The sequence below is a fragment of the Phragmites australis genome, chromosome 3 (genome assembly GCF_958298935.1).
Source record: "Phragmites australis chromosome 3, lpPhrAust1.1, whole genome shotgun sequence".
Taxonomy (NCBI): Eukaryota; Viridiplantae; Streptophyta; class Magnoliopsida; order Poales; family Poaceae; genus Phragmites; species Phragmites australis.
In genome coordinates, this window is record NC_084923.1 from 15,856,754 (window position 1) to 15,926,811 (window position 70,058).

Sequence of the window (70,058 nt, forward strand, 5' to 3'; positions counted from 1 at the left end):
AGTGTAGACCGAATTTAGAACAAGTAAAATAACCCTTATGAATACAATGCCTAACAAAGATAATGGGAATAATTCTAACTTTAATATATCACCATTGTCGACCTTCCCATATGGCGCAATAATTTGGCCGACAAGTTCCACAACGGTTCTACTATCTTTACTTGTGAACTTTGCAAGCTCTAGTACTTTAAAACCCCACGAATATATAACAACATTATCATATTCAGAGTACGGTCTTCTAAATACAGATATTGCACTGTCAAATTACATTTCAAATTTTCCTTGCAATACACTATCAATTTGTTTATTCATATTACCTTCTCTACACAATCTTTCAGAATCATTAAGTATAGAATCACCAAGAGATTTATCTATCAAACCTATAAAATCAGATTGGAGAGCAAATAACATAGTTGCAAGTCTTACCTCTTTTAGCAGGGTGTCGATGGATGGAAACTCTTTAATTTCAATGACACCTTGCTTTGTTTTCGGATAGCATGAAAGCAACCTCTTTTTCAATTCTTCTTCAATCGTGCTATAATCTCCTTCATATAATTCACCATACGCAACACATGTTGCCATCATCGATATCCACTATATGCATAGGAACAACTGAAACACTCTCATCTTGGTTTTGATCATCAATTGTTGGAGCACGAAATTCAAGTGGTAAAACATAGCCTCAACTGTAACCAATCGTTCAACAAGGGTCGGTCTTTGTTCTTTTGTTAAGATGCCCCCCCCCCCCCACACACAATATTTTTAGTCTCTACCTCTTGCTCGGCTAGAAGCCAAGTAGGTTTTGAACCAGCTTGTTGCTTTGGGATACAAGTATGTGCTTGTGATGTATCACACGAATATGATGTTGTGGGCTACACATATGGTATATTTTATTGGGAAACACTAAAATAAGTTTCCAACAATGAACTACAAGGAATACCGAAACTTTGGGTTGGTATGGGAGATATACCATATGTTACGGTATTGTATGGAGGTACATGCTACTCGCTAAATTTTCCTCTATTCGGCCATAATCATTAGTAGCGTATGCAGCCGAATTATATGCATTAGGGGTTACATATGGTGCTAAAAAAGTATAGGGTGTAACCTCCGTTCTAGTAACATATAGTGTAGCATATGGTGGTTCAAAATAATTGGCCGAATGATCAATATTATTGCGGCCATACATCTCATCCATTGGCATAGCTTGATGCGTAACCATAAGCGGTGAAATTGTTGCCAATGAATTAAGAGATGCAGCTTTTCATTGTGCACTACTATAATTATTAACATGTGATGGCCCATAATAACCGGTCGAACCTATCATATCAATTCGGCCATAATGTTTATTCATTGGCATGCTAGTTTGTAATATACTAGGTGGTGCAACTAATGCCGATGAATTATGAGGTACAAATTCTTGTTGCATGCTACTAACATTATTAAAATTTGAAGTAATGGTATTATTTAACATGGAATATTGCTTGTCATTACTATCATATAATCCTTGTATAGTACTTACACGACTAGAGAACACGGGCATAGCGGCATTAACAAGCCTATTTACTGTATTTGCAAGATAAGCTTAAGAAATAGGTAACATATTCGTAAATTATACCTCAGGCTTAGTGTAGATGGATGGCGTGATGATGATGTTGGGATTGATCTCGAGTCCATGTCACGCCATGGTTGGAGAAGATTGATTCTCCAATGGAGTTGTCAAAAAGTATGTTGACGTGAAAGGTTATCATGCCAAACACATTGAGCACCTCGTGTGCAAATCGAACCGAAGCTCTCCTGGAAAAACCAGAAGTTCTAGCCTCCTGATCGGAAGTTCCGGTCTGAGTGCTCAGCAAGCAGCTCTGTCGTTGTGGTGCCGTGTCGTTGAGCCTTCGTCGTCACCCACAGTCGGGAGGAGCCCCGTCAGAGCGTAGATGGCTGATGGCTTGTCTTTGGCCGTAGAGATCAAGAACAAGAAGCAAAGTAGGTTGAAAAAATGAATTAAGGTAAAAGGGATAAAAGAGAGATAAAAGTAATGAATTGATTCGAATAGATGTTGGTCATCTTCAATCAGTCATGACCCTTTATATTTATAGGGAGGGATGGCTATACTTCATTTGAGTCGAAATCTATCAAAACTCTCATTCAAATCCGACTGTATCTCTTTCTAAAATCTCGGACCCGACTTGAACCGAAAGTTTTGGTTTCCGATCAGAAGGTTCTTAGTTTGAACTAGAATAATTAACCCGGAAGTTCTGGCACTAAATAGGAAATTCCAACCATGCCGGAATATTTGATTCTTCCCCAGAATAAGGTTCTCGGGTTGGAAAAAATATTTAACCAGAAGATTCGATCCAAACCCAAATATTTCGGTAAAAACTTAACAGGAAGTTTCAATCCAAAACCGAATGTTTCCGCCCGTTGAATTTCTCAGCTCCAAAATTCTTCACACTATGTCAATTTCGACCATCAACACATCATTAATCCTAACTAAAGCTAAGCTAACAATAGACTAACATACTTTCACTCAGCTAATCATCGACTTGATCACCAAACTGAATTAATTAATCATGATGCTCAACAATTCGGCTAATCAAACACTCAAACACATAGCCATGCCCAAACTATTCCAAAATGCCAATTTTGTTCATCAACACAGATCGATGAATGCGCATGAGGCTACATCGAATGGTTGGTGAGGCGCTGCGAGAGACGTGCCAAGCATCGATAGTGGCGGATCCAGAGCTACCAAATAGGATATTTTTCTCTTCTTTCTTGTCTTCTTCCTCCTCTGCTATGCTCAGAAATTGAGAGGGGCTCCTAGGTACACCCAAAGATAGGGAACTTGGGCCCCTCCGCCGGCACGGTGATCCGCCCCTACTTAGCTCTCCAAATCTAGACAGTTATATGTGCTTATACAGGAGTAATCTTTGAGTACTAGCTAGGGCCCTCGTGTGGCGGCAGAGCGATGCACCTGATCTTGGAAATACACCAACCCAACCAAAGCTTCAAACTAAAGATTTTGTTTGTGTGGGGATTGTTTGTGGCATCCCTTTTCACGACTTCATTGGTTCCTGGTAAAAAAAAATCAAATATATTTGATGTGGTCATGGGATCGTGTTGAACTTCTGCTGTGCAAAGCATGGATATATCTGCGCGCCATTGTCATATATTTCTCATAACTGAGAACCGATTCTATTTCATGGAAATGCAAAGGAACATTATTAATGCATAGAATTTGCAACTAGCGATAGTTTTTTCAGGCCTCAAAAAGTGTACACCTGATGAAAGAATCGCTAAAAAAGATTTACATGGTTCAAGCACGTACGAAGATGACAGCATCAAATGTTCGGCTGGTGCATCTCCGAGTACGAGTCGGACAATAGCAGTGCTAAGAGCTCTCTTGCACTATCACTACCACGGCAACCAGCCCTCCAGCCTCTCCTCCACCGGCCTGGGGCGGCCATCTCCGATGACGCCAGTCGACCACCGCTTCTCCTTCGCAGCCAATCCGCTCTCCAAGTCCACGCACGGGTTGGCCGTCCTCACGACGAAGCTCTTCGGCGCGCCGGCGCTCCGCATCAGCTTGCAAGGTGGTGGCGGCGGAGGGCGGAACACCACCGGACACGCGAAGGTGTCTACCAAGACGAGAACGTGCACGCCGCCCTCAGCGAGGTGGGGGTCGGCGCAGGCCGCGGACACGTGCGCACATATCTCCTTCCCGGCGGCGACCACGGCGCCGTGGTCGAAGGGGTGCTCGACGAGCGGGAGCACGTCCTCGGCGAGCACCCGCTCCACGCGCTCGGGTCCGCCCAGCTTCCGTGACGGGCGCCTCCGGAGTGTGATGTCCTGGGCAACCTTCTCGAAGGCCTGGCCGCCCGGGCCGACGGGGAAGTGCCTCCTGATGATGACCCTCACGTCCGCCATCATCGCCGGGGGCGGTCCCGCGGAACTGCGTCGGTATTGGCCACCGCGGCTCGACGGCGGCGGGAAGAAAGAAGTGGCAAGCTGGAGGCGGCTGGCGAGACGAACGGCGGGAACACCACGGACGTGCGCCGCCATGGCGTAGCCGTCTCACTTGCTTGGGCGGCGTGGTGCGACTCCACGGATGGATGATCAAGCGACGCGAGACTTAGTATGAAAAGCGGGAGGAAGTGGAGTGGACGGGCTGCCCCTTTCCGGAATCGGTTTCCATTTCTGTTTCGAATTGCATTCAGTCCGATCGGGAAACGGAGCGCGACACCACTAGCGACCCCCCACAACGCTGTTTCCAATCTTTGGGGCCTCCTTCAGTCCCCAGCGTCCGGCAAGTCGGACTCGGAGACGGAGCAGAGGGGGAAGAAAAGAAATGGACATAGTTGTTGTAACTTTAAGTGTTCACATAGAGTTTGAAGTTGTTGGATCAAGTTGAAGATTTATCAAGACAGGTTAAAAGCTCTTTTTTATCAAATTAAAGGTTTACCCAACTGGTTCAACAGGTGTTACATTCACATGGTTATTTAGCAAATCCGTTTTATATAATGAGATAAACAATTTCTAAAAGAAACACTTCATTTAGCGTTTTTAGCCTATGTGTATGTGCTATTGTCATTGCTAAAAACCCAGCACCGAAATGCTAACATCAGCAATATGTTTTTTAGCCTAAAAATGTGCACACAGAGAAAGAATCGCTGACAAAAACTTAGGGCTACAGCCTACATATACATGTTTCAACTTTCAAGCAGGTACAAACATAGCAACAGCAAACGCTTGACTTGTGCATCTCCGAGTACGAGTTCCAGCAGTAGCAACGCTAAGACTGCTCATGCACGATCCTTCCTACCACGGCAACAAGCCCTCGAACCTCTCCTCCACCGGCTTGGGCCGGCCATCTCCGATGACGCCCGCAGACTGCCGCGGCTGCTTCGCGGGCAACCTGCTCTCCAAGTCCATGCACTTGTTGGCGGCCGTCGCGAGCACGTTCTTGGGCGCAGCAGCATAATTCGCAACCTTGCAAGGCGGCGGAGCTGGAACCACCACCGGGCACGCCAAGGTGTCCAACAAGACGAGGACGTGCGCGCCGCCCTTGCGAGGCGCGGGTCGGCGCAGGACGCGGACACGTGCGCTCAAATCTCCTTGCTGCTGGCGACCACGGCGCCGCGGTCGAACTGGTGGTCCACGAACGGGAGCACGTCCTCGGCGAGCTCCCGCTCCACGCTGTCACACCCGTGTTCGAGGGAGTATGAACGCGAGTGGATCAACGTGATTTCAGTGGAAAATCTCAGGAAAATGGAGGAAGAATGGATATGACGAGAAGGGGAAAGCAGCTGTATTCTATAGCGTTCGTTGCGAATACAAGTAGCTAACAGAATAGGATAACCATTCCCCCACGCCTCTGGCGGGTTATAACCTCCCGTCCAACTAATTACAAGTCATTTGCTTAAGTAAAACATACTTAGAGCTAAGCCAGAAGTAATGAGAACCACAAGATTAAAAGTAAAACGGTATGAATAGACGCCGACCGTCCATAGCTGGTTTGGTCATGACAAATCCCCCCTCCTAAGAACAGACTTGTCCTCAAGTCTTCTAGGAGATAACAGCTCCATCAGGTGGCGGCAGACCGTCCGGTTGAAGATTGGTCTGGAGGCCACCATTTAGCAATGATACTGTGGTAGAATGAAGGAAAAGCCGACTGAATAAAGGATTTGTCTTCCCATGATGCGTCAGCTGGAGAATTACTGCCCCATTGCACAAGCCACTGAGTTACTACATCCTCATTCCTTGGGAGTGCTCTTGTGTCTAACACATCCACAGGATCAGTTTTGATTCTGCCTTCTGGATCAACCATAGGTAAATCTGTGCTTGGTATGGCAAGAGTTCCAATATGTTTCTTCAATTGACTCACATGAAAAACTGGGTGGATGAGGGAGCTGGCTGGTAACTGCAATCTGTAAGCAACCTTGCCAATCCTCTCTAAGATCAAAAAGGGTCCATAGTATTTAGTGGTCAATTTCATGGAGTTCCTGAGACCAAAGGCAGCAAATCTATAAGGTTGCATCTTTAGATACACCATGTCACCAACATTGAAGCTTCGTTCAGATCGTTTTAAGTCTGCAAATTTCTTCATCCTAGATTGGGCTTGGGCTAAATTTTCCTTCAACTTGGATAGCATTTGTTGCTTCTGTGCAAGAAATTCAGCAGCTGGACACTCAGGACCGGGTACAGATACTTCACTGATCAAGGGTGGAGGATATCCATATAGGGCTTGGAATGGTGTGCATTGTAGTGATGTATGGTAGTTTGTATTATACCACCATTCTGCTAATGCAAGCCAAGAAAACCATTTCTTTGGTTCGGCAAAAACCATACACCTAAGGTAACATTCTAAACACTGGTTCACACGTTCAGATTGTCCATCACTTTGGGGGTGGTAGGCTGTACTGAACCGAAGGGATACCTTCAAGGACTTGAAGAGAGCTTGCCACAGATCACTAAGGAAAATTCTATCGCGGTCTGAAATTATGGATGTGGGAAGACCATGGAGTTTGAACACAGTATCCATGAAAGCTTGTGCAACAGTGATAGCAGTGAATGGATGGCTTAAAGGTATAAAGTGTGAATACTTGGTAAACCGATCCACCACAACTAAAATGGTATCCTTTCCATTAGATTTAGGCAATCCCTCCACAAAATCCATTGTGATGTGAGCCCATGCCATGTCTGGAACAGGCAAAGGTTCCAAGAGACCAGGGTATTGGCAGTGTTCACCTTTAGCTCTCTGGCATACAGGGCAAGAAGATACAAATTCAGTAATAGACTTCTTCAGACCTGTCCAGTGGAAGAGCTTTTTAATTCTCTGATAAGTAGCTGCAATCCCTGAGTGACCTCCAATAGGTGAAGAATGCAAGGATGTCAAGATGTTATGCTGAACATTTTTGTCAGATCCCACATGTATTCTACCATTATACCTGAGAATGCCATTGTGAAGTGTGTAAGGAGATGATGGATCTGTGTTGACTGCCAACTGAGCAAGCAACTGCTGAGAGTGTGGATCATTCAAATAGCTGTGACAAATATCAGTAACCCACAAGGGCTGCACAATGGTGATGGCAAGACAATTATGGTCTCTTCTAGAGAGGGCATCGGCAGCCCTATTTTCCCTTCCCTTTTTGTATTCAACAGAATAATCCAATTGCAGCAACTTCAACATTAACTTGTGTTGAATGCCATCAGATAGTTTCTGGTCTGTGATATATCGGAGGCTTTGTTGGTCAGTCCTTATGATCAGCTTAGATCCCATAAGGTAATGTTTCCACTTTTTGACTGCTTCCAATATTGCTAAAGCTTCTTTGTCATATGTGGACTGAGCTCTAGCTGTAACACTTAGAGATTTGCTGAAATAAGCAATTGGTCTGTTTTGTTGCATGAGGACAGCTCCAATTCCAGTACCACAAGCATCAGCCTCAAGAATAAATGGTAGTGAAAAGTCGGGTAAAATGAGTACAGGAGCAGTGCTTAGTTTGCACTTTATCGCTTCAAAAGCATCAGTTTGAGGCTTGCCCCACGAGAAGGAGTTCTTTTTCAGCATGTCATGAAGTGGCCTACAGATAATGCCATAATTTTGGGCAAATCGTCTATAATATCCGGCAAGGCCCAAAAAACTCCTCAGCTCAGATATTGTTTTTGGAATTGGCCAATTCTGCACTACCTCAACCTTTGATTTATCAGTGGATAGGCCATGTTCATTAATGATGTGTCCGAGGTACTCAATTTGCTTTACAACGAACATACATTTGCTTCTTTTGGCCTTCAGCTGATAATCCAGCAGTACTTGCATGACCAGAGACAGATGTTCAATGTGTTCACTGAGAGAAGTGCTATATACTAGGATGTCATCAAAAAATATTAAGACAAACTTCCTGAGATACGCTGAAAATATTTGATTCATCATAGCTTGAAATGTTGCAGGTGCATTAGTTAACCCAAATGGCATCACTAAGAATTCATAATGGCCAAAATGTGTTCGAAAAGCAGTCTTAGGAATATCAGCATGCTTCATAGGGATCTGATGAAATCCAGATCTTAGGTCTAGCTTGGAAAAGTACTTGGCACCATGAAGTTCATCAAATAAATCGTCAACCATAGGTATTGGAAATTTATTTTTCACAGTGAGGTCATTCAACTGTCTATAGTCAACACAAAAGCGCCATGAACCATCCTTCTTTCTAGCTAGGATTGAAGGTGAAGAATAAGGGCTTTCACTAGGTTGAATAATTCCCTGATCCAACATTTCCTTAACCAGTCTTTCTACTTCATCTTTTTGGTAATGAGGAATTCTATAAGGTCTTATGTTTGGTGGGATGTGGTTGGGTTTGAGGTTAATAGAGTGTTCACATCCTCTAGGGAGTGGCAAACCAGTAGGTGCATCAAAGACAGCAGAATATCTCACCAATAGTGCAGCAATTTCAGGTTCCATTTGGACATTATGATGTTGGTCATCACTGAGCAGCTTGAGTTGTAGAATATATCCCATTACCCCTTTGCTCAACATCTTGGAGAACCTTTTTGTATCAGTATAAGAGTCGTGTTGTGGTTGCACACAGTCTTGAAACTTTAAAGAGGATTTCCCATTCTTGACAATAGTGAGCTCTCTTTTCTTGAGATCAATGTTGATGGGGCTGTGCTGGTATATCCAGTCACACCCTAAGATTATATCATAGTTGTGGAGCTGAAGCAACTGGAAGAGTGTTTGGAATTGTTCCTTTTTAATCCAGTATATGCAGTGAGGAATAAATCCCCCAGAATGCAGTTCACCACCCCCTGCCACCTTAACAGTTTGCAGAGATGTTTGCTGGATCTTACAACCTGACTTGTGAGCAAAAGTAACATCAATGAAGCTGTGGGTACTCCCACTATCCAGCAAAGCCACGGCTCTTTTGCCACCAATTATCAATGGTAAGCAGAAGGTTGCTGCAGTCCTGGTTCCTTGAAGTGCTTGTTTGGAAATTTGCATTAGGTACGGCTCTTGGCCATGGATGTCAGGATCAGACTGCTGAATATCCTCATGGACACCTGCTTCAATTGTGTGATCCTCCTGATCAGCAGTCAAAGCATGAGCTGAGGCTTGATAATATTTGCATTTGGTTTTGTGTTTTGGGGTCCAAGGTGCTGAGCATTTCCAGCATGTACCAGGCTCCTTGGGTTTGGTTAAAATAGGAGGTAGCTTGTCCTGCTTCAGTGGCTGCTCTGTCTTAAAGCCCATGCTGTTAGGCTTCTGTTGAAGTGGCAATTGAGATGACGTTTTAGCAGTTGGAACTGAGGGGGAGGTAGCAAACTTTCTACTCAGCACGGCTTTTTCTAAATCTCGAGCAATGATGTATCCAAGTGTTCTGCCTAGCAAATTCATGTGGTCTAGCATGGGGTGGGACATAAGTTTGTGGGTGGGCAAATCTAGATGGAGTGTTAGAATGCAGTAATGGTGGCCTATCCATGGTGACTTCAGAATCTACAACCCCAGTCTTGTTGTGCACATCGGTGTATACATATCCAAAGGAAGTGTGATTCTTAAGCAGAGTAGGCTCATTCATTTCAGTGACAGTACACACAGGAATTCTACCTTCCTTTTCCTCCTAGGTTTCTTGATCCATCACTTTCTCAGATCCAGCTACAACTCCTTTGGCTGTATCACACTTGTCTGGAACATCAGAAATCCCCAAACGGTGGGTCAGCCTCAACATAGAAGTTTGGATGGAATCCAATTGATCTTGCATGTGATCCATTCTCAGCTCAACACCCCCCAGTCTTGACTTCATCTCGATGAACTCATCCTGCATGTTCTCTGCAAAACCCAAACTCGAGCCATCGACATCATCCGGGTTGGTGAGTCCTGTTGTAGAAGCTGCTGCAGCCGCTGCCGCTGCCGCTGCTTTGGTGTTGCGAGTCATGGTCGAATGATCCGTCGGATACAGATCGGTTCAGAAAAATTCCTCCCCGAGAAGATCTGTATCCGAATCTACCGCCGCCTGAGTTGGAGATCAGATCGGGGATTTTACACACGGATTTTCACCGTGAAACCTTCTCCTGAATCCAACTCACCACCGTCACCACCGCAAACTCCAACTCAAAGCCGGCTCCAGGAATTTTACACTCGAACGAATGCCGAGCAACCCTCGCCGGACATCAAGTTCGTCGCTGAGTTTTGGCCGAGAATCGTGAAGCTCTGATACCCTTTGTCACACCCGTGTTCGAGGGAGTATGAACGCGAGTGGATCAACGTGATTTCAGTGGAAAATCTCAGGAAAATGGAGGAAGAATGGATATGGCGAGAAGGGGAAAGCAGCTGTATTCCATAGCGTTCGTTGCGAATACAAGTAGCTAACAGAATAGGATAACCATTCCCCCACGCCTCTGGCGGGTTATAACCTCCCGTCCAACTAATTACAAGTCATTTGCTTAAGCAAAACATACTTAGAGCTAAGCCAGAAGTAATGAGAACCACAAGATTAAAAGTAAAACGGTATGAATAGACGCCGACCGTCCATAGCTGGTTTGGTCATGACACACGCGCTCGGGCCCGCGCAGCTTCCGCGACGGGCGCCACCGGAGGGCGATGTCCTCGGCGACCTTCTCCACGATACGTGTTACGCCTGGGCCGACGCGTACGGGGAAGTGCATCCTGATGACGACCCTGACTTCCACCATCAGCGCAGCGGGTGGTCCACGGAAGAGCCGCCTCGGCCACCGCGGCGGCTCGACGGCGAGGAGGGGAAGAAAGTGGCGAGCTGGAGGCGGCTGGCGATACGAACGGCGGGAACACCACGAACGTGCGCCGCCATGGCGTGGCCATCTCACTTGCTTGGACGGAGTGGTGCAACTCCACGGATGGAGTGGAAGGGCTATCTCTTCTCTCAATCGATTTCCGTTTCTCTTAAGAATTGCCGCTCAGTCCGATCGAGAAACGGAGAGCGAGAACCCCCTGGAGGCCTTCTCGCCCCTCTATTCCGTTCAGCAAACTGTCCGTGCACGGCGTCTGTCAAGTCGGAGTCGGGGACGGAACTGAGGAGAAGAGAAAAAAGAAATCGACAGGGGAAGCCGCGCACTGCGCGCCAGCGCGTAGGGCTCAAAATAAATAGCAGCTTCCGGCACTATTACAGGAATGGACTTCAATGGCTCTAAAATTATCTTTATGGTTGGTTTCGTGGATAATAAGCAGTAATCGTCCTTATTATTATAGTCGGTTGAGCTCACAGTGATAGTTCGTTTCTGAATCGATATTTTTTTTATCAAAAAATGAATTTTTTGCACCAAAGAACCCTAATTTTTCACGAAAAAATAGTTTGAAATCAAAGTCACACGGTTTTTCACATGCATGTGGTTTGTGAGATGCAAACATAAAATCTCTCAGCTCACACGATATGTCCTTACCATTCAACTACAGAAATACTAATGATTACATTAGCATATGTAATGCTTTTAATCTCTTCTATCTGAAATTTTAAACGATTATTTGAACATCTAAATAACCTCAAATACAAAAAAAAATTAACTACAAAATTGTAGATCTAGTCGATGACTATAATTTTTATATAAAATTTGTCTTCATCCAACTTTGTATAAAAAATCTATGAATTTTTTAAGATAAAATATCATTCATTACGAACCGACAGTGATACTATCACTATTGGTTTGTAGCTAGGACCGATAGTGATAATCAAGTTTCACCAGTAGTGATACTTGACATCTATTATTGTTAATTCATAGCTAGAACCGGTAATGATAGTCTAGATATCACTACCGATCGGTGCCCTCACCTGACAGTGAAGCTACAGCAGGGCAGCCGGTAGTGATGTCCTTCATCCTTGTCGATATATAAATCACATTAGTTGATTCTTCTCACATAACTTATGAACCAAAAATATATGTCATCACTATCAGCCCATTAGATACCGACAGTTATCAACCGATATATATAACCGATGTTGTAGTAGTGCGAATTTGTCACTCACCAACCTTAATCCAACCAAACCGGCCCACATAACTCACCGTGGCCCATGTATAAGCCCATGGATTCAGCCTTGGACTCTTGATCACAGAAGTGCCAGCCGAGTCAACAATCACTACTGCAAAAATACCTTCACTACTAACTCTAAAGTAGTCTTCACTGCTGATTTTAGAGTCAGCAGTGAGTAACAGGTAGTGATAGTTCCTGACTGTCATTGTTGACTCAAAGATCAGTAGTGAAGGTGTTATCACTGCCGGCTGAAGCATTCAACCGACCAGCCATAAGTCGACAGATTTTTTACACACGTGTGGATCAAGACTCGAACTCACAACCTTAGCGGATCGGTGTGACCCCTCTAACCATCTTACCTCTCATTCGTTTTAGAGTATAGAAGCAAAATTAATTCTTTTGATATCTTCTCATCGAATATTTGAACGACTATTTGGACATCTAAATGATCTTAAATGAAAAAGTTATCAATTACAAAGTTGTACATCTCATCAAGTTCTACAATGTCTATATAAAATTTATCTCCATCCAACTCCATATGTAAGAGTTTTTTAATCAAATCCGTATAATATTTAGTAAAACAGTCATAACTTTTGCATACAGAATTCGATTTCGACGTTTGACCTCTACTTTCGAAGCTAAAGATGAGTCACATTAAAAAAAACATGTCTTTAGAGTTGTACCTTTATTGACTATTAAAAAAGGCTTAGAAGACAATCGATAGGACATCTAAAGTTTTTGGTGAAAACTGATCTTCTCCAATTTATCTGATAATTTTTGGAGACATAGTGCTACATATGAAAATTAGTATTGTATAGACGTTTTATCAATCCGAGTTACCAAACTCGCGATAAAAATATTTGAATGTGTAGTTTTAAACTTTGTGGCTGTGTGCGGCTTTTTTAATGATTCATACTAGTTTTATATTAGATCTAAGCTAAAAGTTTATGGTCAAGTATATGGCTTCTTTTGTACTAGTTTTAGATATTTATTTATGCATCTATATAATTTTAAATAAAAAATAATCAACTAAAAGTTATAGATCACATCGAGAGCTATAATTTTTATATAAAGTTTGGCTTCATCCTACTTCGTATAAAAAAGTCATGATTTTTTTAAAGATTACCACGGTTGAAACTTTGTTAAGATTATTTGAACATTTAAATGATATTAAATTAAAAAAAATAACTACAAAGTTGTAGATCTTATCGAGAACTATAATTTTTACAAAAATTTTCTCCATCCAAATTTGTATAAAAAAATTATGAATTTTTTAAGATATGTTATCATCCATTATCATTATCAACTCCTCACCTGAACCAGTAATAATACCCTTTATCACTGATAGTTCATGACATAAACTAGTTGTGATACTTGATAGACTATAACTACTAATTAATGGCTAGAACTAGCAGTGATAGTTCAGATATCACTGCCGGTTGATGTCTTCACCCGGCAGTGATATATTTCATCATTGCCGATTCATAAGCCACACTAGCTGATTCTTCCTGCACAGCTTTTGAACCGGTAGTGATACCCTATCACTGTTGGTCCATTAGGTACCGACAGTGATAAATCGTCATATATGATAAGTTCTGTAAGTAATGAATGACATTTTTATTTTATAATTTTTAAATCTAAAAATTACAAATATATCTATTTTAAATTTATACATCGCCCTTTCAACAGATAAGTACAGAATATCAAAGTTTCCCGACAGACACATATATTTACAAATTTTGAATTAAAAAATTAAAAAATTAAAAATCAGTCAACGATACCTTCCCATCGAAGGTTCTTCTCCCGTAGCTTCCTTTCCCCCGGCTGCCTCTTTTTTCCCCTTTCTCCTTGCTTTTAAAGCTTCGAAACCCGAATCGCCCTCCAAACTCTGTCCAAAGTCGTCTCCCTCCGCACGCACCGAACTCCCCTAGCACAGGACCGCTTCTCCTCGTCCTCCTCCTCCTCCACCGCGCCTCCATCCCCGAGTTTTTTGGAATCGGGACCCCTCGGTGAGTTCGTTTCGGTGCTTCCCTCCCCCCACCACCCCGCCTTGCTAAGTTTTTTTTTTTTATTTCACGCGTAGTTGATACGGTCGAGCTGTAGGTTCGAGGATTGCACGCGTCGGTAGGTTAATCAGGTACTTAGGGGGCTAGAGATTCGAAGTTAGGGGAGCAGCTTGATAGGGCTGCTGCATTCTGCGGGGTAAATTTGGTGGCGTGATTGGTAGGGTTCTGTTGCCCTTCGGGGATTCACGAGGTCTGCTCAAGCTCGAACCTTACTATTCAGATTCTGTGAAAAAAAAATAGCTCAGAGAACGTATGACATATAGTGGTGGTTCGAATTTTGATGCCATGTATTCTTCGTATATACAGCTCCTTATATTAGTCCTGCAATGTAAGAACATTATAGTTTCACAGAATCCAATCTATGCGAGACATCGCTACTATTGCTCCACTGCATTTGATAAAGGCTGATTTTATTCTGTATTTTTTTCAGGAACTGCACCATGTCAACAAGCAATCTGAGGAGGCGGCTCCACCATGGAGACGTCGATGGAAGGAAAAATGAGCATGTTGACATATCCAGTGTAGATTCCCTCGACGAACCTCTACTTGGCTCCAGCTATGACAATGGTGGATCAGAGGTTAGTTCTTTCTATTCATAATTTTGTTAAAAATTTCTGGCAATTTCTTCCCTGAATGCAGCATTCTATATTATTTCTAATGTATTGATAATTTTTTTGGCCTGCTATAGATTTATGTTCCTGGAAGGCAGGACTTGTGGGATGACGATAGAAAGAAGGAGCAACTACACTGGTCATTTCTTTTCTCAAATTTGATTGCGCAATGGGCACAATGGTTGGGTAATGCTCTCATTCTAGCCACCGGATTTATTTATTCCGTTATTACCCATAAATTTCATCAGCACAGTGGGCTTTTATCCGGCTTTTCAGTTTCCTTGTCTCATAGAGCTTGTGATGGGACCTACAGATTAGTCCTTCTGTCCTTAGTGCTTAACTCCTTATTGAATATAGGTTCAGTGAGTAGTTTGTTAAATATTTAGCAACCTACACACCATACCAACTCTTAAACCTGGCATTCTAGGCCAATATGTCTATGTTCACATATTCACTATGTAAATATTTAGCAACTTACTGGCAGTGACAGACGGGCTTGCATGTAGTCATTGGGGTTCAGATAGATTCCCAACCTTTTTCTGAAATCAAATTATCAGTACTAATTCTCGGGCATTATATACATATGATTAGTCTTTCTGTCTTATAGAGCTTTTGATAGGATTTACAAACCATCGAAGGCCAATACGCCTACTGCATATCTCATTCTAAGTTCCGAATCAAGCAAGCTGACACTCTTTTGTAGTCTCCCTGGGTATGGATTAACTATTGTCTGTGACGACCGGGCTTGCATGGAATCATTGCGGTTCAGTTGGATCCTCAACCTTTATTGAGATCAAATTATCAATACCAATTCTTTGGCCTGATATACAAACCAAAAATTTATGCCTCCCTGCCTTGCAAGAATTTTTTTTTTGTGTTATGCATCCTGTCACAAGATCCCTGCTGGTTGTTGAAGTACACAGACTGAATGAATGTGCACATGTTTGATTCTGCTTTTGTGCTTGCAATAGAACTTAGTTTGGTTCCTGCTATAGAGACAAAATCAAAACTTGATGGATGCAGCTGCTCTTATAGTGCTATAGTATTCCTCTAATTGATCGCTATTGCCATTTCTGAAGTATTGCAAAACATTATTTCTTATTTCTTTTCTTAAAAACCTATTGCAAAGCGTTCTATCAAAGTTACAAAGTTGACTAAGCAGAAGAATATGTAAGATTTTTTTTCTCTCCATAATTTGGAAGTCCATATCTGTCAACGTTGAGTGGGTATAAGAATTTGTAGCATTAGCATTCTTCTCACGTTCTTAGTTGCTATTGCTATACTATGTTACTACTCTTTCATGAACTGTAAGTCTGTAACCATTGATGCATTAAATCTTTTTACAATACTCATATTCTTTTTTGCTGTTTTCTTTGCAGCAAATATTATTGCAAGCTCAGGATCAATTTTTGGTAGATTATTCCCCTTCTCATCAGATAACCAAAACAATCCAGTATATCTTAGCCCTTTGCAGGTAATGTATAGAGGAAAGGTTTATAATGGAGTTTAAGTAATTGGTTTAGTACTCAAACCTTTTTTTAAAAAAAAATCCAGGAAGAAAGGTTGAATACATTAAGACGCAGATTGCAAATCCCTTTTGATGGCTCCCGTATTGAACATCAAGTATGTATAACCTATGTGAACCGGTTTTCCACGTTGGCATCCTCATACAAGCAAAGTAACTGATCTGTGTTATTGTTGTTAGGATGCCTTGAGACAACTCTGGCGTTTGGCTTACCCCACTCGCGAGATTCCTCCCCTGAAATCAGAATTGTGGAAGGAGATGGGTTGGCAAGGTACTGATCCAGCTACTGATTTCAGGTATTTATTACTATCTTGAGCATGTAACTACCTAAGTGTGATCCTTCCTGATCAAATTGAACTCAGTTGATAAAGCAATCTAATACTGACCATGTCCATGTAGGGGCGGTGGATTCATATCGTTGCAGAACCTTATCTTTTTCGCTAGGAACTACCCTGTAAAGATCTTATATCTAATAAGACTTGCTGCTATCATTCTGATTTGCCTGATGTTCAACCATTCATCATTACGTGTATTCTGGTGCAGAATTCCTTTCAGATGCTTCTGAACAAAGAGCAAGGGCAGAGAGCAGATTGGGAGTACCCTTTTGCAGTTGCTGGTATCAACATTTCCTTCATGCTGGTCCAGATGTTGGATCTACAGTCAAGTAACATCCTGTCCCGGAGTCCACTTTACAATAAAATGGTATAGTTCGTATTTCCTGATTTTTATGATGTCCTATTCATGCAGCTGTTCCATCTTCAAAATCTGGAATTTGTTTCCTTGAACTGCTTGGACGAGATGAGAATGCGTTTGATCACCTGTACTGTGTGGCCTTTCGGCTGCTTGATGCGCAGTGGCTTGTGAAACGTGCCTCGTATATGGAATTCAATGTAAGCCTTTTGCCATTTTCAGTAGATCGATTATTTTCTAGAATTTTTTAGACAGTCGCATTCTTACATGTTTGCTTTTGTTGTAACAGGAGGTCTTGAAATCTACAAGAACTCAGTTGGAGCGCGAACTAGTTTTAGAAGATGTACTGGCGGTGAAGGACCTGCCGTCGTACACTATGCTAGATCAGTAAGTTAAAACTGAGCAGCATTTGGCTGCCGGGGAACTGACTATGCTGGTGTGATGGGTCACGGTTATACTTATACATTGATCTGCTGATGTCTTGATCCTAAATGCTTCGGTAGCCCTCTTTGTCTGGCTATTTTGGTGCGTATGTTGTATTGTTGTAGATCGAGAGGAGTATTTGAGGCCTTATCCATGATTCCTTGTACTTATCATGAATTAGTTCATGTACCTTTCAAACTTGCCGGTTCAAGGTAATAAAGCAATAAATTTCATCGTCATTTTTATATTTTGAATCGTGAAGCATTAGCATTTAGCAGCCCCAAATAAAACCACTAGTGGTTGTAACTTGTAACTCCATAATGTGTGTGAACACAAGGACCTGATTGAATTTCCTCATCGAAAAACTTCAGGCCTTTATTGTAGTGTATGTTTTTTCGGCAGGATTATGAACGAATATTCCTGTAAGAAAAAATTAAAAGCATTCCTTTTGAAATTTGAACAAAGGAAATAGTCTTTTGTTTCTTATTTCTCTGTAGATGAGTCGATTATTTATAAGATTTTTTGCGTGGACGGTTGGAGCGTAGCAGGGTTGTTACAGCCGGACGGGCCAAGCACCGAACCGAGCCACCGAAATGCTGCTGATGAACCCGCGGTATGACTGACATTGTCGCGCTCGAGAGTTTGCACAGTGCCTCTCTCTCGTCCTCACCTATTCGGGGCGACGCTGGAGCTCAATTGCATTGCTTCTTTCTTTCTCCCCGGTGTATGCCACACTCACACGTGGCCTTTGGCATACATTTGGGCGCGGCGCAGGAGTCGAACACGATAAGGACGACCATGCATCATGCCCACCCGACCGGCCACGCATTGGAACCACTCACGAGGCACTCGCTAACCGGCCTTGACACGCACGAACAGCGAGGGGACTTGCGGCCACGCGCGAAGAGCGGCAGCCGCGCGCGTCCGCCTACCTACGTGATTTGCAGGTTTGATACAGGAGACACCGTAGTTTCTAAAGCAGAGCTGAACAACGCAAACATTTACCAAAGTAACTAACAAAAGCAGCGGAAAGTGGAAACGAAGTCGAAAACATCAACAGAGCAGGGCGCCCGAAAAACGGAGCTCCACTAGACCTCTAGTAACAGTTTATTATTGCCCATGCAAGGAGTGCGCGGGCACGTAGGAGCAGCGCGGTCGCCACGCCATCACATCTTGCCCTGGCGGTGCACGCAGGCCGAGTCGGCGCACCCCTCGACGCACTTCTCCACGCACCGGTCCACCCGCTCCGCCGCGCGCTCCCTCAGCAGCCGGTCCTTCTCCTCGAAGTACACCTCCGCCGCCTTCTCCGCCGCGCGCTCCTTCACCGCGCGCTCGTCCTCGCCGCCCAGCCGGACGTCGTGGTGCTGCTGCCCTGGAGCTGAACCCAGCGTCAGCTTCTCCTTTATCGCGCCCGTCATGTAACCCAGTGCCCCGAACAGACCTTGTCCTTGACCCCTGCATGCATATATGGTCACATGGTAATGTAAGGTGAAATTGATGTAAAGATTGATCACTGATGTGCATTTAACGGCACACACCTGTCGGCGTCGTGGGTGCCGGCCGTCTCCCTCGCCTGGTCGGCCGCGGTCTGCGCGGTCGCCCTGGACCTGTCCCTGGCCTCCTGCGCGGTCTCCCTGGCAGAGTCCGTGTACTCGCCGGCCTTCTGCTTGGCCGCGTCCTTGGCCTCCCTTGCCCTGTCAGCGGTGGCGTCCTTCGTCTCCTGTGCTTTCTGCATGGTCACGTCCTTGGCCTCCCTAGTCTTGTCGGCGGTGGCGTCCATGGCCTCCCGCGCCTTCCCGGCCGCCGCGTCCTTGTACTCCCCGAGCTTGTTCTTGGTCTCCTCGGCGGTCTCGCTCGCCTTATGCGCCACGGCGTCCTTGGTCTCTTTCGCCTTCACCACGGTGCTGTCCTTGTACTCGCCGACCTTGTTCCGGGTGGCCTCCACGGTCTCGCTCGTCTTCTGCGCGATGCTGTCGTTGGTCTCCCTGGCCTTGTCGGCGGTATAGTCCTTGTAATCGCCGAGCTTGTCGCCGGTGGCCTGCGCCGTCTGGGAGGTCTTGTCGACGGCCGCGTCCTTGGCGCCGCCGAAGGTGCGCCCCACGGCGCTCACGAAGGACTTGGTGCCCTCCTGCACGCTCTCCAAAATGCCGCCGCCGCCGCTGCCGCCGCCGCGGTGGTAGTCGTCGGCCTGCGCTCCGAACGCGCCCTCGCGGTCGGCGCGGGCGCTCGCGATCTCGTCCGCTGCCTTGCGGGCGTCCACCTCCGCCTTCACCACGCGCTCGTCCCGCGCCCGCGCGATCTCGTCCGCGGCGTGGCGAGCCTCGGCCTCGGCGCGCTCCTCACGCCTGTCCTGCCTCGACACCATGACGGGCGGTCGGTGTAGCCTCTTCTCGACTCTCTCGGAACGTTTCTTTCGCTGCTCTGACCCCTAGTATCACTGTGTTCGAAGTGTCGCAGCACACGAGTGAGCTGAGCTAAGGCCGTGGAAGGGTGAAGCGCGTATATACGCTGGTGCGAGAAATGAGAGCGTGACACGTACCACCTGAGGCGGACACGTGTGATTCATGCGAGGAGACAGGCACTAGTAACACGTACGTGCCGGTGCACATGAGGCGGACGCGTGCCGCTGTGCTTGCTGCCGTGGCCTACTGGCACTCTGGACTTTTTGTTTTTCTTTCGAGAGGAGGCCCTGTTTACTTGGACGTCGTGAGGCTTGGGCCCGTTTACAGCTGAAAGGGCCGCCGAACCAATATTCCAGGCCGGATGGGCCTAATTGGGATAAAAGTTGCTGGGCCGACCAAAAGCGATACTAAATTACGCACTCAGACAATCAGACTGCTACATAGAGGGCCCGCTTATTTCGGATCGTAAAAGTTGGATTGTAATCATAATCTAAAAGCTGAAACAAACAGGTGAATTATAAAAGCTGGATTGTGATCATAATCCAAAAGCTAAAATAAACAACTGGTTGTAAAAGCTGGATTGTTACAATCCAACATCCAGATTGTAAAAATCCAGCAATCTACCTTCCACCAGATTGTAACAATCCACAATCCAGCTTTTACAATCTAGATTTTATAATTCTGCTTTTTACAATCCATAATCTATAAGCTACTTTTCACAATTTCCAGCTGAAACAAACAGGCCCTTAGAGAGACGACTGAGACCCTGTTTGTTTCAGCTGTAGATTGTGAAAAACAGCTTATAGATTGTAGATTGTAAGAAGCTGGATTGTAAAATCTGGATTGTAAAAAGCTGGATTGTGGATTGTTACAATCTGGTGGAAAGCAGATTGCTAGATTGTTACAATCTGTGTGTTGGATTGTAACAATCCAGCTTTTCCAACCATCTGTTTGTTTCAGCTTTTGAATTGTGATCAGAATCCAGCTTTTACAATCCAGCTGTTTATTTCAGCTTTTGGATTTTGATCACAATCCAGCTTTTATAATCTGAAACAAACAGGGCCTGAGGTAATTTGGCTACTTGGCTGGGCCCCTCGCCTATGATGATCTTCCCGTGTCGGAGCTGGAGGGTGACTCGATGTCCTAGTGGTTGAGTTAGTTTATTTACTATGTAGTTTGGTAGTTATGTTAGTAGTTTAAGTGTTTGTGTCTGTTTATTGTGTTTTGAAAGCTGTTTTGATGATGAGTATGTGTTTGTGTATGTGTATTTGTTGTGATGTATCGCTGTGAAAGGATGCAAGCTTCAAGTCTGGGTCAATAATGTGCTCGTTGGAGGCATCGGTTCTCTCTTTCGAGTCCTCGGCATGTTTGACAGCGTCTGGTTCCTTTCTGGCTAGCGAGCTTGCCCAATGCGCTCATCGCTCTCGATACATCTTGGTTGCGGGATGTTACTCTTGGTGGCTGTGAAAAATCTAATAGCCTTTAATGGCATCTCCTCATCAGTGCAGAATTCGACTTCGCTTCATTTGATCATGTTCGGCAACGGTGAATCAGAGATGAAGCTCGGTGAAAGTGCATCTAACTCTTAAGTATGGTTTGATAATTAATGATAATGCTTACGGAGTAACAATATTATTGAGAATTGTTAGCATGTTGTTTTATAGGTGATGTATAGAGAAGAGATATGCTTCAAGATGAATAGGCTCTAGGTGATGCTCGGGTAAGTTAAGGATAATACCTATGAACTAATAATATTATTGAGAATTATTAGTCGGTTATTCCATATGAGATACATAAATTATAAGATATAGATTTATTAAGGAATGCTATAAAGATCAAAGATATGTCTCAAGATAAATGAGGTCTAGGTGATGCTCATAAAAAGAAGAAGAAGAAACTCAAGAAGATTAGCATAAATGTGAAGGCTAAGTTTCTTATGAAGATTAAGTGATTTAGGGTATAAAGTTATCAATAAAATTATATGAACTAACCTATGCGCTTTGTGCTTGAGAGTGAGTTAGAGTTACGATCTATAAGAAGGCATGAGTTGAATTGATATATCAAATATGTCAAGAGTGAAGAAAAAAGTTTGGACTTCATATATGACAAAATGAATTTATTGAAGATTCCAGATACAAAGTGGCTTTCTATGATAAGATTGTGAAGGGAAAGCGAATGGCTTGGCGTCGAAAGATCAATGCAGTGGTGAAAGGCGAGTGAAAGCTTTGCGCTAATGGACTGTGCGAGGCTATAAGAAGCTATGGGTGATTTACATTAATCACATGAAGAATCAAGAAAAGATGGAGTGAAGTTTATATAAAAGTTGGCAACTCTCAAGGTTTGAAAGAAAAAAAACGGTACTTGAAGGTATTCAGAAGCTCAAAATGGTTCAAACTAGTTTTATATTTGAATTTAAGTATAGGTGTGCTGCACTATTAAGGTGGATTCAACGTATAACATTTTGACGTGTCTCAGTGCTTAAGAATATCTAACCAATCCAAAAGTAACAGATACAAAACACTCATGAACACCGGGAACCTGTTTTCAACTTAGGTTTGTGTTGATAGTTCGCTTTAGGAGTCCGGTGCCGAAAGTGTGGAAATGTTCGAATCAGGTTTGGAGTGTCCCTAATTTTGATCCAATATGTTTGAGATCATGTTTTCTGGTGGGATAGGCAGCATTCTGAATAAGCTTTACGTAGTGTCTAAAATCATCAAAATCGGACATCAGGATCAAAATTATTGTCGTTTTTCATAGGTCAGTTGTGCTGATTTCAGAAGTTTCGGATTGGCCAGAAGTTTCGGATGACATCTGGTTTAGAGTTCTTTGTCATGGTTTGAAGTTTCAATCCGGAAGTTTTGGATTGAATCCGGAAGTTTCGGATTGGCTAGAAGTTCCAGATGACATCTAGTTTAGGGTTCTTTGTCGTGGTTTGAAGTTTCAATCCGAAAATTTCGGATTGAACCCAGAAGTTCCAGATTGTACTGTCTGTTGGCTTTAACGGTTAGTTTTTGGAGGTTGGGTATAAATACCCCTCACCCCTCTTCGTTGTGCTGCTGGTGCCTCCACGAAAATACTTAGCCAAAGCCATTAGAGCTCTCTCCTCTCTGATTTAGTGTGAGATTTGAGAAGAAAAGTAAGTTAGGTTGAGAGATTGAAAGATTGAGTGCAAGTGAGCTAAACTTCATTCTTGAGCACTTGAGTTCATTGTCAAGAAGTTTCTCAAAGCATTTCTTACTCTTAGGGATTCAATCCCCTAGGAGGCTAGGCATCGCTGGTAAGCACCCAAGGTTATGGTGTACCGTGGGAAGTTTGTGAAGGATTGGATTTTGCCTCCGCAAGGGAAGAAATCAAGAATGAAAGTCCAAGCTCAAGTGTGACCAAACTTGGTGTGGAGAAAGTTTGAAAGAGACCAAACTCAAGTGTGACTAAGTCCTTCAAGGAGACGTAGGAACCTCAAGTGGAGGTGTCTGAACTTCGGAAAACAAATCACACGTCTCCTCTCTTGTTTTGATTATTCTTGAGTTCTTGCTTTCTATTTATGCATAGTTGCTCAATCTACTTGCTCATGTGAAATTAACTGCATGTGCTCTGTGGATCTGCTTAGAATAATCATTTGGAACCCACAACTTATTTTGGTTTGAGCTAAAACTCATTAGGCATAGCTAGATCTCCTTTTTGCTTTGTATAGCTAGAAGTTCTGCGTTGAGTCAGGAAGTTCTGGATTAAACCTGGAAGTTCCGAATTCTGTATAATCCGCTGCAAAGCTTTGAACCCGGAAGTTTTTCAGAAACATCTATTCACTTCCCCTCTAGACGACATCATGGTCCTTTCACTCGGGGTGTTGATAACATGTTTGTGTTATTTCTCTATGTTTTTCTTCATCGTAGGTTCCTATTTGTAATGTTTGTGCTTTCACTTGCTCTAATAAAATCATCCCTTCTAAAAAGACAATCAGACTGCATAAGTATCAAATATGGGCCTTCCTTTAGAAGAAAAAAAAAAGATTTTCATGTTCAAAATCTCTGTCCCTCAATTTGAACTGAAAATTGAGATTAGGGATGGCAGATTTAGGATTTAGGTAGGGATTATCTTGATCCAATGGGTTTAGAGGGATGGTCAAGGGAGGTCGATCGGACTGGTGGTGGGCGAGATAGTGTGGTGGCAGGGGTGCCTGCCCGTCGGTGGGCAGGGGGTGACATGCTCCAAGTGGTTAGCTATGGCGGTGGCGCTGGTGGCGATTGAGCTGCTAAAGTTGGTCAGGGTGGTCATGGAGTGTCGGGGCGCACGATGACTAGGGCGGCTGGCGCCGTGGAAGAAGGGGAGGAGGAGCTGGTGGAGGTAGAGGTAGAGGGAGGGTGACAGCTGACTGCACGGAGAGCTACGGGAGGCGACGAGTCAAGTGGGGCAAGTGGGGGCGGTGTGAGTCGAGAAAGAGAGTGAGAGCTGGCAGATAAGGAAGGGGTAGAGTTGCTCTGGTATGGTTGGATCCACATCCAACGGTCTAAAAATTTGCTCTAGAGATGAGCATGTTCTCAAATAACTTACATGAAGACGGATCAAATAGATGGGTCCTGTCAAAAAGAAAAGAGACCATCGAACCTAGGTCCTAATCCATGACTGATACCAGCTCAGCTGCTGAGCCGAGAACTGAGGTCTAGCATCACCGAGGACCACGACCTTTGGATCCATGGATTCGGATGAATTGTAGTTGCACCTTCCATTTGATCTTGGTGGTTGTGAACTGGTCCTAGCTGTAGGCTGTAGCGCCAGTTCAAACCCAACAGCGCCAACGCCCATCCACCTGTGAGTGATCTGTGTTCCTACCCAACAAGGGATCGAGCTGCTGCATGCATTGGTGTAGCTGTTCAACCACCAAATCTGCCTTGTTTCCCGTCTCAAGCTTCAGTTTCTACACGGGAAATTTATTTGCGTTTGGGCAGAGAACAAAGCTTGCTGTGATCTGAAAACCGGAAGAAGACACATGTTGCCCGCCGTAGTCTAAGGCAAAGCAAGATCGTCGGACGGGATATCATACGATGGATTCAATTCAAATTATATGTATGTTTAATATATAAAATTTGTCTCGATAGATTTATATGTTAAAAGTACTTTTAATATAATATTGATTTTATAGTAATTAAGAATATATTAAAAAACAAATTAACAGTCAAATTTTACTTTTTTTTTAAAAAAATACACCTTATGAAGGATGAAGTAACAAACATCATGCACAATTTAGCATCCTATTCCAGCGGCATAATCATCATGTTTAAAAATTAAATTAAAGCCGTTGCAGCTACCAACGTACAAGTCAGCCTGTCTTGCATCCAAGGTTCGCGTTACCGACCGGAGGTTGGTTACCGACCTCCGGCGGTAACCGAAAAACCGCGGTAACCGCGATTACTGGTCAAAAATTTAAAAAAATTCGGAGAAAATTCATTCGGCAAATTTTAAATTTTTGCGAAAAAATCATGTTTTTGCCCTCTCGGTAACCGAGCGGTTTGGGTCGGTTACCGAGCGGTTTGGGTCGGTAACCGCTCGGTTTTCTCGCATTTTTGATTCGGTCGGTTACCGAGCGGTTTGGCTCGGTAACCGCTCGGTTTTCTCGATTTATCGAGCGGTTTTATCGAATTTCAGCGTAGTTCAACAAAAAATCTAAAAAAGGGTTCAATCTTGTAAAATCAATAACTAATTCATCCGAGCTTCAAATCAAGTGAAACAAATTTTGTTGGATTCCTTGTAACATGATCTACATGATAAAAGTATTTATACTCATAAAAAATTTCAAAATTTTCTGTGAGAAATTTTATTTGTTAAACCAAGGTAAATGCATAGTTTACTCTTTGCTAATCCAAAAATCATGAAACTAATTTTGTTAGTCTTCTTACATGATCCTATATCTTTTAAAAATATATGAACTCATGAATTAGTTATTGTAACATGCATGATTGTGTAAATGTGTTGCGACTAGATTAATTCATAACTGACCCATCACACCTTAAAAATTAGTGAAACCACTTTCATTAGCTTATTTATATTATGATGTACGTAGAAAAAATAATAGTAGACATGAAAAAATTAATTACAGTGATTTTTCTTAACATATTCACTTTATGCTTGTGAACTTTGTAAAAATCATAGAGAATTTAATAAAACTCTAAATAAAGTGAAATCAATTTTAAAGGTTCTCTTAAAATACGTTTTATACAAGAAAAATATGTGTTTGCATGTTACACTTTTCCTTAACGTGAGTTAATAATTGAGCCGCACGCTTCAATTTTTTTCATTTTTTTCAAACTTTCTCCCTATAGAATATGATGCAAACGACATTATTTTTGAATGTTTTTTTCACAGAAGTTCTTAGAATTGTGTCTAGTTTTTTTAAAGATTTTTTTTGATTTTTTTTTGAATTTTTTATTTTTTCGAATTTTTTGAATTCAAATTTCGGTTATCGAGCGGTTTTTGAAATCGGACCGGACCGGGAAGGTCGGTAACCGCGATTTTTGAGCGGTTACCGACGGTTTTTTGAACCCTGCTTGCATCCCCCATCCATCACAAGATCCACAGGCACAGACAGCGGTCGCCGAACTCGAAACGCAAGGAAACCAACACAAAGCTGCAGCCGCTCCCACGCCTCGCTTCTGCTGCTGCTGCTTCCGCTACAGAGAGAAACCGCACCCATTTCTAGCGGAAATCGCCCTCGACCTGCTTCGAGATCGCCGGCCGGGGCCCCGTGCTCGGTTCGGGGAGGGCGGGGGAGCGGCGCGAGAATCCAGGCTTCTTCTCCGGCCATAGCCGGGGCCGTTTGAGCTCTGCAAGTGCGAGGCGGAGGCAGCGATGGCGGCCGCGTCCAGGAAGGAGGAGGAGAGGAACGAGCGGGTCGTGCGGGGGCTCCTCAAGCTGCCGCCCAACCGCAGATGCGTCAACTGCAACGGCCTCGTAAGGGTTCCCCGTCACTCTATTCCAGCCGCGCCGCGTTCTGATCCGCGGTGGTGCTCGCTGCTTACTCATCTCACCTTTGCGTTTTCTTGTGGCTGTGACTCTGATCCAGGGGCCGCAGTACGTGTGCACGAGCTTCTGGACCTTCGTCTGCATCTCCTGCAGCGGCATCCAGTGAGTACTACTCGTGGCTTACACTCCTGTTATTGGATTCCGTCCATGTGTGATCGAGCCTTGTTTCTAGTTCCAATCCAGCGATGGATTTCAGTTTTAGTGTTCGGCGATCTCAGTTGTGTGCCTAAGTTTGTGGAATTAGCATGCTTAGCGTTCTTAACATCTCATTTGTTACCGAGTAGCGGGAATATTTACTTTGTCAAAGCTTTCAAATTCGGGTTCTTCTGAAGGACCGGTCTAGCTAGTTGCATTTGCATATGCTGATTGTCTGCTGCCTTCTGCTATCCTAACGCACTGATGCGCCTGTAGCCGTGAGTTCACGCACCGAGTGAAATCTGTCTCCATGTCCAAGTTCAGCACACAAGAGGTCGAGGCTCTCCAGAAGGGTGGGAACCAGGTGAAGCCATCCGTTGGCTTCGTTGTTTGCAGCTTGGAGATGCCCTTTTGGTTCATGCGCTAACTCTTCAACTGATTGATGCAGCGAGCCAGGGAATCATTCTTGAAGGATTTTGATACCCAGAAAATGAGGCTACCTGATAGCAGGTAAAGAAGAATTCGATCACTGATAGCTGGTGCATATTCTGTTTGGTAATACTTATCAGGATAATAACACATCCTCTGACTAAAACCTACTGTTGCAGCAACATTGACAGTCTTAGGGAATTCATAAAAGCTGTTTATGTGGAGAGGAGGTATACTGGTGGGAGATTTTCTGAAAGGCCTCCCAGAGTTAATCAGGTAAATTTAGTTGGATTTTAGAAGTCGAGTTGCTAGCCTGCCTGAAAATTGTCATTTATAAGTCTGAAATTTTGAATACTAGTGGCTTTAGCAAGTCTGCTGTTGTATCCGTAGATGCCACTGAATACATAAGAAGGTGTACCTGTGATTCAAGTTCATTTATGCTTTATACTATAAATTAAAGCTTTATTTAACTAACCTTTCCAAGCATATGTTGCAATGATACATCTTTCTGAAGTAAATTATTTTCCATCTATGCAGAACCAAAAGGCACATGAAGAAGAACATAGAAGGGCAAGCTCCTACCATTCATTTTCTCAGAGCCCACCTTATGATCACCAGTATGAAGATAGACGCATTGGCAAACAATCTGCATTCCTAAGTAGGAAGCCTGGTTCAGATCGGGGGCATGACGGGAAGATTTCTGGATTTGCATACCGTTCTCATAGCCTGCATGAGAGAATGACTGAGGACGGATTTGGTAGTGAGAGTTGTGGATCGAGGACTTCTAACTGTTCAGGGTCAAGCATGAGTGATACGGTTAGAACTGCACCACAATCACCAAATTTTCTTGATAATGGGTGTTTCAGCCCACCTGTGCTACAAGATCAATCAAAAGTACAGAGTTTGTATGGACTCACTACTTCACAGGTGGGTGGAGATTCTCGAAAACGGTCAACTTTAGTTTCTTGTTGCATCTAACAAAATATTTAATCCTTTTAGTCTCTCTTGCAGAGAACTGCATCAGCAGGAAACATGGATTCAATCTCTTTTAAATCAGGCAATTCAAGCTTGCCTGATTTGATTTTTGAGGACGATAATGTTTGCAGAACTCAGAAATCCACGAACTCAGCCTTTTCTGATGCTACAACTACAAATACCGCAAATCAAGATCTCCTTAATCCCACAGCTGTAAAGAAACAGCCAGTAACTAGATTGGATGAATCTGTAGATCTTTTCGCAAATATGCCTCCCACAACTACGTCTGCTGATAAAGTGATACCAGCAACTCAGTCAATGGACAATGCTGGGTGGGCTACATTTGATACACCTCCAGAAGAAAAGCAACCTGCAGTCACTGGGCTCTCTTATGTTGCTGCAGCAGGCAACGGTAAACAGGCTCTGAGTCGTGATTTATTTTCATTTGAGCCAAATGATCAATCAACATTGTTCCATATCTATAAGGAAAAAGCTTCAGTTACCAATCAGTTTACAGCTACATCTCTTGATACAAGGAGTTCTCAGGTGAGGAACATTTTTGTTGCTCTAGAAAAGTTCGCTCGTTCTTTCTTTTTCTTACGACAACATGTGAACACAATAAAATGCAGTTTGCCCCTTACAACAAGAAGAACAAAGCCTTTTAGTTGCAAGCAAGTTGGGGTAGGCTAGAGATGAAACCCAACATAGCCTTTTACCAATCAGTTTGCTCCTTATAAAATTTAGTTGTAATGTGCAGCTTTTCTAAATGTGTGAAATCATTTTCTTCTTCTGAAAGGCTTATGGAATTACAACGTTCCACTATGAAGTTGATCTTGTGCTTCTGATCTGATATTTAAATTTTGAACTTTTATTCTTGGTCAGGCTTGGAGTGTTTTTGATGCCACCAATGGTAGTACCCAATACACTCTCCCGGGAGATCTATCACAAATGACTACTAAATCACAAGAGCCTAAAGGACCGATGGACGAAAATGGTTCTCAGGTGAGTAAATCATCAAATTCATGAATAAATGAGCTATTTTTTGGCTTTAAAACTGTTTTTGTCTTATTTTGATTGCGTAGTACAAGTTCTAACTGCTCCAAAACTTTCAAATTGTGGTTGTTGTGTATTTGCAGCTCTGGCATTCATTTGATGATGTAAATGGTGTCGTTGCTCATTATCCACCCTGTGCTCAGCCGCGAAGTGATGAGCACAAAAATGCTGTAAACTTTTCCCTTTCAACCAGCAATCCATTTACATGCTCTGTAGCTTCAAAGGTACACCTTTTCCCTTCTTCTTTTTTCATAGTTTATAATAATCCCACAATAAAACTATTATCTTCCATGTAGGATTCTCATGATGATTTCCACAAAGTATTCATGGATGAATTATCACCTAATACACCTCATGCTGCTTTCGCAGAACCATCTCTGGTATCTGCCATTCCTTAAGTGATATGTGGCTTTTGTGCCTCCTATGCCCTTTAGCTTTTTGTATACAGGTCCACTCTGAACTGAATTTGCGCTTATACATTGCCTCTTACTTCAGGGAGGAGCCTCTACTGAGCAGGTGCCATTAAATCCATTTGATCTTCCATTTGACAATGATTCAGAGATTCCTAATCTGGTATGCTAATGCCATTTCTTCCTTCCATTAGATGTACCCGGTGCTAGTAAAAGCAATAAACAAGTTTATGTAATTTTTTCTCTATTTGATCATTTTTGCATGCCCGTCTTCCACGAATTGGTCTCTGTAGACTATTGACTCTTGTGACCAGTCAAAATCATGCAAATTGTACATAAAGCATAAAGTGTCACTGTTGTATAACCCTATAATTGCTATGCCCGGTAGAATTTACAAATCGGTAGCATTCTACAACACTGTGTGTGTTTCTGCAACAGCACAAAGTCATGTCCAAGTCTTGTGACATCAGTACAAACAGCATAGTTGTCGGAACTCAGAAGCTGATAGTATAAAAAGTTCTGAACTCATCATTCAACATCTCAACTGATCGTCGCTCTTGAAGCTCCGTTGATTTGGAGTTCAATTTTACTTGCACTACTCGTGTCTGAGTACTACATAAGCATATTTGGCTGTGATCGCCTAACTGGGAGTAGAAGATAGTTAGAATTTCGTAGTTGTAGAAGTCGACTAAATTCAGAATATTATGTATTAGATACAATCTGGTTAGAGCCTACAGATTCAGATTTCACATCATTTTACTCATGGTCCTGTGTTGACGACCAAATAGTTTGCTATGCTTTTTAATAACATCCGATCTGTCTATTGGGTGATATAAAAGAAATCATAACCTGGTCTTAAACTTCAGTCCTAATCCCAACTCCCAAAAGTGCATTTTGTATCCAGTGATGGCCATCGGGGTTAACTTGCCACCAATTTTCTGGACTACAGTTGCTACAAATTTTCTGACATGCTCTACCTTTTGCAGTTCATGGACGTTAGTTCATTGCAAGAGGCTTTGCCTAATCCAGATCTACCCGATTTTCTTGATGGTTTACCTGAAACTTGGTTTTCCAACAGTCCTTGTGCTTATGTTCCATCAGCATCACATGGTATGCTTTCCTGGACAGCATGTCTTAACTATACCGTTCTACTTTAAAATCAATACCATCCCATATGACTGTAACAGCCTACACATGTTCAGGTGGACTACCATGCCTTGTCGAGCAGGCCCCAAACTCTCCGCTGCGGTAAGTTACTCTGGCCTGCTGCCTGCTTTAGTATAAACCATTAATCATTATTCAGGCTATTTTCTGAAATAATCTTTATTGATTCAGGAATATACCAGTGGGCGCTGTATCAACTGGAAATCCTTTTGCATAGAGAATGGTGACAGTGACACTATTGTGCTTCTTGGACTTGGCATGTTCCTTCAGTTCAGTGAACAATGGTTGAGGACCCCGGATGAAGCCGTCTTACTGGTGCACCGCGCAAGGTGATTGGAGGAGATGGAAACATATTTAGCTGACACCGGGATTCATTGAGGACTATTTAGTGAATATAGGCTTCTATAGGTGCATGGAATGTTTATATTCATTCTCCATTCATGTACTCTTAACTGAATTGACTGGTTCATTGTTCCTGCCTGATTCGAGGAGGATTCATATCAGAATTGTTCAGCCCGGGCAACCTTGCACATTTCTCTTTCTGATCACTTAATCCAACAGTGGCAGATCCAGAGCCGAGAAGTAAGAGGCTCTTCATCTTCCTTCTTTCTTTCCTCTTTTTTTCTTCTTTCCTCTTCTTTTCTTCTCCTTCTTTCGTACCTAAAAAATTGTAGGAGGGGCTTGGGCTCCCAGGCTCCCAGGTGGGAAGTGTGCCGCGGGTTGGCGGTTGTAGGCATGTCGGCTGGGCGGCTGGCCGAACTGGACAACGACTGACCGTGATGGGGGGGGGGGGGGGGCAGTAACTGATGTGAGGTGAGGGACAATTTTTTTTAGTCCTTCTTAAACTAATATTTTAATAATAGTCTGCCGGGATTTATATTTTCAGAAATGGCCCTTTTTGTCGCGCCAAAGGATTTGGCGTGACTCACCACTATGTCACGCCAAAGACTCTGGCGTGACTCCCGTGCCACGTCGGCGGGCCGTCCGCCCCGTGCCACGTGGCCGTGCCGACGTGGCAGCCCGAGTCGCTCCAGGGGGCGTGGCGCGACTGGTGTCACGCCAAACACAACGGCGCGACGGAGGCGCCTGTATGCGCGAGCCTGCTGCCCCTCGGTCACGCCAAGGGAGCTGGCACGACTCGAGTCACGCCAGGCCCTTTGGCGTGACCGAGGGATATACAGAAGGGGGCGTCGGGCCCTTCTCCCGCACGCACGCATTCTTCCTCACCAGCCGGCGCCTTGCAGGAGCTCCTTGCAGCGCCGCCTCCCCCTCCCCCACCCGATTCTCCTTCGATTTGAGTCCGTTTTCAAGGAGATTTGAAGGGAAAGCGAGCTACTAAGGTATCTCCTCCAATCCTCTTAATTTTTTCCCCTTAAATCGGTGTGCATTGCTAGGTTTTGCAATTTTAGGGTTCATAGTTTGATTTGTTTGATCTACGAAATTTCAACGTTTCGGCTTAGATCGGTGGTCATGAATCGTGCTATGTATGTGTAGGAACGCATTTGTATCGTGCACTTTTCGTTGCATGCAATCGGTTGACCGTAGAAAATTGAAATTCGTATATATGTACGAAATGTATATGAGGAACACAAGTTTTTGCATTTGTTTGCATGCGGAGGATATTATGCATTGTAGAGATGTAATGTAGTCGAATAGAAATGTTTAATGTGTAGGTTGTTAACGAATTTCGAATAGATGTAATGTAGAGATGATGAACATGTAATTTGTGGATGGTTTGTGTAGATGGAACGCATTGTCCGTGTTTTTTATGGTGGCACGGTTAGTTCAACTGGGGAGATCGACAAGATGCGAAAGGAAGTGTTGAAATTTGGAAGCGTTTCTTGCTTCGATGAAATAGTTGGCAGGGTTAGGGAAGTTTTGAATGTTAAAGGGGAAGGGCATAATGTGACTGTTCGGGGAAGGTTGGATGCTGGCAGAGGTGGTAAGGCACACTATATTGTTATGGAGGTAGCGTTAGAAAATGACTGGAAGCTGTATAAGGAATGTTTGAATGGTTCTCAAGTCTGTTGCGCGGAGTTGGTAGTTGATGTTGCTGTAGGCGGAAGCTCGATGCCTTCGGTTGATGGTGTACCGACCATAACTAGCCAGGATGTTGAGCCTATTGAGCAATTGACTCAGGAACTTGCAGGGACCACCATACTCGCGGATAGTACAATTGCAGAGTTACCCCGGGCATATGTTGAGGAGGCACATGCTGGTGGTGCAAATAAATTTGACCTGGCAGTTGTATGTAATGATTTCGATGATGATTATTTTGAGGATGAGGAGGCTCAGGAAAATGCAGAGGAAACTGAAACATTTTCCTTCAACAGTGAGGACGATGTATAAGATGATGAGGCAGAAGAAGTTGAACATGTTAGGCAACGACACGGTGGTGTTGAGGCGGGAGGGAATGAGGAGACGGCTTGGTGGGACGGAATTTACACGGCGGAGGAAGTAAGGACACTGAAGGCGGTACATGTGGATATGCCCGAGGTGCCTGGTTCTGAGGATATTTCGTTGATGAAGAATGCTCTATGTGACAATGGCCTAATGTCGATGGAGGAGGAAGAAAACAGTGATAATGAGTTGATTAAGAAGGGGATGGTATTTGATAGTTTTGATGAGGTGAAGTTTTGGTTCAGGGACTACTCAGTTCGGCACCACCGGCCGTACGAAGTTGTTCGTTCGAATGCGAAGGAGAGGTACACCGTGAAGTGCCAGAAAGGTTGTGGATGGGGTGTATGGGTCCGGCGTATCCCAGATGACAGCCACCGATGGAAGGTCACAAATGTAAAGCAGCCTCACACTTGCGGGTTTGCGAGACCGGAACAAGTGCACTCCCAGTGCACGGCAAGTTATCTTGGTCAATGCATCGCCCCAATCGTTAGGGCAGACCCGGACACGACTGTGGCCTCTCTAATTGAGTCTATAATTAGGTTCACAAATTACCGTGTATTGTACGGGAAGGCATGGAGAGCCAAGCAACATGCCATGGCATTACTTTGGGGAGATTGGAAGGAGGCGTACGCGAGGGTCCCTAGGATCTTGAATGCAATTGCACACATCAATCCCGGGACGAAGTGGTTCGTATGGACTGGTGGCATGATGGCTAGCGATGGCGGTACCATTAAACCCGTAATGCAGCGTGTGTTTTGGTGCTTCAATCAATGCGTGGAAGGCTTCAAACATTGCCGGCCCGTGGTAAGTGTCGACGCCACATTCTTGACTGGAAAGTACAAGGGCGCATTGATGATTGCTGTTGGCATCGATGCTGAGGATCAGTTGATCCCTCTAGCATTTGCGCTGACGGAAGGAGAGCGGAACAGTAGCTGGTCTTGGTTCATGTGCCTGGTCCGCCGTCACGTAATTGGAGCGGGACGACAAATTCGCATGATATCGGATCGACACCAAGGTCTCCTCAACGCAGCAAGGGAACACATGGAAGGTTACCCTCCTCTCGTGCACCGGTGGTGTATGCGGCATTTTGCTGCGAACATTTGGAGAAGACAGAAAAGCAAGGAGGTACTTGCCAAACTCAAAATAGTTTGCAAGGTTAAAGAAGAGAGACTGTTCGAAAAAAAGCTAGTAGAATTGGAGAAGGTATTGAACGAGCATGCGACAGAGTGGTTAAAGAGCGAACTACCTAACAAGTCAAAATGGGCGCAGGCTTTTGATGCGGGAGGATGTAGGTACGGGATTATGACAACAAATATCTCAGAGGTATTCAACAACGTCCTTAAAGGCATCCGTGCAATGCCGATTTCTGCCATCGTTGAGTACACCTTTCATAAATGCAACTACTACTTTGTTGATCGGTGGAAGAGAGCACGCGCAGGTATCGATGCTGGTGATGTGTGGGGGAAAAGCCGTTGCTAAGCACCTCACGTCGCAGGGGGAGATATCATCTGCACAGGAAGCGCAGCTCTTCGATCCAAGGAGCTATGTTTACAGCGTGAGGTCTGCATTTCGGACATGCGTGGGGGGTGAGGGGTCAGGCGGCAGAATCTACAGAGTGGACTTAGCCACGGTGCAGTGCACGTGCAGGACCCCACAATTGCTGCATATCCCGTGCTCCCATGTTATCACAGCATGCCGGGCGAGAAGAGTAGACCATACAAGTTCCGAGTACCTAACCCCATTATACTAAAAAATGATGGCTTCGGATACTGACTAAACCGTTTCACCTGGAGAATCCTCTGATCATACATATCGGGCCCATCTATCCATTGGAAGAAATAGCACATCTCCCACTCCTACAAATTATTAAAACATCACATATGTAAAAGTATTGACATTTCCTTCTACCATTATCTTTAACAAAAAACCACTCACACGATAATCCGAGCACAGGTAGTAAGCTCGACCGGCAGTATCTTCGTGCAGCGACTGAAGAACCACGACTCGCTTACCACAGTCACAAGTCAGAACAGGGAGGGAGGGGGGAACCGGAGCATCTTTGCAACTCACATCGGGATATTGCTTACCGATATGTGCCCACTTTTGCTTGCGCCATAAGTTCGACGTCATACCGATAACCTGCATGAATATCGAAGCTACTCATTATTCATCTCAATTCTACTACAAATCATCTCACAAATGCAAAAACTTGTGTTCCTCATATACATTTCGTATATATAATATATATATATATATATATATATATATATATATATATATATATATATATATATATATATATATATATATATATACGAATTTCAATTTCCTTCGCTCAACCGATTGCATGCAACAAAATCTACACGATAGATATGCGTTTGTATACGTACATAGCACGATGTATGAGCACCGATCTAGAGCGAAACATTGAAATTTCGTAGAACAACCGAATCAAGTTCTAAACCCTAACAACCCAAAAAGTTGCAATGCAAATCAATTTAACGGGAAAAAGTTGGAGGGATTGGATGGCATACCTTCCTTCACCTCTTCCCGCTCAAATCCCTTCCTATTGGGCCACCAAATCGATTGGAATGCAGAGAGAGGGCGCCACGGGGGTTTTGTGTTCTGCCTCCGTTCCTGAGGAAGAAGTGACTTGCGTGCGGGAGAAGGGGCCGGTGCCCCCTTCTGTATATCCCTCGGTCACGCCAAAGGGACTGGCGTGACTCGAGTCGCGCCAGCGCCCTTGGCGTGACCGAGGGGCAGGCGGGCTCGCGCATACAGGCACCTCTGTCGCGCCATTGTGTCTGGCGCGACTCGAGCTGCCACGTCGGCACGGCCACGTGGCACGGGGCGGACGGCCCGCCGACGTGGCACGGGAGTCACGCCAGAGTCTTTGGCGTGACATAGTGGTGAGTCACGCCAAATCCTTTGGTGCGACAAAAGGGGCCATTTCCTGAAAATATAAGTCCCGACAGGCTATTATTAAAATATTAGTTTAAAAAGGGCTATAAAAAAATGTCGAGGTGAGGTGCAGGTATCAACGCAATCTGGTACATAATATGACCTTTTTTTTGCTATTTGGTTGAGATAGTATGATACGGTCCGGTCTATTACGATACGGACCTATTGAGATTCGGTCTGTTAGTTAAATAGGTCGTATCGGTGTATGTGTCACGACTTCAGCTTAGACACGACTTATTTAAGATCGGATTATGCTGTGTCGGTCCGTGGTATGGTAGGTTCGATGATTTTTTTTGTCCGTTAGCTTGCGAAAAATTAGAAAAAATCCAAAAATTTTTGCTTTCATTCAGAATTAAACACCCAACCTTTTACATGGAAGTCAAACACACTACCATTACACCATATATCCTATATGATATTAAATCTAAATAAATTATATAAAATACTAAAAAATATGAATAGTTAAACGGGTCGTGCCGCGGCTTCGGTCCAGACACAGCTCAAATCGTCGTGCCGTGTCGGCCCGACCCGTTAACCGTCATGCCATACCGTGCCTGGATCGGGCCAAAATAATCGTGCCTGGTGCCGGTTCATTTGATCCGACCCACTTAACCATCTTTAGCTTCGATCAAGCTAGACAAATTTTACCTCCTGGGAGTAATCCTATTTGATGAGTACTAAAGAAAAGGTGAAATGACAATGTTCGGGGGGCGGTTAGTCATCGAGTACTCAAAATTTGGAGAACGGGTTCCCATTGTGCGACCGGTTGGCGACTGCAGGCATGTTGGCTGGGCGGCGGGCGGAACTAGACAACAGGCCGTGATGGACCATGGCAACTGGCACCAGCGACTCAGTACGGTGATAGGAGGTGAGGTGCGGGTGTCCACGCAATGACGCAATCTAGTGCAAATGTTCCCTTGCTCTCATCCTGATGAGATTTTATTTTATTTTATCAAGGATAGTCGAATTCTCGAATTTTACCTTTGGAGAGTAGTAGATAAAGTGAAAGCTGTTTGATGAATACTTAAAAAAAGGTGAAAGTTGCGCACTTAAATGTTTGAGGGCCGGTTAGTCATCGAAGTATACGATGTTTTGGAGAAAGTCTGCGTGATTGATCCCGTTCGAATGTGACAACTGAAACTTGGATGCAAACTCTCTGATACTTGGACTTGGATGAAACTTCTATAAAATTTGAACTTTGGATAAAACTTCTGTGAATTTGTTGCCGATCTGCTCACCGGGATCCTGCCCTCTCGCCCCTCTCAATATTTTGTTACATTGGCACTCTAAAAACGTATATAGAGTGGTTAATTTGAATTTACATTGCCTTGTTATGGGAGGGCAGTTGTCTAGATATGATTTCAACACGCATGGTCTAGCTTGCTGTAGGTAACACATGATACTACTCGCAATAAGGCATAACTAAAATACAGCACACGTTCATAAATGATGTGAAATTTCAACTCCAAACTTGAAGATACAAGAAAAAATATAAAAAGCCATGACAAGCCATGTATTGATATAGATGTAGATTTAAATCAATCTCAGGAAAGTTTGGTTCATCCCAACCTTTGTATCTTCACTACCAAATATTATACGCACCAGCACCCAAAAGACAAAGTTGGATTGTAAAACTATAAATAAGGGACACAAGACTACCGAGTCAATTCTTGGCATAATTGCAAATCAAGGATGAACATGCCCTCGCCTATCTCGGCATACACGACATCAAGATGCTCTGCTGGGCCCTACGGATGCATTGGCTTTGACTGCAAAAGACAACCGGACAAGCTCCATGCAGCATTTTTCCGGAAGGAAGTTCTATAAGATCCTTTACCAAAAGACACCTATACAACTCTGATTTATACCGTCATTCCCTGATCTAACGGCTGACATGTGCAACTAAGAAGAAGGAGTACGACACATGGCATGCATAAGAGAAGATCTTTCTATGAGATCGGATCTCATAGAATTTCCTTCTCATCTCCCTCCACACCAGAAAGATAGGCATAATCATATTCATTTCATTTTCAGATGAGGTCTTGCCTATCGCCTACGCTTGCAGGGTGTTCACCCCTACCTTCTATTCTAGTTGCCCCTCCTCTAGTTAGTGACTTCGCCCCTTTTCCAGAAGACCGAGAATCTAGAGCTACTTTAGACCAAGCCAATGCCAATCTCGCTGAAACTACGAGCCAGGGAAAGACTACCAGCTGATTCAGCTTGAGCAATTAATTCTTAGCTAAACAAGAGAAATGACGTCTTTCCTAAGCTAAGTAAGACTGCTAGCGCTTTGTAACCGAACAACTTGTTGGCTCGGGTTCCTTCTCTCCCTTTAAAGGGAAGACATTAGCAAGAACAGCGGATGAAAGAGGATCGGAGTCGTGAATAGGAAAAGCTAAGACCGGTTATGCCGAGAGGAAAGAAGCTTGTATTTATCGCCTTGGGTTTGATCTGAGGAATAATTGGAGATTGAGTGACTTTGCCGGGTATTCTTTATTATAATTCTAGCAGGGTTCAATCCTTTAGTGAAGACCATACGTATGTAACTCTTCAACGAGGCCTACTACTCTATTTACGTCTAAACTCCGTTTTCACCCCCTGTTCAACTTAGAACTGGCACGAGCGTTGGTTAGATGCGTGGGACAGGCAGCTTGTAGCAACCCTTTCTCTCGATCTCCAGTTCCCAAGGTTGCTACTTAACCGGTTTCTTTTTTCGGATTAGGATGAAAGCTCGATTAGCAGACCCATTAGTGAAAAGGGGTCTAGGTAGAGCCGCCACCCGTCTTTTTATCGATGAGCCCATGACATGATCGACGCATTGCTGAAGTCCTATTCAGACGTCACCACCCCAAAAGAAAGTTCCGAAGTCAAGTCAACCAGCGATCAGCATTTGAATTTCCATTCAGCGATTAATGAATCGCAAGATGAGGTTTATTGATTCTTCACCTGTGCATGCGCTAAACTTTCCCCTTTCATATATCTGTCTTCCATGTACCCGACAGTACTGATTCCCAAGCAGAGATAGGGAAAAAAAATACTACGACGTCATTGATTATGCAAACATCTTACTTAAGAAACCAGTGAGAATGACATAAGCCCGCTAAACAAACACAGATTATTCAATAAGTACAGAAGCTGCTAAAAAGAAATAGGTAAAGGAATGGAAGTACATCCTGTACCTTCTATAATTCATTCAACTAGCTTGAAAGATGAGAGATAGATTTTAGCAAGGAGATATCGCACGGAAAGCCAGATTTGGCCTTATAATAGAGATTTCTTTTACAGGCCGTAGTTCTTTAATGAGATTACTTTAACACACCCTGAGGCTTAAGAAAAGAAAAGAAAAGCCCATACAAGTGAGATCCTAGCCAGAGAAGAGCAACATGAGCTATATTCAAAGAAGTTTTGGACTTGAATCAGAGGCCACTCATTTTATTAGCAATCAAACCTCTTCCCTGTACACGAAAGAAAGCCTTGCAACTAGGAGCTATATATTTTATTTGCAACTGCGCTAATAAGGGCACATCCGCTTTCTCTGTATGTGGATTAAAAAAGTACATACCTTTTTTTTTCCCTTGCTTTGCTTTTGAATGCTTACGTCAGTGCAAGAGCAGGGAAGAGGTTTGATTGCTAATAAAATGAGTGGAAGAGCTGCTCGGTCAAAGGTAAAAACAAGGGAATGAGTTTCAATTTAGATTACCTTAAGGATTACTAAAAAGCCTATTCTATTTATTTGGTAAAATAGTTAAATTTGACGTAAACTATTTCGATGTTGAAAACATCTTTGAAGAAATGAAAAGATATCCTACATCGGCAGTATCCACATATGCTCCTATCAATCCAATGCACCGGCTCCTACTCAGTATAGATTATAGACCTTTGCTTTTGATGTATCTGTGCTGATGGCTTAATAGCGTTCTAGCTCATGCTTGATTGATGGGCGTGGAAGGGAAGTCACTCATTTTTCATTTAAGTCACTTGGGGGCTATTGCTCTGTAAGAGAATATGGAAGTGGAAGCGAAGAGCTCAAGGTCAGGCAAGGTAGTCTAAGAGGCTATGGAATAGTTGATCAACTGTAGGGTAATGTTGTGTGTGCCAATTGAAGTCATTCTAGAAGCTCCTTCGTTTGTGTCCCAGTTGCCGATCAAGCTAATAGCTAATAAAGACTGAAAAAAGACCGATCACTTGCTTATGCGCCAGCTGGGGTTTTGGTTGCAGATGCGCTTTCTTATGCCATTGTTGGTGTTGGGTTAGAATACGCTGCTTGTTGTTCGAGAAGAAGCTGCTATTTTTCATCTGATTTCATGACACATTGACACCTTTTAGGCTTCCACCGATCTGCTCATGCGTCTCTATCACCCGTATCCCCTAGCTCGGGCTAGGGAGGATGAACGAGTCGAACCACCAGAAATCGAATTCAAACCTTGGTCTATATGACTGTCTTGCTTGCCAGTTAGGCGAGTTGTTTCGCATCTTGTGGTGAGGTTTTTTTTTGAGGAAGTAAGCTTAAGCTAGCCCTTCTCGCAAGGTTGATCTGTTTAGTTAGTAGTAGTAATGTGGTACGGTTCTTCAGGTAGGGGCTGGGCTTCGCAAGTGTAGATAAGGTTTTGAGCTAACTTCCATGATAGGGAACTAGTGAACTTGTTTCAGTCTCATGCGGCAAAGATAACCATTTAGTAATTTATAGGGAAAAACTGATGTTTTAAGGTGAGGTTCGAAGAATTGAGCAGTGGAGGAAAAAGAGGCTGCAAAGCAAACAATATCCTATCCATATGGTTAAGTGAGGAGAGCAAGACCTTAATTCAAAAGAGCAGGCCTTCGAAGCCGCGAGTAGAATACTTGGAATCAACCCTTGAAACCGAATGAACCGGCTAACAATTGTCGTAAAGCATCTCTTCCTAAAACCTATCAGATAATGCTCTGCCCTATCTTTTTCCTATGATTATGGAACTAAAGTCTGAAATAGTTTTTCTCAATTTTTTTCATACTGGCTACTAGCAGGCTTGTCTTGCCCATCTCATTGTAATTGAACTCGCATTCAGCTAGTCTTGTTCTTGCAGCTGGCCTTTTGAACATGAATGGTAGGAGCTCCAACATTCGAAGGCAGCGAGTTGAAAGAGTGGCACATGTATTGGCTACGCACATTAGTTGTTCGGGCGAGTAATGCCAGGGGTAAGACAAGCTAAGCGAGTTGGCTATTCATTTTAGTTTTGAGTAGATAGGTATCGGGTAGCAAGGCAAGCAGGTCAAATAGTTAGGACAACCAGAGAGGAAAGAGCAGGAAGCAAAGCAAGCCGGTAAGTCAGAAGAGCAGGCCCAAGACAAGCAAGGCAAGGAACTCGGTTACGCCTGGAAATCCTCTTTACTTTCCACAAAAAGATCCACTTCAAAAGTTTGTGGAGTAGAAGAACCCGCATAAACTCATATCAGTACACCTGAATAACCATATATGTGAAACCCGGTCAATTTATATACATTGATATTTTTACTGTATACTTATTTCCTTTATGTTTCATTTTTCTCTCTAAAATAGCTTTAGGTTGCACTGGTTATTCTCCATCTTTCTCCACAATCGGCATCAGATAGGACTTGTACACCTTCCCCCACCCTTTTCTTCAGTTGTGAAACATTAAAGACTAGGTGTACCAGTGTACTAGCTTTTAAGCTATCTTACTAATCCTTGATCACCTCCTGAATCTTACTTACTTCTCAACTAGTATGCAACTCATGGATGAAAGGAATAGTTTCTCACACATAATAAATCATTTAAGTGAATTCTTGAAAAATTCAATTTTCCTCTTTGCTGATCATTGAAAAATTGATCTCTCAATTCCACCACTTGCCCGAAATCCTAAAATGTAACTCGACTAACCCAAGTGCTCTTTGAAAAAGAACCACTTATTGAGTTGGTAATTGACAAGCATTTACTCTCTTTTTTAATCCTTTTTGAAGAGTCCCTTCTGGCATGGCTTTTTGATGAGAAGAAAGTGATAACATTAGAAAACATTTGCTCAAGAAGTATGAGTATATTGTTGCTGCAATTGAAGAGTCGAAAGATCTGTCGACACTCTCAATTCAACAATTGATGATTTCATGTTCGTCTCATGAAGGGAGAAATCTACAGTGCGAGGGAAACTCGGTTGAAAGTTCTTTCCAATCGAAGTTGAGTTTTAGAGCCCAAAAACCCTCGATGAATCAAGGGATTTTTAAGAGAAAGGGTGGCTCTCGTCCTTCATAGAACTTCCAAACATTCGTATTTTCGTTTGCTATATAGCAGATAAAAATCTCCCATTCATCCGTTAGTGATTTCTTGCTTGCATTGGCATTGAATATTCTAGTGTAGTGATTGGGGCTTACATAGTCGCCAGATACCTCCTGCACACCCTTCTAGGTTGAAGATTCCTACTCCTTACTGTGAGCAGTGGGTGGCATAGCTTTTTTCTAGAGGATAGCATTGGTTGTCTTGCCTTCTTGATTGTACTTCCTATTAGTTCACGGGAGATAAAACCCATCCGGATTTTTTCATATCTATAAAAGTACAACCTTAATCGCACATTGGTGTGAGTGAGGCGCCAAAAGGTGCTTTCTCGTAGAATCTTTCATTGGGAAAGGAAAGAAAGTCATAGCCCCCTCAATTGTGCACTCTTCACATGAAAAAAGTGGAAACCATGGATACACCAAAGAGAAACCTTACTAAATTGAAGTAGGTCCAGTGCAGTTTATGTAGAAAGATTTTACTGGGTAAGAAAGTTATCTGGTCAGTTGTCCGACAGTGCCGTAGTTGAATAAGCATTTCCTTTATTTACTTCTAGAAGGACTCAAAGTGAGACCAAAGAGAGAAGAGTTTTCCCGCAAACCATAGCGACTGGCTAGTCTCAAAATAAAAGAGTTCTTTTTATAGCAGCGGGGGTGGGAAAGTAAGGAAAGTCAAGCCCAATGATTCTGTGGGAAGGGACGGATTTTAAATTCCTTTTCCCTTACTTTTTACGCCACCTCCACCCAATCCTTGAAGATACAAAGCAATCTTATATAAGGACTAAATGAAGGTTGGTATGGCCCAATCCCATCATTTAAATGAGAGTGGATCAAAGGAATGAATCTTATATGAAGACTAAGTGAAGGATGGTATGGCCCAATCCCATCATTTAAATGAGAGTGGATCGAGAGAATGGAATCTAGACTATAGATTGAACTAGACTATCAATTCAATCTATTCATCTCATCTTCCATTTTAGAAAGTAGCAAGCGGCGAGTTTTGCACTCTAACTCGAAATGGATTTCACGCATTGAAAGTGTCATCCCTTGCTTTGTTTTAACTGCCCTTCCTTTAAGTTAAAGTATTCGAAACTCTTCCTAAAATTAGATTGTTTATTTAGTATACAATAGGATAGAAGGGCTTCATCACCCCCGGTATTCCCGCATGTAGCTTTGAAAAGGACAGGGTGTTGTTCAGGGCTCCCTACCCCATTCAACTTTTTGCATTTTGGCACAATATAGTATACCCCTTCCCTGGGGTACGGTACCATATCAAATTCACTAGGGCCTCTTTCCTCTCTTTTTGTTGGTAACCCCTATCAATGTATGTTTGATTTGAGAGGCTACCAATTCTTGAATTTATTCTCGAGACATCCCCGTCAGTCAACTTCTCTTCGGGATGGGTCGTTGGTCTTTGTGGAGATAATGTGTCAGTCGTGGTAGAAGTAGCTCCTTGAGTAGGCATGGGTGCCCGCCTAGATAAAGGGATTTTCGCATCTTGAGGTGTTGGGAGGAGTAAAGGAGATTGACTCTTCTCTGTCATTAGCCTTTTTATTGACACTAGCTCTTTATATAGTCAATTTTTTTGTAGGACTATCGTATCAGTAGGCACAGATCATTGGTATTGGATGTATCGTTAGGTTGTGCCAAGTCAAATCAGTGGAGCAGATTTTTTTTTCCATTGCAGAAAAGAGATCCCTTACCCTTTCTTTATAAAATGATGAATATGAAGTCCGGGAGGCTTCGGATACTATGGATCCTCTGACTCCCAACCGGGTTACCTTCCCGGGTCTCACCAGTGTTGCCTGTAGGTCGTGATGTGCCTCGAGATGGCCATCTCCTGTCCCCCTGCTCGTAGGGAATCCGCTCCTGGGGCGTCGCTCTGTTGCGTCTGGCCCATCCTCTAGGCACCTTTGGAGGGTAGGGAGTTGGACAAAGTACATGCTTCCCTTTACTCCATAGGGCCTTTTCCCCAGTTGCAGGATTTGGTGGCCCAAAATTGACTTGGCTTCACCAAAAGGCCTCATCTCCAAAGCCCGACTCGCAAGGCGTCCCTCTCGCTGTAGGGTGGAGCCCCCTCACCTCGCTCTTGTGACATGCTATGTTTCCCTTCTTCCATTCTCAAGTCAAGGGTAAGTCCCATACGTCAGTTTGTGGATCGTGGTCTCACGCACTAATCCCTACAGGTGCCCATAGTAGGTCGACTTCCCTACCTAAACCAATCATCATATCGGTCCCTAGGCCCCATTGCTGGAAAGGCTCGGCTTCAAAACCATACGTGGAGCTTCCACCTCATACGGCTCCTCTAGGGATGGGGGTAGGCCCAGCCCAAGCTTGTGCGGTTAAGGTTGTTGTACACGACCTCAGTTGAGCATTTAGTTAGAGACGACGATCACAGGTTTGCTGGAGGAGAGGGTGTTGCAAGCAAGATTGCACAAACAAAGCCCTCCTGCTCGCAACCCTATTCTAGAAATTAGGATGGCTACATGACTAATAATCACAGAATGAGCAATGAATCCCCAGCGACAAATGAACAAGGGGTGGGGCATTTTCGGGGAGTAGCCCCCCTTCAGAAGAAACTTCCTGGCACATACATTAATGGAGCCATTGAAAAGTGACTGAAACACCTGAAATGGGGACTACCTGAGCTAATGGTAGATGCAAGAACACTTTCCGGCCAAGTCCCATTAATTGGTCATAACGATATCGTGGAAATGCAGCACAGACCCACATATATAGAAACAAAAAAAGAACCTTGATACTAAACCAGATCGAACAAGGGATCTTCTTGGAAATGGGAAGATCTAGGATAGGCGGCCAACCTCCTGGAAAGAGTGATGTGCATAGACCAGGTGAGTAGGGATGTAGCTACGTGGACCGCTCGTTGGGCCTAATAGGTGGTGGTATCACACCCTTCTCAAAGGAACCGTACGTGAGACTCTCGCCTCATACGACTCCGTCCTAGAATCTGGACCCCCCCCCCCTCCTTTGACCAACGGGTCCTCAAACCCATGAGCATTACAAATTATTCATTCATTGATTGATTCAAGGTAGCTTCAGCCATTGTGGGCAGAAGATTGTCGCCAGAAGCGAAGCGATCTTCCGGGCTGGAAAGGAGGCCTTTTCTGACATGTAAGCTACCACAAAATGAATGAAGGAAAAAGGCCTCATGATTATAAAGACTAAAGAGGCATGGAGGGCCGACTACAAGACTACAACTACAATACAAGCCATGAGCGATAGCGAAGCCTTCAACCTTTTTTTTGAAAGCCCCACAACTAGCTATCTTATAGCAAACAACTAAGGCAAGCCTACTAAACTTATCTCATGTAAATGCCTGTTTGAAAAAAACCAAATAGAAAAAGACAACTACTTATTAAACATGTAGTTGAGTGCTTCGCTGTTGTTCAGATCTTGACCGAGTCTGAGCTTCCCAAGCTCTATGCTATTTGGGAACTCTGCAAGGGTCTTACCACCTTCTTTATTGACTATATTTGAGTCTTTGGGGTACTTTGGGATGATATTTCGCGTCAAAGATTTGTGCTTGTGGGCTAGGGTGAATATAGCAGACCAACGGATCTAGTAGTTGATAATCATTCGGACTTGGTAAAGGTTGTCGCAGCACCTGTAGTAGGACAGAAGACTTATCGTGATGTCCGTAGACCAATTTACTATGTATCTATCACTAACATTGGTCAAAGAGGCCACGTGGATTGGCCTGGGTCTTCTTCGGCTAGTGAGACATCGATCTCGAAGCCTTCGGAGTATCTATTTGATAGCGCCTCTATCTGTATGGGGAATTCGCTGCTGAAAGATCCTGCCTAGTGTCCCCTTCCTTCCCCCGCCACCTTCTAACAAAAGGGAGTATACAATTTCTTCTTCAGAACACTCATGCTCGATTGTGAGATTGCTTGTTGAACGTCTAATGGCACCTTGCTTTGACCTGAGCTATGCAACAACGAGATCCCCCTTGATCTTTGCCGGATGTGCTTGACGGTCCCCCATAATACACTAAATTGGGGACTTTTTAGTCCATCTTTTCCAAGAGTCTCTGCTAGTTGAACCATGTCCAGTAGATGACCTCTTCTGCTCATCCCCTTCGTCAACTCTTTGATAGGAATACTATAACCTAGGTCCCTAAACTTGGAATGGATGGTGGAGCGTAGGTGGCACACAATTATATGGATACAATGCTTTACCCGTAGACGCTTATCCAGCTCTCACAAGAATTGTATGGGAGTCATCCTCGGGGGGACTTCCCGAATGACCATACCGGGGAATTCTACCGTACTCCGTGCAGCTATGGTTGTTGATCCTGCGGAGCCTACCCAAATGTTCAGGCTGCATTGTAGGAAGTGGTTGATACGTTTTTGTATTTCTATGAGAAGAAATGTGGCACCCATGATTCCCAGTAGTAAGTCATCGGCATATCATGCGTAAAAAATCCTTATTCATAAGGAATGGCTTTTAAAGGGGGCCAGCTTATGGGCCAGACCTCTCTCTGACCCGATAACTAGTATTGCCTCCCCGCCCAGCTCTATCAGCAGGCCCCTTCTTTTGTAATACTTAAGAAGGTCTCTCATGGCCAAATTCTTACTAAATCCTTCTCTACCCCATTTCATTGATATACGCACTGGTACGAGAAAGCACAAAAAGGTAATGACTCATTGAATTCGACCTTCAGGGTCAACCTATTGGCTTCTATGAGGAAGGCGGCGCAAAGGAGGCTCAAGGGCTTGTTAAGGAAGGCAGCTAGGGCTGCTAAAGGAGGGAAAATGAAATGCATTTTTTGGTCTCCCTTCGCTTGGAGGTGCTTGTGGGTGTGTGGGGGGGGGGGTGCCATGACGAAATAAGGGAATGAAAGGTCACTTTGCGTTGGATGCTCTTTACCCTCCCCACTATGAGGGCTCTGTTGTCTTGGGGGCATTGAAGCTTGTTTCTTTTCCATACTTTTCTTGGTCATCAATACGAGGACCTATTCTTAATAGAACTGATCTGATTTTCACTACAAGAGGAATTCCGTGCTTCTACCGGATCCTCCCTATCTCCTGATCGAGCTTGTGTAGGTAGGGCTGATAGTAGTACACTATTTGGGATGGAGCTAGAGGTGTTATCTGCTCCGGAGGAAAGTCCTGGGGGCAGGCTGGGAGAGGATTCCGGACATCGTAGACCGCTTGCGTCATTTAAGCACCGATCGTTGGTGCAGTTGGCTTTAGCACTTACTTTACTCACCACATGCCAATCTAATGGTAAGGCGAGTCGAATACCTCTGTAGCTGTGATCATTTGGGTGTGAACATCGACAGTGTGAGTGAGCGGACTTGTAAGAGGTGCTAGTTTGCTCCGGAAGTAGTTCTAGTACCTCCGCGCCGAACAATGTATGATCCAAATGGTTGGGGTTTATTGGGAAAGGTTGACGTAAGTACCTCCTTGTATGGATCTGTGTGGTCATGCAAGCCGTGTGGTCCTCAAGTCGTGTGGGTCCAAGAGTATCCCCCTACTGGGTGTAAAAACATTTCAAAATGCTGCACTCTCGGTCATGAGCATGCTAATCTGCATCAGTCGTAGAGTTTTCGCTTGTGGTTGATGGTTGGATATTTGGAGATGGTTGAGTTGATACTTGTTACATGTATGTTTTTATGGTTCCAGTTATGTATGTTCAGTTGGTTATGGCAGGGTAGATTTATGCTGTTGTTGGTTAAATTAGTTGCTCACACATATATGTCTAGATTGCTTACCGCTTATGTTTAATTTAACCATGTGGCTTTTTCTTGCTAATGGCTCAATACATAATCCTTGGAGTCGAGCTATGTATATGTGCTCTATATGGTTTAAGTCTTGCGAGTACCTTCGTACTCATGCTTGCGTTTTCAGGTGCTGCTGGTGAGGAAGAGCCGGTATTTGTCTACTTCGTGCCTGCCGATCAGGGTGACGAGTAAGACTAGTGCATCCTACTCTCGGATGTCGTGCTTTTGGGGTGGAGCCTAAGGGTATGTGGCTCCACTCTCTTTTGTTGTATAGGTTTATATTTCCGCTGCGTAGTTGTTGTTACCCCTTTTGTTGTAAATTATTGAAAATAGTTGCATACTAAAGACTTGTAATATAAATGTTAATTACTTGCTCCTTCTTAAGCTATGTTGTGATGCTAAATGTTAGAAGGTATGTGTTCCGATCTTGAGCACAAAACACGTGCTGGGACTACTAGGATGATATTCTGTTTAATCATCGAGGTTATGATTATGAATAATGATCCTTCTGGTGATTAATTAGAATATTATTTGGATGGTTCCCCACAGAATCCATCCAAGCTATTCTTTCACTTACCACTCATGCATGCCTAACAAAGAGTTGAGTCTAACTAGTAGATGAAGAGTTCAGTAGGTGCCTATGTTGTGACTTCGATCGAGCCCTGGAAGGATAGGATTGTGTTTTTCATTGAAGTATGCCGTAAGCTTGCGTGCAGGAAGAGTTGCTTGCCAAGGGCTCAGAGCGGGAAGGCGATGTCTCTATTCGAGAGGAAGAGGCGGCTGGAAAGATTTAATTTAAAGAAAAGGATGTAGAGGGAGGGTTCACATGCTGGAAAGATTTAATTTAAAGAAAAGGAGGTAGAGGGAGGGTTCACACACCTTGCTTTCAAAGGAAAAGGTGTCCTTTCTCAGATAATAGATCTATATATAGATAGGTTGGTACTTTGGTGGGGTGATCAATGTAGATGCTGCGCCAAGAGGGGATAGATCCTAATGAGTGGGTGATTCAATGTAACCATTACTTTTCTCTCTACCTAGTTTCTGATACAAACAAGAGCCATATGGTAGTGTTGCAGTTTAGTGGGAAAGCCAATTCATGGTATAGAGGCTAGAATCTAACCCATGATCACCCCTGATCTAATTGAACTGGTTCAGAGGGTATTCTCATATGCTAGCAGCCTCACCTCACTGTTGGTGAGGAATGGAAGAAATTGTACCAAGTCCATAATGGTCAAGATTCACACAGAAGGGTCAAATCAAGGGCCTTAGCTTGGAATCTCCTGACTTATCTGAGCACTATTTTCTCACTGCCTGCTTGAGGGAAGACATCAAAGACCTTGTCATGGCAATGAAGGCAGTAAACTTGATGCATTTTATCCAAAGACATGGAGGTGATAATTTCTTATCAAAAGAAAAGAAAGAAAAACAGTTTCAATCCTAACAACCTTTGGACATACCCTAGCCAAAATAAGGGAATTATGGTCAAGGGAAAAATGAAAGAGCATAAGCCAGAAAATGGAAACTCTCAGAATAGGAAATATGGGAAGAAATAAGAGCCTTAGGCATGTTCTTGACATGTGTTGAGCCACCCTGATCATCAGTGCAAGGTGAAGATGAACATAGGAATAGGTTACAATGAAGAGAAGGAAGATGAGAGATATGTTCCTTAGAAGTCGTCTTCAACTTTCTTCCAGGAAAGCCTTTCACCGAGCGAGCAGCTAAGCCTATGCCCTCAGACATTGATTGCTATACAGAATTTAAGATAAAGTACTTGAATATTGATTATTATTTTGAGGCTAAGAGAGCAAGTAACTTAATGAAGCAAGACTTCAAAGAAAATGAGAGTTTGGACTCTCGACTTTGGTTGGCGGTCTGATTGCAAGTAGAAGTTGATAAAGTATCAAGTAGAGAAGTTTTTCCTAGCTTCTTTTCTAGCAAGAAAATGTATTGTTCATACGAAAAGCAAAGTACTTTCTCCAACAGAAGAGGAATTCTGCAATCAAGTCTACTAATACAAGTCTGTAGTTTGAGTAGTTGTTTTTTTGGTCGATTCTCTGAAATTTAAGACAATTATCCTCACTCAAACTTCAAAAAGTCCTTTTTTTTTCTTTTTTTTTTGATGTAAATTATGTTTGTCTCCTTTGTCCTTCCTAACACTACTCTAGTCTCCTTCGTTCAACTCGTCCTTGCTTTTTTTTTCTTCTTCCTATTAGTCCCAAGGTCAAAGAAATAGGTTTAGTGGTTCGACCTCCCAAAGGTTAAAGAAAGTCATCGATATTAAGAACACTCCCTCTGGATGATGATATGCCCCAACCATCTGTATCCCATGGTTCGTTACTCGGGAATTAGGAGAGGTCAAATGAGATAGATTGTGTGTTCAAAATGGAATGATCCCCTTTCTCATGTTTGAATTTCAGTTGTCCACAAACAAATAAAGAGTCCAAAAAGACATACGCATAACAGACTCAATACCTAGGCCAATGGGTTTAGTGGAAAATTGTGTTATTGTTATAGCAAAGATATCTATGAAATGCAGTACCAAGGTCAATGAAATTGAAAGGCACCTCTGACAACAGAATCAAAAGGGATTTGGCAGGTATAAACGACTCAGAGGGGTTTTCGTAAAGAGAAGCTTTCACCCAGTACACCTATTTTTCTATAGAAGTGAATGGCCCCTTAGTTTGCTAGTCTGATCAATCGGTAGGCTCAGCCTCTACATCGTATTCTGATATAGAAAGAAAAGAACCGAACTCCTGAAGTATGAAAGAAGAATCTCAAGTTGATACTCTGCCAAGGGATCTGTCCACAACTGGTACTTCACATGCCTTAGAAGTAGATTTGAATGAGAATGAATGAAATGAGCAAACGTTACTAGGAAGGTGAACTCGCTTTCAAACTACTGCCTACGCTAGGGGAAGCATGAAAGAAAAACTAGTTTCAAGATTTGATACCCTTGAAGGACTCCCAGGAATGAGAGAGCAAGTACAAGGACAATTAGATTTTCTAAGGATAGGCAGTATTCCATAATTAACATAGTTCAGTTAAAGTGGATTTTAAAAGCTACAGTAGATTGATAAGTTGCTAATTTAGCTAAGTCAACTCCACTACAGAATTTAGCTCTCCATAAGAGGGTATTCCCAATGAGACAAGTAGTTTATCGAAGGGACCCTGGCTGAAGATTGTAGTCCGGATTTCTCATAATAGAATAATTGAATGAGCATGTGCAGATGGTCAATCTCCATCTTGAAGCCGAGTCTCCCTATCTTCTTATTTTATATAAAGATATAGAGAATAACTTGATCGATCTTAGAATGATTTCGTGATCTGATCTTCATTTGGGCGGCTTTCACTCAATCCGTGGTTGTAGTGATAAGGTAGGGGTAAAATAAAAAGATATAGAATTGTAGCTAACGAGGTTCGCTCGCCCTCGCTTGTCACTATAACGTGTCAAGTTTCTCTCTTTCCAATTGAGATTTTTTAGGTGTGAAGTGAAGTTCACCATAAACGCTAGCTATATGCTTAACATAGGGTAGGAGATTCCATTCCACCAAAGACATAAGGTGAACGGGTTTACCCCGGCTCCAGAAAGATAGATCAAACTATGGACTGAGGTTCAGTCAGGAATTTGCGTATAGAAAGGAGCAAGAAAATGTATGCGCTTTAGCAACAAAGCGCTCATCCCTTGTTCTTTCGCTTGGAAGCTCAATCCCCTCGCTTCTTCTTTCACTTCTATGCTCATGATTTTAGCAAGTTCGTACCAATCGTCAATCAAGGAGGGAGCTCCAACCTCCGTTCCTAGTCGCATCCTAACGTTGGTTCTATCCCAACCAAGCAAGCAAGGGGAACCCCAGCGGGAAGAGGGAAAGAAAGATCAGGGGAAGAAGCAAGGTAGAGGAATTGGTCGACTCATCAGGCTCATGACCTGAAGACTACAGGTTCAAATCTTGTCCCCGCCTAATCACATCAGATACTTATACGAGTCCTGATCACCTGGGTCAAAGAATCTATGTTCAAGTCGCCTGCCTAACAAATAGACAACTGCGTACTGTAGTTAGTCTGTTCCGTTGGTCCAATCCTACCATGGAAAGTGTTGTTGTGTCTTGTGTGGGTGTTCAGTCTACCGTCCATGTTCACATTCTCAAAATTAGGCTTTCGTTGGACAAACCAATGCCGACGTCAAGATCAGTCTTCTTTCTCTTTTCGGGAGTAGAGCTGAAAAAGATGGACAATAACGATCGTGTAATATCAATTTATCGGCCTCGTCATCGAAAGAGGCTTCCAATTGCTCGGAAATTATTAGCTATATGGGAGACTTTGATGGTGAGCAAAAAGAATTGATCAAGAAATTGGTAAACTTCCGCATGATCGATAGTAAAAGAACGAGAGTCTGTGATATTGTTTATAAAACTTTTCACCGACTAGCTCGAACTGAATGTGATGTGATCAAATTTATGGTTGACACCATAGATAATATAAAGGCAACATGCGAAGTGGTCAAAGTAGGAGTCACATGTACTATTTATGATGTTCCTATGATTGTAGCTAGGGATCATCAACAAACCTTAGCTATTCATTGGATCCTTGGAGCAACTTTCAAACGATGTATAAGCTACAGGATAAGCTTAGAGAAATGTTCATTTGCTAAGATACTGGATGCTTACCGAAAGAGGGGAATTTCATGTAATCTTCATAGACTGGCTTCCACCAATCGGAGTTTCGTGCATTTCAGATGGTGGTAAAGTGATGCCACATAAGGAGCTCTTCCTCATTCAGTCATACTCAACAAAAGTCAGAATTGTTTGACCCTGATCCTTTTTTCATCTTCATATAGAAAGAAAATTGGCCTTCCTCCTACCCACCCCCCCCCCCTTTCATTCATGGAGTTAGAGGAATCCACAAGAGGCCTGCCTTCATAGTTTCATAAAAGAACCATTCTTTTTATGATAACTCTTGTTCCAAACAAGCAATGGATTGAGCAACTAGCGTGAAAGCCATTGCGCTAATGCGCATCCATTTTCTTGCTCCTCACCTCAGGTCGGATGAATACGAAAGGGAGACCAATCAAATCAATAAGCCATGAATGAAGAAGTAGTGGGCCTTTCGCCTTATTTCGTTTGACTCATGGAGCTAAGAAATCTACTTCAAAGAGAGGGAAAGAGTGCTAGTCCGAAAGAAGAACAAGCAAGGGATGACCGCACAGGAGCAAAATCTGTTGCGCCCACGTGCATACATTTTCTTGCTGGGTATCGGTATCCAAGAGAAAACCACTGTTTGGAAAGGTAGCAGCCAGTTCAACTAAAGATCTCATTATCTCCATCCCACTTTGAACTCAAAGTGTTAAGCGTAGTAGAATTTGCATTTCACCAGAAAGGGATGCGGATAGAAAGAGTAAAGTGACTTCGGGGCTTGGCTAGACTGCATTCATTTCACAGGCTATAAGGTAGGGGTGAATACCAGATAAAGATAGATACAATCCGAACCTTTTCTTTAGAGATGCTTTTCAAACGACCTGTTACGCCTATGCGAAGTAAGCCTACACTAGAGTAGGAGTAGCAGGAATAGAAGGCAATCCAAAATCTTAATGGGAGTTTTAGGTTTATTTAGATAGATTCGCCTTTGGGGTTGTTACAGAATCGGTTCTTCAAGAAGGAGCTCTTAGTACGGTGGATGCATTGAATGCAAGCTGTAAGGAAGAAGAAATCTCTTAGCAGACAAGAATGAAATTCAATTAGCCTCACACTTCCCGCAGGAATTGAAGAGTATGCAAGCATATTCATTTAATGGGAAAGCTTTTCTTGGCTAGGCCCCTATGAAGAAAGATGCCAATTCCCAAAAGCAGTAACAATAGCAATACTTGTAGGAGCAGCATTAGGAATTAAGACCGTCAGGCCTCATTCATCAAAGTTGTAGTCCTTAGGGGCTGAAAAAGAGCCCAGATTCCCTAAAACAAGCTTGGAAAGGAAGAAGACACGAAGGGAGGAGTTCTGCTTAGCTTTTTCTCCTCTTTTATAGAGTTGCTCTTTTGTTTGCCAGAATGGCTTGTTAGCAAGAAAATGCCTTCTTAGGAAGTGCAGAAGAATATGCCAGCTTTAGAATGCCCTCTTGTTGTTCTCGAAAGATGGAGGGGGGGGGGGCTTATTTCACTAAGGAAAGGAACTGAACTAATGGACGAGGAGGAAGAGAATATAGAAAAATTGCCGACATTCAAGCATACTATAGATGTTCCAAAACTGCTAAAGGGAAGTTCTAGTAGAAAGGACAACTAAGAGAAAGGCCTTCTTAGAAAGGTGGAGTGATAGGTATTGCCCTATTTCCTAACAGTTAAATCTAAGATCAGACATGAAAGAATCTAAAGGCTAGGCAAAGAAGACAAGGGAGAAATCATAAGTGAAAACGTTGAGTTACCAACTCGGGTGGATTCTCACACCAAGGTTCCTTTGTTTTGGGCAAGCCCAATTACAAACAAAAGAGAAGGTCAGTCTCGTACTCAAACCAAATCAGAAGGGAAGTACTCACTCGGATGGAAAAATCCTAGGTTGGTCCTATACCCGAACAAAGGCTAGACTGAAGGTCTCGTCTCACGGGTTAGGTGCTTAGCTGAAGGTGGAAGGTGAAGCCAAGGTGAGAACAAGGGTTGAAAGACAATATAGAAGAATTCAATCTCCCCTATTTGTTCCATTCTCAATGGTTGGCCAAGTTGATATGAACTACGGGAATCTATATATGGACTTCAATATCAATCAACCCATGCAAGTAAACTCGATGGAATTTTTTTTTATTCAAGCAAATAATGAGAAGTATGGCTTATCTAGGGAAGCAGCAGTAGTGGTAGAGATCAAGCTTTGAGATGAGAAGAGGGATGGGTTGTCTAGCTTTTATTCCAAAATCACGTATCACCGATCAACCTATTCGAGAGGAGCTACTTGCCTTGCCCACTTCAATAAGGAAGACTCCATCCATCTAAGCCAAATCCACTGGAACCAGAAGTGAGTGGTAAAGTCACACTTTGGCTAAAAAAATGATTTATATGTGTGGCGCAATACACACCTCTGCAAAAGAAGAGAAAGAACGGAAAGAAGTAGGCCCACAAGACGACAAGTGGATTGATATCCTTTGCTTTGATCACCGGTGCTATTGAATCTGCATTTAGAAGAAAGAGCTCCAGGACTGAATTGCTTTGAGTGGGGCTTGCCCATTAATTAGATCACTTGAGTAAGCCAAGAAAGACGAAAGCGATGGATGTATGTGACAAAGAGAACTTATGAACATGAAAGCCATCCGTCGCCTAAGGAGAAGATCCCGCCCAATGACTCTGCCGCCAGTTAATGGTTAATAGAAAACATCTTTTCCAACTTCCTCCCTAGGGTCTGGTAGCTAGAAGTAACAGTAATTACTTGAGGAGAGGTAGCTCTTTCTTTAGAGCCATCGAGTATGTGCTCTTTAACGATTGTACCTTTGTAGCTAGCCTATTTAATGAAGTGTGGCCCCTTAACCTTTTGATGAAGCTAAAGGTGTCAGAGTTACCACAGACAGGGATAACTGGCTTATGACAGCCTTCATAGCGACCTTGTTTTTTTATCCTTCTTCGATTCCGGTTGAAGTGGATTTGGCATTTGATGGTGAGGCCTATGATGTGCCAAAAAGAGTGACGAGGAATACCACGATGAAAATGATTTGACGAATGCTAGAAAGAAATTTCCCAAGGGCCAACATGCCATAAACGAGTGAAAAAAGCATGAAATTCACCTGATAGAAAGTCCTCTATAAGAAATTACTAGACATAATGAGTGGTACAAGTTTCTTTACAAATCAAAGTCGTAGAGAAAGACAATAGAAGTGCTAGGATGCATTAAGGCGCTAAACATATGGTCGTAAATAAAGAAAGGAGTGGATGGAGAGGAGTTACAGTCGAGTCGCTAGCCAGGAAGCACTTTTTCCTACCAAATTTTATCTATCCTGGCCTGCTTCTTCCATTAGCTGAGCTCCTCTAGCAAATCATGATGTGCTCATGCTGGCTACTCAGCTTTAGTAGTGTGTTAACTAGCGACCCACTATTGATTAAGGATTTGGTACTAACACCTATCTTACTAACTATAAGCCTTTGGAAAATAGTTATTGGATAGGGTAGACTCCTTAAGTTTACAACTTTCTCAAAGACCAGCCAGGAAGAATAATAGCCTAGAGGTTGACCTGATGGACTGCTGTTTTGGTTGGTGACTCGCAAGGTTCCGGAAAACTAAAGGAAGTTTTTTGCATTTAATAACACCACGACTGAGCCAACTGATCACCAAACGGTGAGCATTGATCCGCGTCCACTAGTAAAGAATCGGTAGCAGCTTGCAGATCTTTTGAGCCGGTAGAATTAATGTGTTAATCAACCATCTTCAACCTATCGCTCTTTGATCAGTAGGTTCGACTGGGGAATCATAACCATCCTCCACAATTTAGGTTTGGTCGCTGAATCATAGAGAACCTACCTCACGAAGATCTTTGGCAGGGAATAAAGTGAGCAAAGCAGTGGCATCAAGCGGTAAGGTATGGTACAATGTAAGCTTGCGAGACTGTCTAGAACGGTTGACACATGCTACTTCCCCTAAGGGCCATCGGTCTTCAATCGCTTGTTCAATCAAAATGCTTGTAACGGATCTTTCCAGGCTTGGCTAGCAAAGTGAAGTAGCCATGGGTGAAAAAAAAGGAAATAGGCAAACGAAACAAAGTGAATCATTGATTTTAAGTTAAAGTAAGGACAGAGCTTTCTCTTTCGATTGAAGGACTAAAATCTATTTAATATGAAGCCTGAATTTCCTAAATTATTTAGTAATATCCCGCCTGGTCTCAACTCCCACAAGCGGTCTTAATTGGTCCTTCCATCGATCGTGTACTGTCACTAAGGGTCCTCCTTCAATTGATTAAAATCGGGTTTGTCTTTGTTGTTAACGAGAAGCCCTTGGTCACACTCGGTCGAGCTGGTAAGAGATGGCTGGAAGAGTTGATTAAGGTACTTAGGGGCTCACAACACTATCGAGAAATAGCTTTCGGCTCTTGAAAGTACTTTTTCTTTCCTTTTCACTAAGCCTTCCCGCTCTAGTGGAAACTATCCTATATCAGAAGATCTCGTAATCAATTGGATTTTTTTACTTGATCAATCGGAAGGCGGTGGTAAACTCCCAACCTCGATCAATGGGTGCTTATTGGTCTTCTTGAAACTCCGTAGCTGTCGATTGGAGGAGCCTCGAGCATCCAATATATGACAATAAGGAGTATTTCTCAATGTGGTAGTCAAAAAATCAAACTAGCATGTAAGAGAAGCAAGAAAAAGCGTTCTATTTTGCTTTTCCAGATCATAAATAGCGTTCAACTTAACGGACCACACGAATCTCGAAGCAATGAAAAAGAAAAGAAAAGAAAAAGAGGGAAACGATCAAAAGCCACCACAGCGACCCGACTACGAGGACGCCTGCGCGGGAGCGGAATCCCGGCGCATCCGGCTCCCCCACGTCTCCCCGCCTGAGCGCCGCCCCGCCGCGAGCCACTGCAGCCCGGCCAGCTGCGCCTCCCAGTCGGCGAACCCCGCGCGCCTCGCCGCGCGGTAGCCCGCGCTACCGATGTCGCCGCCGCCGCAGCGGAGCTGGATGTCGTAGCCGCTCCTGCGCTCGGGGTCGGAGAGCACCTCGTAGGCCTCCCGCGCGCGCATGAACTGCTCGGCGCCGCCGGGGCACGCGTCCGGGTGCCACCGCCGCGCGGCGCGCCTGTACGCCGCCTTGATCTCGTTCGGCCCCGCCGCCTCGTCCACCGCCAGCACCTCGTACATCGTCGCCACCGCCGCCCTCGCCGCCGCGGCCGACATCCTCACCCCTGACCGCCGCTGGCACCTCGCCCCGCCGAAGTAGTACCCCACGCCCACCGGCCTCGCGCACACCGAGCTCATCTCTCCCCTTTCCCGCTGCCGAGCCGAACCACTCAGAATCCTTCGCGCAAAATCGAGCAAAATCCTTTGCTTTGCAAGCGTGGCGTCGTTAGGCTGCGGACCTGCTGTTTATATAGCCGCGAGCGGGCGCGGGTGCGTGGCGCGGGCGACGAGGTCGTCTCTGTTCTGGAAGGGGCAGAGCAGGGAGCCAGGGACGGATGAGCAAAGGGCGGCATCGCCCACGGGAAGCAAAGCGCAAGTCGTTTTTCCCTCGTCCGATTTGAGCAGGGTAGTTGGCGCAGCTCCAAAAATTTCTAAAATTTTTAGAGCTATGAGTAGATTTTTAGAGTTGGTCATTTTTAATTTTAAAACTGAAACTATGAATAAATGAAGAATCTTTAGTTTAGACATATTATTTTATTTTAAATTAAAAATGAATATCTAAACTACTTTATTTTATTTTATAAAACTTCAAATCGAATCTCAAAACTGAGCTGGAGCACTGCCGTGTAATTACCAGCGTGTCTGCATGGTTTTACCCCGTGCGACCCTATCTAGTCTGGTTTTCTACTGATTTGCCGCGGGTAACTTTGCTCGGATTTGTTCTCTGTTCGATTAGACTTCTAGATGGTTTGGAGACTGGTCGACCAACCAAGCGTGGGGACGCGTCGCGTGCCGTGCGCGTCGGCGGTTCTAGATTACCCTTTCTCTTAGGAGATCTCACTCGTTGACTTGCTGAGTTACAGTGGGCCCACAGCCGTGGTTATTTTCTTCTTTCCAGCATGTACTGCCGGTGCAAATCCTACAGAATTCTCGCGTTTCAGCCGAGGCTTCAAATGGGCAGTGGCCACGCTTTGCCCTTTGGCTATGAGGCAAGAGGGGATTACAACACTGCCAGTGGCGAGGCACAAGTGAAAAAGTAAAACATGAGAACATGCATGTGTTTCTTTTGGCTCAATGTGTTAACAAACCGAGATTATCTCCGGCAACAACGAAGAACCGTTCGTTGTGGATTGCTATTTCAGGCGACAACTTCCATTTGAGCCGGGTGGTGTAGTTGCGGTGGATGGTGGTTTACAGAGGGAGATCATCCTTGGCACGAAGACGGAAAGTTGGCGTGGATTGTTGTTCCGTAGGCAAGTTGTTGTGGATTATTGTTCCGCGAGATTGCTGTTCCATGATTGCTGGCTTGCTGCTGAAAAAGTCTGAACTTTCTTGAGCCCTATCGAGGCTGGATCTGTGGAGATTGAATGGGGAAATGAGGTTATGTGCTATGAATTTCCTGCAATTGGGAAAAGAGATGTATAGAAGGGGCAAGATCTAGATTTATAGAAGAAGATAGATCTAGAACCATAGAAGGTTGATTATTTTGACAAACTTGACTATCCTACTGGAAACCAATAATTACAGTAATAACTCCTATATTAAATACCCCCATTAGCAAAAATTACAATGGGCCTGTTTGGAAGAGAAAGACTAGCCTAAGAAATTTTAGAATTAGTTCAAACTTGTACTAATATCATAGAGACTTAACTCCAAAACCACCCTTACAAATAAGCTATAGGACAAGAAATACCACCAGTCAGAGGAGTCAAAGAAGGACACAATGGGCTGCTGAATCAAAAACAGGTGGCATATCATCGGTCATGTCCACGGTGTTTCTACTTTCCACTTCATGTCTCCGGTTACCGCGATCGTGGGCTCGTGGTTTTTGCAGCTCACTGCTTGTTGTCTTCATCAAGTAAATTGTCGTCCGTCTCATGTATTAATATATAATATTAAGACTATTTAACAGAGAATCTTTACAATAGTTTGTCTTTTAATTATTTTATAGTAATTCCATAATCCTTTAATTTGGATATGAAACAGATAAATAGTTTGAGTTGTATAGTGATGGCAACTTATATAATGGTGCAGAAGTAATCTCCTATTACTAAGTTTTAATTTATTGTTGCTTCATGAAATAAGACATTTTTCTCTTACCCCTGAGATTACTAAATTTTAACTTACTGTTGCTTCGTGAAACAACAATATTTTTCTCTTACCCCTTCTTTCTTTCACATCAGCTAAAATTCTATATAAAACCATCTATAATACGACTAACGTGTACAAATATACCCTACGATCTTTTATTTCCCTGGAGCTGGGAGATATCTTTTGCCTAGATGATTGATTGGGACCTGAAACGCTTCTAGACCGATGGAGCCCGGTGTGACACGATGTGTGGCGAGGCCAGCGGTCAGCTCGCGTACCTGGGAGAATTTGGTGACAGGGGAGATGAGGCCGTCGCCGTGTTTCTTGATGATGTTTCCATCGACCGGTCGCTGTCCTGGCCATTTGACTGGCCATGTAAGCTTATGGTTCATCGCTCTTGGGATTGGTCGGCGATTAGGCATGTGTAGGCTGGGTCATTCGCGCATGTTAATTTGTATCCACCTGATTCAGGAGAAGCTAGAGCTGCTTCGTGTACTTCAGGGTCGCCCGCACTGTGCATCGCTATGACCTGCGATACATTTTCTTCGCCTTCTGCACGTACGTGGCTGGTCGAGATTTCGAGACGCAAACCGATCGGAAGGGGACCGTGTGTGGACAACAAAGTTTGCGATGCGCGACAGCAACAACTACTATATATAATCCACGTACAGTATTATTTATTTAACGGTTCACTTGATCACGCTATAAGGACAGCTCCCTCGCTCGCTACGTAGTCCACTTGCGTGGCCACGATCAAGCGCGTATCTATCTTGCATGGATTGCGATTCGCGAGCGAGCCTTGGCCTCTTGAGCCGCATGGAAAGTAAACACGGACGCTCTCACAGCCGTCGACGTCAACGAATACGAGACATCACCGTGTGCAGAACGTCAGACGCTCTAGCTGCTAAGCTAGTTTCTCCGGTCGTCGTCTCGATCGGATAGCAGATCGATCAGATGCCATCTCGACGTGTGTCGCCTGCTCATCTTCGATCCTGTGCCTCTTGGGCGAGGGCGACAAATTTCCCTCGCTTTCAACAATTTGCACCGACAGTTAGCAACTTAGCATCAGGGGATCAACGATTAATCATCTTGTTTCGTCCTCAGATCGATCAAGACATGATATTTATGTTTGGCGTTCGAACGACGTGAGCGTGGATTATCTGGTACTTTTGCGTCGATGCTTTGGCTAGTTAATGACCGGATTAGCCATGTTTTGGAGGTGTGTCGCATGCCTCTGGAAACAAAAACAGCACGACGACCTTTAGGGCGGGCAGGAACAGGCTTGCTGTTGATTGATTTACCTGGGCTGGGCGGCTGTCCCAAGTTCCTCCACCTACCCCTCGGTACGGGTGCAACTGGGCTGGGCCGGCTTTTCATCAGGGGAGTAGAAAATTTGACATGTGCATGCCCACATATTGCTTATTATGATTATTCATTTATATTGAGATTTGAGTTAGAGAAGTAGTTGAAAAAAATTATAAAGTAGGTGAGGAGAATTAAGAAATAGATGAGTATCAGTTAGGAAAGATAGACAGATGAGATAAGCCGTGTGTCCACAGGCTATGGTTTTGCATTTTTCTTTTAACAAAAGAGAATTTGTGTATATACATGTGACTTATTAGGACCATTCGTATTTACCAACAGGTACAGCCTTGTAGGCCATGGGCTAATGATCCAACCAGGCTACGTGAGAGTGAGTGGGCAATTTGTGTTTGAGCAGTGTGTTTCCCCCTCGATCCATGTCTTGAGAGTTCAGAGATAGTCGTTTTGATCTTTGCCAACCACCAAGTCCACCTTGTGAATGGGCGAATGAATTGTGTATGGGAAATTTCACACACCTTCTGATCGGGTTGATGACTCAATTCTCCTGCAACCACCAGGTTCACCTTGTGAACAAATCCAAACTAAATAACAACACCGCTGGTCCCCGGGGCGCTTTTGTTTGCAATTGACACTCTTCATGCTTAACACATTTGCTAATTGCTTCCCTAGGAGGGTCAGCCTTACACGTAGGATGCATGTTGTTGCCATGTTGGTGGACTAGTTAGGTTTCTGTTTGTATCAGGGGAACGATCGATTAGGGGAACTACGAGTATAGCGTGGCGGCGACCAAGGGAGCGAAGAGTCCTAGGGCAGGAGCGGTCGAAGTGGTTGCTAGGCCGCCAAAAAGATTATTGGCATGCGCGGCGATGGGGAGTTCGTCGCTCCTCCGGGGTATGCTGCAGGCCAAGTTAAGGTGAGTTCTTCTTCTGTACGTAGATCGGTTGATGGTTCATGCTGGTGATCAAGTTAGGTTTCAGCTTGGATGGGTTTTCGTTTGATCAAGTTGGATTTAGCTGTGACAGAGCACCTTCGTGAGGACTATTATCTATGATGATATACATGTGGATGTATTGTACTACAAAATTGGCTATGCACATAGCTGTCCGTGTAGAAAAAGTTCGACCTAGTTAAACATACCGCATTTTGTGTAGAGAACCATCCATGCATTACTCCTAAAACAGAGTAAGATTGTCTGTGTGCATGGTTCGTGTGTTTTACTAATGACAGTATGTAGGTTTCATAATGGAGATGTAAACCAGTTCGAGTAAGTGCAGCTGGTTTCACTTCTGTTTTTGGAAAATGTTGAAAATTTGCTTCGAAAAGTGCACAACAACAGTGACCTCCATGTACATTGCAGGCTTTTTCCTCACCGTGTTATGATAATTAGCTTCAATAAAATATTTGTCAGACTACTCTTAATTCTATTTTGAATTTCATCTAATTTGTTGTGAAATTGGTCTGAACAATTTGAAAATTTTTGTAGTGCAGATGGATTCTACTTTTATTTATCTGAAGGTGTTTAGTGGTGGCACTTTTGGTGGCAGTCTTGGTGCAGATTCAAGTTGCAATACAATTCTTATAGACAGGAATGTGATCAACTATTTTGACTTAGAAGACATGTTAAAACCATATGGGTATCGCAAGGGTGATAGCATGTACTATCTCAAGTCTGGATATGCAGCTCCCAATGGCTTGGTATTGATTCAAGATGACATTCGGTGCACTCTACTACTTGATGAGCGTATAGGCAAAAAGACCTGCAGTCTGTACATTGTGTCACTGCCAAGGCAGCTTAATACCTTGTCAATTTTTGGTAGCCCAACGAAGCAGTGGTGGATTCAGTCTATGGTAGGGTGGGTGCTGCCCTTTTTGCTTTTAAGTTTTTTGACTGAGCTCGTGCTATGTGAAAGAGATTTTTTAGAATTTTTTAGATTTTCTCTTTTATTTCTCTGAGCTTTATGGGCTGGGCCCGTGCTGCAGCCCCCAGCACGGGCCCTGGATCCACCCCTGCAACGAAGTAGCCACCAGCATTAAGAGCACACAAGGCAACTTTGGAGATCAAGCACGATGTTGCTTTCTTCCCGCTGAAGCTGCGCACCTTCGTCGTCGTCTCCCATGTCGCCGCCATCGCTTGTCTTTGCACAGTTGCCGTGTGGAAGACATGTGTTGCTCAGGTGGTTCTTCTGTTCGGCAGTGGGTCAAACCACATATTCTGAGATGGCAATGGATAGGAATGTGTGTGCACCCGTTCCACTACCATGGCAAGTCCAGGAAACCTACGTGGCCGGTTAACCCCCCTGAGGAACCAATTAGCAGCTGGATTAAGCATGTAGGGTGTCATTTGCAACTTTAAATCGAGTTGGGGGGTTCTTGCAACTCAGGCTGACTTAGGGGGGGTCCTTGCAATTTCACCTTGTTTTAGTCATCTGAAATTATTTTATCTGTACTAGCATAGGCAGCTCCCCATATATTTTCTTTTACAAAAATGGTAGATACGAAAGTAATGAGAAATCTTCCAGACAACGCACAAATTGAGAAGGGTGGGTTCTAATTCCTCTCGAACGTCCCATTATCAACAAAAAAAAGTTTGAGTTTCTTAGAAAATATCCAAAATTGACAACTCAAGTCTGAATTCCTAATTTGGATTTTTTAGATGCCAATTGAAAGTTAAAATTGCTAGCTGAATACAAATTGCCAATGTGAAAGTATTCAAATACTAGTTGCACGTGAATCGGTTCAACGATCCCTAACTTTGGCTATGAGTTCGGTCATAAAAAATCCATCTACCAACAACTAGAGAATATGAAGATGTTACCTTTGTTGAAAAATAAGATACTTTTAAATTTAATTTAATCTATAAATAATTTATGAGCATAAATTGATAACCTAGCATGTCCATATCATGAGAGTATAATCTAGATATGTGTACGATAGTATTACATATGTCTAGATCTACTATACTCGAAATTAAGAATCGTAGAAAATAAAGTACGAGTGACATAGTTTTTACTTACTGATCCTACGCTGTGAAAATTGCTGAGGATGTAGGTTGCACTGTGTTGACAGCACGATCAATATTGCTAACGACGCGCCAGATTTGTTGATGATGACAGCGTGCGGCGCCTAAACGACTAGAAAGATGAGCCGTGGTGAAGAACTTGAGCAGTCGCACGAAGTGCTTCCCAAAAAATTTATTAGCTCACTCTTGATGCAAGATTTCAAGAGTGAGGGTATCGGAGACCTGCTCTCTCGGTTACTGGTGCATGCCGATATCGAGATGGAGTAGACTATAGTGACAGTGCAACAATGAGAGGAAGAAGCAAAAAAACCACATTCTTATATAGACTTATATAATAAGAGTGTTTCCAAATTGAGAACTAATTTCATTAGTAGTCTATCTTCTTCCTCCAATAATATGGAGGTCCTTAGCTATATATAGAGAAATTCTTCCACCTCCACCTCCATTAGCAATATGATACTAATAGAAGGTGGGTCTTATCATGAACTATCTCTCTATAATATAGTATTTGAGATTTATTGAGAATTATTAAAATTATATGGGCCCATATAATTGTAACAACTTTTAACGAGAAGATCACGGATTGTCCATGAAACTAACGAAATCCACGAAAAATCATTTCTTCCTCTTTTCTCTTTTTCCTTTTATTTCTTTTTCCTCCTTTACTTTTTCTTTCTTTCCTTTTTATTTTTTCTTTCCTCTTTTCTTTTTTCTCCTCTCTTTCCTTCTCTTTTCTTTTCTCTTTATTCCCTTTCTTCTCTACTGATCATGTTCCTTCAATATCACATCTCAAAATCCGTAAACATGTCATTAAGCATAATCATACATCAAAAGCATCATGTTTAATTATTAAGCATTTGACAGTGTTTGTTATTCTAAAGGAATAAGTCCATTTTACTCCATCGAACTATTACGTTTGTCCGGATAACCCCCTAAACTTTTAAACAGTCTATTTTATTTCCCCGAACTATCAATATCGTCCATTTTACCTACCGGAGTGATTTTTCTTGATGATTTTGATGACGTAGCGACGGTTTCACCACGTGACGTATCCAGTTAGCGTATCCAGTCAGTGTGCTAACATTAGCGTTACGTAGTAATTCGATTTTTCTTTACAAAAATAATTCATAAAAATAGAATATTTCGAAAATAGGTTTTATGTTTAAAAAATCCAAAAAATATAAAATAATTTAGATAAATGTTTTAATATGTTTTTAGCTCTATTTTATTTCTGTAAATATTATTTAATGTTCTTCTAGTATAAAAATTATTCCAAAAATGTTAGAATAAATGTTTTAAGTTGGAAAATAGTTTTAGAAAATATAGGTTAATTCTGATAAAGTTTAAGAATATTTTCTTTGATAAAATAAATGCTTTAAATATATTTGGTTGTATATAAAATTAGTTTTAATTCTAGAAAAAATAGGTTTAATTTCAGAAAAATAATTTCGTCATTTTTAGCCATAGTTTTTGCGTCGTTTCTAGCCGTTTAAAATTAGTTTAGCTGTACTTTTTGAACACATTTTGGGCATATTTGAGCACATTTTGAGCACATTTTAGCACATTTGAACATATTTGGCCATATTTTAGCCATATTTAGGCACATTCACATTTGGCCACATTTTGACACATTTTAGCGACATTTTGGTCACATTTGAGTACATTTTGGGCACATTTAGTCCTATTTTAAACACATTTTGAGCACATTTTTGATACATTTTTGCTAAATTTAGGCACATTTTAGGCATATTTGGCCATATTTGGACACATTTTAGCCATATTTATGAATATTTTGGGCACATTTGGGCACATTTGGACAAAATATGGCCACACGTGCCCAAATATGCCAAAATATGACGAAATATGTCCAAATATGTTAAAAATGTGCCCAAATATGACCAAAATATGGTCAAATATGACCAAAATATGACCAAATGTTATCAAAATGTACCCAAATAGGACCAAAATGTGGTAAATGTGCTCAAAATATGCTCAAATATGCCCAAAATATACCAAAAATGTGCTCAAATGTGCTCAAATATGCTCAAAATATGTACAAAAGTACGGCTAAATGAAAAAAGTTTAAATAGCTAAAAGTTCAAATTCCTCTTGAACGTCCCATTCTCAACAAAAAAAGTTTGAGTTTCTTAGAAAATATCCAAAATTGACAACTCAAGTCTGAATTCCTAATTTGGATTTTTAAATGCCAATTGAAAGTTAAAATTGCTAGCTGAATACAAATTGCCAATGTGAAAGTATTCAAATACTAGTTGCACGGGAACCGGTTCAAAAATCCCTAATTTTGGCTATGAGTTCAGTCATCAAAAATCCATCTACCAACAACTAGAAATGTTACCTTTGTTGGAAAATAAGATACTTTTAAGTTTAATTTAATTCATAAATAATTCGTGAGCATAAACTGATAAACTAATATGTTTATATCATCAAAGTATAATCTAGACCTATGTATAATAGCATTACATATATCTAGATCTACTATACTTAAAATTAGGAATCACAGAAAATTAAGTACGAGTGACATAGTTTTTACGTACTTATCCTGCGTTGTGAAGATTACTGAGGATGTAGGTTGCACCGTGTTGATGGCACAATCAATGTTGCTAATGATGCGCCAAATTTGTTGATGATGACAGCGGGCGGCGCCCAAGCGATCAGGAAGACGAGCCGTGGTGAAGAACTTGAGCAGTTGCGTGGAGTGCTTTCCAAAAACCTTATTCGCTCTTTCTTAGAGCAAAATTTCAAGAGTGAGGGTTTCGGAGACCTGCTCTCTCGGTTACCGGTGCATGTCGATGCCGAGATGGAGTAGACTATAGTGGCAACGCAACAGCGAGAGGAAGAAGCAAAAATACCATCATTCCTATATAAACTCACATAATAAGAGCGTTCCAAAATTGAGGACTACTCTCATTAGTAGTCTAGCTTCTCCCTCCAATGATATGGAGGTCCTTAGATATATATAGAAAGAAAATCTCTCACCTCCACCTCTATTAGTAATGTGGTACTAATAGAAGGTGGATCTCATCATGGGTCGTCTCTCCATAATATGGTATTTAAGATTTATTGAGAATTATTAAAATTATATGGGCCCATAATATTCTAACAACCTTTCAACGAGAAGATCACGGAATTGTCGATGAAACTAACGAAATCCCCAAAAAATCTTTTCTTTCTCTTTTCTCTCTTTTGTTTTATTTATTTTTCCTCCTTTACTTTTTCTTTCTTTCCTTTTTTTATTTTTTCTTTCCTATTTTCTTTTTCCTCCTCCCTTTCTTTCTCTTTTCTTTTCTCTTTATTCCCTTACTTCTCTATTGCTCATGTTCCTTCACATCCCAAAGCAGTAAATATGTCATTAAGCATAATCATATATCAGGAGCATCATGTTTAATTGTTAAGCATTTGAGGAGTGTTTGTTATTCTAAATGATAGTTTAACTTTTATTTAGAGTTATAAAAAAACCTGATCGTTGAGTTTTCTTTTAGTTTAACCTCCGCTTGCATTGTGGGTGAATACATTTAAAATGAGTTCATCTCGTTTTGTAATCGCGGCACAAAAAAGTCCTAGAATTTTTGGAGCTTTAGAGCATCCATTTTGAGATACTAAAGTAGGCAGAGAAAGAAAAGGTTTTACAACTGAAATGAGCATTTTCTCTTACATTAGAGAGCCGCCTAACTGACCCACCACCTCACCTCTCTCTTTGTCCTGAAACTACACCTTTCTTCCTCCCCCTTACCCCCTCACGTGCTCCCTCTCTCCCAACCGAGCTGTCCAAAGAACAACAGAGTTGCTATTCTCTCTCCCTTCCTCAAGCTCTCTCTTTCTCCTAAAAAATCTGTCTTTTAGAAGTAAAAACAAGGTATGCATGTGTTGCCATGGTGACTGAACAACAGGATGATGCGGGAGACGGCGACGACAAACAACGGTGCGACAACGGAGTGGCTCCGACGTGGTGGGGATGGCAGCGGTCGCCGTCGCTAATAGGTAAGGGTGACAACGGAGATTTCTAGGGTTAGGGTTAGGCGGCTTAGGTTTAGCTGGACTCGGACCAATGCTTTTAATGCGTCAGGGGGGAGGGGGCTTATTAAGCGGCGATTGTAAGATTCGAGTATTACAAGAGGTGCCGATCAATGGAGAGTTGTCCACGTGCTTGTCTGTTTTTCCTTGGAGAAGATGTTGGTTGGTGGAGCGTTGAATGTTTGTTGGTAGTAGAGAAAGTGTTAAACAATTTGGGTATATATTGGACGACAATTGCAGGTAATTTTATTGAAATGTATAGGGACAATGCTATACCCAACCCGCAAAAGAGCCCATGAAGCATCCGAAGGTCTGCTTTTCGATTCTGGCTTTTAGAGTAGGAAAAAGTCCATCCACCCCTTGAAGTTTGATGGTGCAACCACATAACTTCTTGAGAAAACAAAAGGTATATTCAACACCCCAACGTTACAACATCGGGTCAATACAGCCCATATGGATGGTTTTGAAGATGGTTTCTCCATCGTGGCATCGACGGGGCTACCACATGGTGATAAAATTAAACAGTAGGAAGTTTGCTCTGTTTTTTCCTAACATTTTCTTCTCATATTCTTTTTTTTTCAAACTTCCCTTACAATAGGTGCTGCCACATGATGATGACAGGGCTACCACTTTTATTTTATGTTAACGATTAAGGGGAAAATAGAAAGAAAAAAATAACAAAAATATACTTCTCACTATTTAAAATATTTTTAAACAATCATCGCCACATGACATCTCATGTATAGATCTTTTCTTTCCTCAAGGTGTTATGTTACCGTACAATCAAACCTCGGGGGTTAAATAATCTTTTTATTCGTAGTATAGAAGATGTGATTAGCTTTTGAGAAGCCCGATTGAAAAGCTAGTATTGTGTTTGAGCTTCTGACTTTTAGAAGTTTAAAAAAACTCTATGTTTCTTTTCGCTTCTGACGGAGACGATTTCTTGGTATGCAATCAAAATTTTATGTTTCTTTTGGTTTCGAAATTATATGCCTCGGAAAAAGTTCAAGAGTCACTTACAATCCCACTCCACAGTAGCCACCAAAACCACGGAGAAAATAAACACTCCCAAAACCCACGCAAGGTAGCAGCGCCGCAGCCGCAGAAGCGAGGTGAAAGAGAGCCGAGCGCCCCAAACCCAAACCCCAGAAGCCCGGACCTAGGGTTCTGCCGCCATGGGATCCGTCGCCTCCGCCGCAGCGCCGCCGCCGTCTCCCCCAGCGCAGCCCCAAGCGGGCACGCCGCCGTATGGAGTCGGACTCGCCGGGATCCTCCCGCCGAGGCCGGAGGGGGAGGGAAAGGAGGAGAAGGTAGACTACCTCAACCTCCCCTGCCCGGTGCCCTTCGAGGAGATCCAGCGCGAGGCCCTGAGTTCGTCCCCTTATCTCTCCACTTTCCTTAACCGCTACTACTGTGAACTGATAAGGCATTGGGGGGATTGGTACTTGTTATGCGCGTGTCCTGGTGTGGTTGGTGATGGACTCGTGGTAGAATCAGTTGCTCTGCCGCGATTGAATCGCTTGGTGCAGATTGATTGCTAGGTTGCTGCTTTGTA

General features: G+C 43.1%; 7 protein-coding genes and 1 pseudogene across 8 annotated transcripts in view; 5 read left to right on the forward strand and 3 right to left on the reverse strand.

The window, feature by feature from the left end:
- The first annotated feature begins 13,792 nt into the window (after positions 1–13,792).
- LOC133912404 (uncharacterized) lies at positions 13,793–17,551 on the forward strand. The gene is made up of 10 exons (XM_062355107.1): positions 13,793–13,998; positions 14,486–14,633; positions 14,744–14,852; positions 16,046–16,140; positions 16,221–16,289; positions 16,372–16,487; positions 16,591–16,645; positions 16,735–16,855; positions 16,939–17,081; positions 17,171–17,551. The coding sequence occupies exons 2-10, from the start codon at positions 14,496–14,498 to the stop codon at positions 17,270–17,272; spliced, it is 948 nt and encodes a 315-aa protein (XP_062211091.1). The 5' UTR covers positions 13,793–13,998; positions 14,486–14,495; the 3' UTR covers positions 17,273–17,551.
- Positions 17,552–18,470: 919 nt separating this feature from the next.
- LOC133911019 (late embryogenesis abundant protein 17-like) lies at positions 18,471–19,684 on the reverse strand. Its single transcript, XM_062353247.1, has 3 exons — positions 19,506–19,684; positions 18,843–19,463; positions 18,471–18,759 (listed from the first exon to the last, which is right to left on the reverse strand). The coding sequence occupies exons 1-3, from the start codon at positions 19,667–19,669 to the stop codon at positions 18,471–18,473; spliced, it is 1,074 nt and encodes a 357-aa protein (XP_062209231.1). The 5' UTR covers positions 19,670–19,684.
- Positions 19,685–26,250: 6,566 nt separating this feature from the next.
- LOC133912405 (probable ADP-ribosylation factor GTPase-activating protein AGD14) lies at positions 26,251–31,464 on the forward strand. Of its 2 annotated transcripts, none has more exons than XM_062355108.1 (14): positions 26,251–26,648; positions 26,761–26,822; positions 27,132–27,219; positions 27,304–27,365; positions 27,464–27,560; positions 27,822–28,211; positions 28,296–28,805; positions 29,142–29,261; positions 29,396–29,536; positions 29,609–29,692; positions 29,808–29,885; positions 30,709–30,832; positions 30,910–30,970; positions 31,058–31,464. In XM_062355108.1, exons 1-14 carry the CDS (start codon positions 26,547–26,549, stop codon positions 31,101–31,103), a joined length of 1,965 nt encoding a protein of 654 aa, XP_062211092.1. In that variant the 5' UTR covers positions 26,251–26,546; the 3' UTR covers positions 31,104–31,464. The 2 variants fall into 2 exon arrangements, with proteins under 2 accessions (XP_062211092.1, XP_062211093.1); XM_062355109.1 differs by having other exon boundaries at positions 30,925–30,970; positions 31,058–31,458.
- A 1,909-nt stretch (positions 31,465–33,373) lies between these two features.
- Positions 33,374–34,765, forward strand: LOC133910532 (uncharacterized). Its single transcript, XM_062352897.1, has one exon. It carries the CDS (start codon positions 33,374–33,376, stop codon positions 34,763–34,765), a length of 1,392 nt encoding a protein of 463 aa, XP_062208881.1.
- Positions 34,766–45,859: 11,094 nt separating this feature from the next.
- On the reverse strand, positions 45,860–47,109 carry LOC133912406 (uncharacterized; annotated as a pseudogene).
- Positions 47,110–52,400: 5,291 nt separating this feature from the next.
- LOC133912407 (small ribosomal subunit protein uS7m-like) lies at positions 52,401–53,104 on the forward strand. Its single transcript, XM_062355111.1, has one exon. The coding sequence runs from the start codon at positions 52,553–52,555 to the stop codon at positions 52,985–52,987; it is 435 nt and encodes a 144-aa protein (XP_062211095.1). The 5' UTR covers positions 52,401–52,552; the 3' UTR covers positions 52,988–53,104.
- A 4,444-nt stretch (positions 53,105–57,548) lies between these two features.
- LOC133912408 (uncharacterized) lies at positions 57,549–58,343 on the reverse strand. The gene has a single exon (XM_062355112.1). It carries the CDS (start codon positions 58,174–58,176, stop codon positions 57,694–57,696), a length of 483 nt encoding a protein of 160 aa, XP_062211096.1. The 5' UTR covers positions 58,177–58,343; the 3' UTR covers positions 57,549–57,693.
- Positions 58,344–69,539: 11,196 nt separating this feature from the next.
- The window catches only part of LOC133912409 (mitochondrial import receptor subunit TOM40-1-like), a 12,079-nt gene continuing 11,560 nt past the window's right edge, over positions 69,540–70,058 (forward strand). Inside the window, exon 1 of the mRNA XM_062355113.1 lies at positions 69,540–69,874. Within this exon, the coding sequence (XP_062211097.1) occupies positions 69,679–69,874 (196 nt within the window). The 5' untranslated portion in view covers positions 69,540–69,678. The remainder of the gene's footprint in view (positions 69,875–70,058) is intronic.

Bases quoted from the DNA above. Each gene is read 5' to 3' on its own strand.
- LOC133912404 (XM_062355107.1), top strand. From the start codon at position 14,496: ATGTCAACAAGCAATCTGAGGAGGCGGCTCCACCATGGAGACGTCGAT. The intron at 14,853-16,045 runs GTAATGCTCTCA...TTTTCTTTGCAG, and splicing joins GCAATGGGCACAATGGTTGG to CAAATATTATTGCAAGCTCA. The intron at 16,290-16,371 runs GTATGTATAACC...TATTGTTGTTAG, and splicing joins GCTCCCGTATTGAACATCAA to GATGCCTTGAGACAACTCTG.
- LOC133911019 (XM_062353247.1), bottom strand. From the start codon at position 19,669: ATGGTGTCGAGGCAGGACAGGCGTGAGGAGCGCGCCGAGGCCGAGGCT. The intron at 19,464-19,505 runs GTTCGGAGCGCA...CGGCGGCGGCAG, and splicing joins CGCGCCGACCGCGAGGGCGC to CGGCGGCGGCGGCATTTTGG. The intron at 18,760-18,842 runs GTGTGTGCCGTT...ATATGCATGCAG, and splicing joins GGCACCCACGACGCCGACAG to GGGTCAAGGACAAGGTCTGT.
- LOC133912405 (XM_062355108.1), top strand. From the start codon at position 26,547: ATGGCGGCCGCGTCCAGGAAGGAGGAGGAGAGGAACGAGCGGGTCGTG. The intron at 30,833-30,909 runs GTATGCTTTCCT...TGACTGTAACAG, and splicing joins TGTTCCATCAGCATCACATG to CCTACACATGTTCAGGTGGA. The intron at 30,971-31,057 runs GTAAGTTACTCT...TTATTGATTCAG, and splicing joins GCCCCAAACTCTCCGCTGCG to GAATATACCAGTGGGCGCTG.
- LOC133910532 (XM_062352897.1), top strand. From the start codon at position 33,374: ATGCCCGAGGTGCCTGGTTCTGAGGATATTTCGTTGATGAAGAATGCT.
- LOC133912407 (XM_062355111.1), top strand. From the start codon at position 52,553: ATGGGAGACTTTGATGGTGAGCAAAAAGAATTGATCAAGAAATTGGTA.
- LOC133912408 (XM_062355112.1), bottom strand. From the start codon at position 58,176: ATGAGCTCGGTGTGCGCGAGGCCGGTGGGCGTGGGGTACTACTTCGGC.